General features: G+C 44.4%; 1 long non-coding RNA gene across 1 annotated transcript; it reads right to left on the minus strand.

Moving 5' to 3' along the window:
• Window positions 1-27,158: 27,158 nt before the first annotated feature.
• Window positions 27,159-34,016, minus strand: LOC105241973. Its single transcript, XR_002144561.2, has 3 exons — window positions 33,935-34,016; window positions 30,524-30,607; window positions 27,159-27,426 (listed from the first exon to the last, which is right to left on the minus strand). It is a non-coding gene; the product is annotated as an uncharacterized LOC105241973 (long non-coding RNA).
• Between the last annotated feature and the right edge of the window lie 38,073 nt (window positions 34,017-72,089).

Consider the following 72,089-nt stretch of genomic DNA (forward strand, 5'->3'; position numbering starts at 1 on the left):
TGTATGGGAAGACGGATGCATGTAGGTGCTGTATAGTCAAAGGGGTGGAGTGTCTAAAACCACTTAATGTATATCCTAGGATTTAGCAAATAAGTTACTGTAGTATGGAAAATAAGACCTAGGCTTCTAACAGTCAAAGAAAAGAATTATAAATAGGGAAAGTGGGAAGGCTAGAATGAACTCAGTGGTGTTGGATTAGAACTGGAGGTTAGCAACATGAACTCATGATTTTTAATATGTAGACGCCCATAGAAATAGACCTAGATATCTATCTGAGAGAAAGCTTAGAAGCAACGACACTCAGTACCAATGAATACAGACCTTAATTGCCCAGATCTTGGTTTCTGAACACCATTCTCTGGTAAAAATTACCAGGGTTCTTTGGAGAAATGGCTGATTCTAGGTCTGAGGCAAAGAAAGTAGAAGCTGGGCATGCAATATCTTACGCTGTTAGAAATAAGAAAGTCCTAAAAAAAAGATGATGGGGATATGTCAAAAGCACATAGGAGCCTACTTGAGGGAGCCACCAGTGGTCAAATCGGGGACAATCTGAACAACAAAATAAATAATGCTAATAATAGTTTATAACCCATAGAATAAAATGAGAATCCACAAACTATGCTGATATACACAAGCAAACAAATGGGAGAGAAGAAAAGTAAACTAGAATTCCACTAAAAGTGTAGAAGGAATGATGCAGTTAGAAAATCGCCATTTAGCAAACACCACAGTAATAACTGTTTCAGGCAAAATCATCAATAAATGCTAAAATTAGTAGACAAAAGTATGAGAAATAGGATATTTACATAATCTAAAAGTATCCTCCCAAAAGTTTATGATTAATCACAATGGGGAAAACAGTGACATTATAATAGTGAAACATGTCAAGCCCCAGCTTCGTTCAGTGATGAAGGTTTTCCTCACTGTAATGGTCCAAGTCACCGTCATATATCTCGGGTTAGGGTGCACTCAGGTGGCTACAGAGTCACTCTGTGTTATTTATTCCAAAAATGATAACCTGAATTTAAATTATGAGCAAACATCAGGCAAACCCAAACTGAGGGCCATTCTACAAAATAACTGACCAGCACTCTTTAAAAATGTCAAGATCATGAAAGACAAAGAATTCTTCCAGATTAAAGGCAACTAAGGAGACATAACAACCAAGATCGAAGTGTGGTCCTGGATTAGGTCTTGAACCAGAGAAAAGACTTTAGTGGAACAGTTGATAATACTTGAATAAGGTCTGTAGATTAGTAACAGTGTTGTAGCAGAGTCAACAAATATATATATATATATTTTTTATATAATGTTTCCATGCCCCCCCTTCTTTCAAGCCTTTCCTGATCCCTTAACTATCATAATTCCATACTTACATTCATGTCTATATTCTAATGGTTTCTGTTATGATTCAGAGGTCCGTAGACTGGCAGCCTGTGGGCTAAATTGGGCTTCAATCCTTTAAGTTTTGGCTGGCACAAAAGTCTCCCCATCCCTGAAAATTTGATTTGTCACAGCTCCCAACTACTCTTTATTGTCTCAGACATCAGGCTGGCTCTACTCATTTATATGACTTTTTTTTTTTAGTAGTAGTTTAAACATTACTACCAAAATTTTGAAGCCTTGTGTAACAAATTAAGCAAAATATATTTTCATAGATACCTTGACTTCAGGCTCTGTTCGAATAGTCACGTTTGCTGATTCATTGGGTCTGAGTTAATGTTCGCCTGACTTTTCTTACATCATGAAAATAAGTGCTATTTCATTTTTGACTCAGAAATAGCCATTAGTCACCAAATTCCTCATGCTGTTCTTTGAGTTTAATGGCAGTTTAGATCAATTGCCAAATATATGAAAATGAGGAGGTTCAGAGACATTCTGTATTTATTACTCATTTCTCAGAAACCTGATGGGCTCTGGGTGTAGAGATTACATCATCTCTTCCAGAGTCTTCTTCTACCCCGTAATCCAATCACCTGGGAAGCTTTTAAAATGCTGATGCCTAGATGCTGCTCCCAGAGATTTGGATTGAGTTCTTACGCAGTAGGACCTAGACTTTCTTTCTCCTCTTCCTCCCTCCCTTCCTCCCTCTCTTCCTCCCTCCCTTCCTCCCTCTCTTCCCCCCTCCCTCCCTCTCTTCCTCCCTCCCTTCCTTCCTTCCTTCCTTCCTCCCTTCCTTCCTTCCTACCCTTTCCTTCCTCCCTTCCTCCCTCCCTCCCTCCCCCCCTTTCCTCCCTTTCTCTCTTTTCTTTTCTTTTCTTTTCTCCCTCCCTCCTTCTCTCTCCCTTCCTTCCTCTCTTTCTTTCCTTCCTCTCTTTCTTTCTTTTTTTCTTTTCTCTTTCTTTCTTTCTTTCTTTCTTTCTTTCTTTCTTTCTTTCTTTCAGGTTTTCCAGATGATTCTAACGTGCACCTAGTTTTGAGAACCACTGATCTTCCTTGCTTATGTTTGAAGTGATCAAGCACCTATTGTCCTAGGTAAAGGGTGTGATAGAACTTCGGTAACTTTGATAAACAAGGTTGTTGTTTTTTTTTTAAAGATTTTTTTATTTATTTATTCGACAGAGATAGAGACAGCCAGCGAGAGAGGGAACACAAGCAGGGGAGTGGGAGAGGAAGAAGCAGGCTCAGTGCGGAAGAGCCTGATGTGGGGCTCGATCCCACAACGCTGGGATCACGCCCTGAGCCGAAGGCAGACGCTTAACCACTGTGCCACCCAGGCGCCCCTGATAAACAAGGTTTATCTTTCAATACCTCTTGATATGCAGGGCAGCTCACTGAGAAGAAAGTATACATTCAAATTTCCTGGGGAGCTGGCTAAGTGTTCAGCTTCCACACCCTCCCCGATTCTGATTCAGTGTTTACTGAACACTGTGCTAATTACCTGTTAGCTGCTCCATAGAAGGAAGACCTATAGCTCTCTGTGTTCAAAGCTTTATTTCTGAATTACTTGTCCTGACCCATTCATTCCTCCCACTACTTTATTTCTTAATCCCACAAACTTCCAAATGTGTTGCTCACACTCTAATTTTCATCATCACCTTTCTCATTAGGCTTAACTTCTGGCATTCTCTTCTTGGCTCCTCGTTGACCATAGCTTGATCTCCCTCTGTGACTCTGCATTAGTTTGTCTTGGAAAACTGCCCACACACATAGGCTTGTTCTTCCCAGAGATTTCTCTGCTGCAAAGTCACCTCTCCCAGCCACATGCTGGATTTACCCCTATTCGAGCCTCATTGTGTTCACTGGGTAAAAAGCCACCTGAAAACTGGATGGCTTACCACAAACATGATTCTGTGGGATAGCTGGCTGTTAGGACCAGCTGGGCTGGAGTGGGACTCACTCCCATCTTTGAGATCTCACTTGGGATGGCTGGGGCAGCTTGGGGCCTCTCTCCACCTGATCTCTCGTTCTCCATTAGTTCTCTGGACTTCTTCATATGGTGGTGGAGGGGCTCCATGGAAAAAGCAAGAAAGGGCAAGCCCCAATAAACAAGTGTTTCTTCAAGCCTCTGCTTGCATTACATTTGCTTATGTCCCGTTGATCAAAGCAAGTCACATGGCCAAGCCCAAAGTCAATGTGGGAGGTGGCTACCTGAAGGCATGAATCACTGGTGCCCATTACTACAAAAATAGACCACAGCTTTCCCCTTAATGCCAATTATTCACATCCCTGTCATATGCAATATTCCCTTCCTCCGAGCATCCCTACAAATCTCACTCACCTGTAGCATTAAGCTCAAGGTTCTGGGTCCTGTGATTTCTATCAAGTCCAAAGGAGGATGAGTTCCTTGGCTGTGGCTCTTTTGGGTTCAGAAACCTGTAAGTGGACGGGACAAATTATATGCTCTGCCAACACTCAACAAACATTGAAAGATCGGGGCCAGGACAATCACAGTAAATATTTCCATTCAAAAATGGAATTAAGGGAAGATACATAATAGGCACTGATTCATTAGAATTCTGGAATCCTGCCAGGCATGTGTTGCCAGGTCTTCCCATTCTGAGAGCAGGACCCAGTTCTGTCCCTGGGAGTAGCTTCCCAACCCATTGTTCCCTATGGCTCTTGGCGCCTGTGGCCCTGCTCTTGGCTTTGCCTTCCTTTTTGCTTAAGAAATAGCCTGTGTTGGCTTCTAAGTAGCTTTCTGAGGTCGCTTCTTACTAAAAAAAAGTTGGGAGCCCAAAGGCCATTTTGCAGTTTGTGAAACCTCAGCTCCTTTTACTCCAAGCTGGCTATGTATTTTTCTGTTGCAGTTTGTTTTCTTTTAATTAAGAGTTTATTTATTTTTTTTTAGAATAGTTTTGGTTCACAGAAAAATTGAGGAGAAAGTACAGAAATTTTTTCATCAACCCTCTTCCCCTACACATGCATAGCCCCTCCGTCATCTGCGTCCTGCTCTGACTAGTACATTTGTGACTATCGATTCACCTTCCCTGACGTGTCATGATCACTCAAAATCCATAGTTTAGGGCTCACTTCTGATGCTGTACATTCTCAGGTTTTGGACAAATGTTCAATGATACATACCATCATTATGGCATCATACAGAGTATTTTCAGCTCCCTAAAAAACCTCTGCGTTCTGCCTATTCATCCCCACCAAACCCTGGCAACCACTGATCTGTTTATTGCCTTCTTTGATTTTCCAAAATGTAACTGTGTTTTTTTTTTCAGTACAACTCTCTTTAAAATGTTGTAGGTGTTTTATGATTGTCACTTCAGTTCACTACATGCTCCAAAACCACATCCATAAATTCTTTTTGAGACTGGCGTTTCTCTTCTTTGGGCATGTCTGGCTGCTGTGAGGCAATGCCATTAAGATTCTTAGAAGTTCTTTTGTCTACCTGCGATGTTCCACTGGAAACCACCTTGTAAAACCCAAAACCCAAAATTCAAGAACGAATAAGTTGGAAAAAAAATGGGAAGGGATTGTTTCCGCGAGGGTAGCCATGTAGAAAGAGACCAGGAATTCGCGATGAACAGATTGGGGACATGTGGTTCTCACCGGATGCTGTGTAGATGCATTGAACCTCATTAGAGGGGCCTGACTGGGCAAACAGCCACAATCTGACCACTGCTGTCCCAATGTATTCACAGTTTCCCAAAGTATTTTTTTTCCCTTAAGATATTTTACAAGTACGTTTGCAAGTTATTTCATGGGATTTGTCATATATGGTTTTAGATGGCTGGACGATTCTCCATTGAATGAATATGTCATCATTTACTACTCCCTCTAGCACCTTGTTTAGGCAGTTTTGGTTTTCTGCTGTTAAAATAATGCTGCTGTCATCATTTTTATGCATTTTTACTTTTGAGTTCATTGATTATGATGCATTTTCCAACCTTTTAAGAATTGGATCATCGGATAATACTATTAGAAACATATTCGAGGCAAGTGAGCTAAGGGGCCAGTGTTTTCTAGAAGAATTGTAGCATTTAATGACACTGTCATCAGCCTGTTTCCTGAGACTTACATTTTTATTGTTTTTCTTTCCTTTTTAGAATTTAGCAGACAAAAATGGCATCTCGTGGTTTTAATTTCCATTTCTTTAACTGCTAAGTAGACAAGCATTTTTTCTTTTGTTAAATTACTCAAACTAATTTTTCATGTGTGACATCTGCTCCAATTACGGAGTGTCAAATTAGCATTAGGCTTGGCTGCAAATGCCCAAAACAAAAAAATTCAAACAATACAAAGTTTAACAGTGGCATTTTTTCTTTCTCACAAAAAAGAGGTCTGGGGGCAGTCCAGTGCTATGGCAGCACTCCAAGCTGTGAGGGACCCAGGGTCCATAGATCTTTATTTTTTTTTACATTTTTTAAAATTTAAATTCAATTAGCCAACATATAGTACATCATTTGTTTCAGGTGTAGTGTTCAATGACTCGTCAGTTGTGTATAACACCCAGTGCTCATCACATCACGTGATATCACCATGTTCTGTAGATCTTACTGCTTTGCTCAATCCTCAGCATGAGCTCCTACCATGTGATTTGCATTCCCATTGACAGGAAAGAGATGGGGGTTGGAGTGGGATAAGCCACTTCTCATGAAGGACATTTTCATTTCACTTAGTTTATATACCATTGGTCAGCACTTAGTTTTATTTCCAAGGGAAAAAAGGGGAGAAGAGCTGTGACCAGCAGCCTCTGCCACACACAGCAAATCTCTGTCTCCCATTGGGGCTGAGAAAGTAGCAGCTCTGGGAGGAGAAGATGGTGCCGTTTGGCAGGGGAGTAAATGTGAGAAGAGTGCCAGGACTCAGGCTGGCGCACAGATGGGTGTGTGTTGGTGGGAAAATGACACTGGTGGGAAGTTGGCTTCTCTCTGATCCTGGACCCTTCCGAGGCTTAACTCAGCCTTCTCTAATAGACCTTCCATCTCCTCCCTAAATTCTCATTGTTTTTCAGGGCCCTGCTCCCATCTCAACTCCTTCAGCAGCTTTCCCTTACCAACCCAAGCCTTCATTACTCATTTGAACCTAGACACAGAGATGGGTTTTGTTAGTTTATTATTTCTATGTGTAGTTGGCCCAATAAGATTACAAATTTATGAATAGTAGGTGTAGTACCTTACATTTTTCAATGGCTAGCACCCCCTACCTGTCCCCCCCTTCCACATTCTCTTATCTCAGTTTGGGAATCCCTGCTTACTCCCAAATATCATGTTCTGGAGGATCATGGTTTATAAATTCAGTGAACATGATTTGCTCAAGAAAGTATCAAGTGTTTATTTGCAGAATCAGCTTTCATGTTCTTCTAGCTGGTAAAACTGTATGGCACTAGGATGAGAACATTTGGAACTCAGTAATATGATGTTTTGTTTTGATTCCACAGAATTGCTTAATAGATAGCATAGAGCCGTCAAATGATATATTCCTGAAAATTGTTACAAGTGTCTTGAAACTTGTGTATCAGGGATAGTTAAGTGGGTGAGGATGGTGCTTGGTCATCAAGATGTAACCATCCATTTCATCAAAAGGGGTTATTTGCCCATGTATTCACAAATCTGCAATATGTATCAAGTGTCTGCTACTGACAAGGCACAATGTCAGATAACGTGGGGTCCGATCTATGGGAGACTCGAGATGAACCAGACTGGGATTCTGCTCTCAAGAAGCTTTTCACCTTGTATGTGAAAAACACACACATTAGTGTAACGTTTTCATTATCCCTTTACCTGCTGGAGGGTGGATGAAACCCCATTAGCAGAAAGAAAACATCGCTATGGGTTGATCAAGCACGAACAGGCAACAGAAGAGTAGCTCAAAGCAGCCCTTGGCTCTGCCCTGGGGATACCCCTTGGTCTGTGATGAGTCACCACAGATGGGGCTCAGGAATGGTTCTGTCCTCTCTCTGGGCTCCTTTTCAGGGTCTTCTTTGCTTTTGCCCCCTCATCCCTCCTCCTGGGCCCTTCTGCTTTGGTTGCTGGCTTGTGCTGAGGCATAGGCAAGGAAAAGCAGCTTTCCTGGCCTAGCTTCAGAGCGCATCATTTATTCATTCAACAATCATTTAATCAAATATTAAAAAAAAAATCTCTACCTTCCTCTTGCCAAAATGGACTAAAAGCATTACCCCAGTGTGTTATTATGCTAATAGAGATACTACCTTTTTTCTTACCTCTACCAAGTATCATCTACATTATCTGCTTTTATATCCTACCTTGATATGAAACAGAGCTCTAAGGAGAGAAGGTTTGGTTGGGGAGAACCCTGTCCTCCTACAGGGGAAGCAATGGGGTCATAAGGAGGAGCAGAGACAGTGCCCAGAGAGTGGGGTTGGGATGAGTGCCAAGATCGAAAGGACAGTATAAACCCAGGTGGGATGGCAGGCATCCTCAGGGTGGGGGGTGGAATTTGCATGGGTGTGTGGGGCTGAAATTGGGGTCTTTTTGATAATATCTCTTGTTAGGCTCAACCTGTCCTGCTGATGATTATGTATTTTGGCTCTTCCCCTACAAGAAGGGGTACTGTGAAAGGTGGGAGAGGAATTGCTGAGGGCCTACTCTAGGAAAATGAGAGGCAATGTGGAGCCAAGAACAAGTGTGGCCTTGGAATCAGGTAAAAGGAATACCCGAGTTCACATTTCCTCTCGATCAGTTATTGACCATGTGGATTTGGGCAAACTACTTATTTCTCATGTGTAAAATGAGGATAATAGTACTGACATCACACCTAGTACACAGTAATGTCTTGTTTCTCCACAGAGGTCATTAAATATTTTAAACATAACATGCTGTAAGATGTATGGTTAATGGCCTTATTAAGCAGGCTATAAACTGTACCTTGATAAAATGATAAATGAATGAGTCCTTTTATAGCTACAAAATTATTCAGTAGATCACTCATCTGGATTCAGTGGTCCACTTCCAGAAAGTTCTTGACACATCTTGAGTTGTCAGGCTGAGGCTTGAAGAAGGAGGAACCCCTGGATTTCTGAGTCAAGGAAACCACAGGGGTGCAGGTGCTTGGGTGTTCCTCTTCTCTGCTTGCCAGCGAGGGGGGCCCCTCAGCCTAAAAATATCTGCCAGGGAGCTGGGGCGAGAAAGGGCAGAAGCCATGTGGGAGGCACTATGGGAGGAGTTTGGGAAAGAAGGTGACAGGATGCCAAGGAAATTCTGTTTGGCTTAGAGATGTGGCCTCGGGCCAATTCCTTTCCTTCTCCCTTCATCCAGAAAAATAGAACTCAAGAGTAGGAGTCACCACCTTCTTCCTGCCCCCTCTCCCAGTGCTGTTCTCTGCTTGGCTATGGTACTCCTCCAGTGGCAGGACTGGTGTGGGGAGAAGAGGGGTGATGGGGACCCCAGCAGTGTTCTTAGGTTCTAATGCCCAGCTTCTCACCCACCGAGGCATCCAGCACCCTCTGATTCTGTGCTTACATCCTGACTGAATTTCTTCCTATGGCACTCCCTCCAGAAGCTGGGCCTTGGAGAGCCTTCTGAGCTGGGGGCCCAAGGTTGACTCTGCCCAACAAACTGTGGCTGTGTTTGCATTTGTGCTTGGTGCCTTCGGCATTTGCAGCTAATTGTGTCTAGAAACACTGAGATACGGCAGAGTCTCTAGGAGGTGGGAAAGGAGGAGGAAAGAACACGGGACATAAGAAGGTAGGCACATCCTTGCTTATGTCACCCACCAGAGGCAGGGTCTTGAGGAATCATCTACCTTCGGATTGCCGATTAGCATCTCAGCTCCTCACCAGGCACCATTTACCGTGCAACAATCGGAAACCAAGATCCCAGGTCGCTGGGAGCGGGAGCGGGAACGGGCCGGCAAGGTTGAGGGTGGGGCGACGAGAAGAAATGGGCCACTGGGACTTGCTGGAGGACAGCTGTCTCGCTGGCTTGTCCACACGGGGGTTTTAGATCTTTGTCTTGAAGGAAATGGATATTGGGGTGGGTGCAGTCAAGGGAGGAGGATGGCCAGAGAGTGCCCCAGAACAACCACCGTTAGGGGCACACAAAGTCGCATCAAGGAGTACGCAGTCATGGGTAATTCCAATAGAATCTGTCTCCAGACCCTAGTTTCCATATGTGCTTTCCCCTAAAACTGATCCCCCCACCCTGGGGGGCACACCCTAGGTGTCAGACTGGTTCTCTCCCTCAACTCCCCGTTTGCACTGCCCCCCCTGGGTACTTTTCAAAAGGAAGCCCCATCTCCCTTGCATCTGCCTCTCACCAGGGTGCTCTGCCTTCCCCAGGAAATTCCTCCAGTGCACCAAATAAAGGGCCGACTTGTAATACTGATGTCTGAATCTCAAGCACACGTTTGGCATTGCTTTCAAGTAGGAGGAGGTGAAAGATTAAGATTATAGCTTCAAGTTAATTATGTAGGGTATTTTCCTTAACATTTACTCCAACATATGGGGAAACAATCCTCTTTAGCTTTTACCAAGAGATTATTATGTATTATGAACTCATACGCATTTTTAATTTGGGTACAAGTCTCCCACTTGCTTCAGCTTTTCTGTACATTTAGTGGCCCTATGAATAGCTTCTCTCCGTTTGTGCTGGTAATTTCCACCAAATATCGTCTTATTCTAACAATAAGCAATATTCATCCATAATACAAAAGCGAATCTTTAAAAAAAGACTAGTTTCTTACTTCATGCTTGATGGTTATTTTTTAAATTTTGTATTATGATTATTTTATTTCACCCAATTATTTTCTAAAATAAATTGTAATGATAAATCAACCTATAATATTGATTAACATGTAGATTCTTTTGGTGACAGGAAGTTTTCACTTTTCTAATTTTGAATTAATAATAATACAAATATTCAACCTCGAAAAAATTTAATATGTAAATTTTAGCTTATGTACATATAACCAAGAATTATAATATGGTGACCAATACAAGATTTTCAAGGTTAAAAGTATATCCTACTACGATAAAGTTCTGTGGGTAACATAGATGGAAATATGCATGCAAGGAGGACTAATAAATGATGAAAAATTTCTGGCTGTTAAAAAGAGCTGATTCATGCATCTTTTGAATAGATGAAAGTGGGCATTCAATACATTTTATCGAGTGATTTAACCATTTGAAAAGTCAATGTGCCAGAAGTTACATATTTCTCTATTACTTAAACTTGCAATACAAGTGTTATACGTTAACTTAAAAATGCGTGAGGGAGATACATAGTTTTTCCAAAAATATTAGGAGATCCCAGAACAAAGCCTTTTATAGATCTCTGCCCCGGGAGGTGGGAGGTGAATGCAGAAATGGAAGGCTTGGACAGGGGATGCCAGCCCACTCCACAATTTTTTCCGGAGGTGGGGTTGTGCCCGTCTTCACTGCTGGGCTTTCTCTCCTTGTTTTCAGGGTCTGGACTGGCCTTCCGAGAGAAGGTGAAGCAGCCGGACTCTGAGCTGGAGCACTTCATCTCCAGCGAGCTTGCTCAGATGCGAGCCAGCGCTACGGGGGGCACTGCGCTGGGCTACCCACCCAGGCTGTGCCCTGTGGTTCCTTCTGCATGGTTCACAACTCTGCAAGGGAAACAGGTGCTGCAAGGGGAAGTCTCACCACCCCTGGGTGCACAGAGTCTTCTCGTATCAGAATGCAGCAAAACAACGCTCCTGGAAGCAGTCATAGAGGCAAAATTGCTGAAGTAGGGTTTGTGCGCGCTCCTCTCTGAAGGGTGGTGGCCTTCTCCGGTGGAGCAGGAGTAGGTCGTCCTGGGACAGGACTAGGTCAGCCTGAAGCAGCACAGTAGGGCAGACTGGTCTGCGGCGGACTCGGTTTTGATTGAAAGGTGACCAGGTAGAAAGAGTCAAGATCTCCTTTGGCTCAGCTCTTGGATCCCCACTGTGACCCTAATCTGCTGTGACTATGGTTACTGTCTTTCTGTTAATGGACTGCTCCTGTGGCCCTTTCAGACATCGTGAAACAGAACAGTTGGGGGACGTGTGGGAGGAGCCTTCGAATTATCTAGTGCATTTGCTCATTCACTCAGTGGTGTTTGTTGAGTTCTCCCTGCACGCCTCAGCCAGGTCCGGGCCCTGGAGAGGCAGCGCGATGAGACAGACACAGGCTCTTGTCTCATGGACACCACCTCTTAGCAGCACGCTCCACTCCCTCCTTTTCTGATGCCTGAGGCTCAGAGTGGTGAAGGGGCTTGTCCAAAGTCACACAGCCACGTGAGAAAAGAATTTGCTGAACATGCGCCTCGTGCCCGCCCCCCTGGAGCTATGCCAGAAATACGTGCAGATGAGCTTGTTAGATGAGACTTATGCCCAAGCTGGTATTATAAAGATTTAGAGGGCACAGGTGAGGTGAATCGAAAGTAATTATTTAATTGCTTTAATGACTTCAGGGCCGTTTTTGTGCAAGAAAAAAAATTAGGGGGTTCCTTTTTGTGTTTGTTGTTTGTTTCTTTAAAGTCCAATTTATTAAAACTACACATTTAAAACTCAAGTTCTTAATTTTAAATCCTGCTTACAAATAAATACTTATAAATCTAGAAAATTTGGGAAAATCATTTTTCAAGGCCTTAGATTGATATGCTATATCACTTATGAATTCAGTTGTAACTACTCAAAATATTTTAGACTGCACATACAAATTTAATACATTTGATTTCCTTTGTAAGTAATAACTCAATTGCCTGATTTAACAAAACATCCTGAGGGTCTGAATACGCTCTTAAGGAATTAAGGGGTCACAATCTTAGGAGGGTAGTGAAGATGAAGCTTTCTCAGATGTCTCAATGTCATGTAAACTTAGTGAGACTTCTACTTAAAATCAAAAGTCTAAATTAGTTATTCGATTTACATTGTAAGATGAAATTTTAACGCTGATCTATTTATAGCTCAAATGTTCACATACCTAAAATACCAAATGTGTACAGATTCCTAAGGCAAAATATTAATACTGTAGTTTTGATACCCTTAACCAGTTCTATACCAAATTTGACTTCTTTCTTAAGTAAAAGAAATTAGGGGATAGTTCAGATCATCCTGCCATATTCTGGGGGTTACCCTCCCAGGGAACTTTGGGGGTGGCCTTCGTAGCCTGCTGGAGAATCTACTGAGTCGATCCTTCCCTGTCACCCTGATTGTCAAGAACTCTCTGAGTGGTGTCCCCAGGCTTGGCTTTCACATTCATGTTAGACAGTCCCTGATTCTGCTGCTCAAAGAAGATTTCAGCTTTCCCTCAAAATGATCGTTTGATTGGATTTTACTTTTCTTTGGATCTTAAGATGTGTAAAAGTATTTTATGCCAAACGTGAAACAGGCTTGAACTGAGAGACTCTTGCCTCGGTCGATCACCCCTGTTTCTAGAACCTCACAACTCTTAGGAATACTAAGATGTCGATGCGTGTTCTGCTGGGGGCGGTGAGTCATTGCCAAGGATGGTCTCTTCTCTACTTTAAAGTCGCATTTGAAGACGAGGCCCTGGCCTTCGAGGAATGTACAACTTGGCCTCCTTTTTCTAACTCTCGGGAGCTCCTTAAAGAGTTACATTTCGACTTACCTCTTGAAAGCCCTCCTGGACCTGCTGCAGGAGACCCAGTATATCTGCAAGGAGGGTAACAGATGTGTGAGGAATTGAGTAAGAAATTCTGTGAAAATGTGGAGTCGCGTGGAGGGCTGATGTAGAGTTGATTCAGCAGAGACAGAGAATGGAGGCTAGCCTCCCAAGAAGTTTAGCAGCAAAAAGGGTGTAAACTGATGGAAAGGTAAGGTCTAAGGAAGCATCCTGGAGGTTCCTTCCTCCAGGGAAGTTCTGAGGGAGTTCTGAGGGATGGAATAATAAGACACAAATTGAGTGAGTGCTCACTGTGGCCAGCCTCTATCTTAAACGTTGTACAGGTATTGACTAACTCATTTCCTTCTCCTGCCACCCCTAGAAGGTACATATCATCATTATTGCCATTTTCCAGAGTGAGGAAACTGAGGCACCGAGAGCTTAAGTCATGCACTGGTAGACTGTGTGTGTGATGATGGAAGATATTCCAGCATACACTTCAGTGTGACATTTGAAGAGGCGGCTGTGTACCCCAGCTCCTCCTCCCAGTCTTGCTGGCTGTTCCTGCTTTCAGAGTATTATTCAGTCTGCCTTGAAGTGATTCTTTCTTTTTTTTTTTTTTAAGATTTTATTTATTTATTTGAGAGAGAGAGAACTCGTGCAAGTGGGGGAGGAGCAGAGAGAGAGGGACAAGCAGACTCCGTGCTGAGTGCAGAGCCCGACGCAGGGCTCCTTCCCATGACCCTGAGATCACCCCTGGAGCCAAAATCAAGAGTCAGACACTCAACCGACCGGGCCACCCAGGCGCCCCAAAAGTGATTGTTTCATGCAAGGTGCTTTTTGGCGCGCTTGAAGATGGAGCAGGGCCAAGCCAAGCTTATGAAAACAGATGGAAGGGAAGAGTTTTGTGCCTGCCTGCCAATAAGTGTTTGCACTTTTGGCAGAATTTGATCTAAGACTTGCTGCCATGGCAATAGGCACCTGTTAGTGAGCTTGTCCAGGACACTTCACCTCTCATCTCCGGAGGTGGTTCTTGTCTCCCAGGAACCCTGACAATTGCCTAACGACCCCATTGCTGCGGGCAGCCTGAAACTGCCCCGGGTCACACGGCTGGCAAGTGGCGGCGCCAGCACTCAACCCCTAATCAGTGCAGCACCCTGCCCCTATGTAAGAGGAGGTGAACATGAGCAAGCAGGTACTAGTGAAGGGGCAGGGCTCTCAGGCAAAAGGCATCGCTAAGGCCAGTAGTGTTTTCAGAGGAAGGATTCCTTTGAGTCAGGAAAGGAGGAGGTGATAGTGTGAAGACAGTGGGTGCCTCTAATTCCAGAGGTAGAGGGAGGAAAGCTTCTGCCCAGTGGATCGCATTTCCTTCGTGAAGTAGAAATCAAGGGCCCGGGTTGAAGTAAAGGGGGTGGGATTGGTAGTGGCAATGGGACAGATCCCTTTTGTGTCTCCCACTTACGGTGTCATGGGAAGCAGGGCTGCCCAGCACCTAGAGTGTAGAGCTTCTCTGAAGAGTAGCCTAAGAGGCTGAGCATGGCCCTAGGGTCAAGGTAGGGCATTTGTCCTGACTCCTGGTACCTATTGCGATGTCAAGGTCATTCAGTAGGAAGCCAAGGATACCTGCCTGTCCTTCTCATGATCGCTGAGAAGAGGGACAAAGCACAGCCTGAAGGACCAAGTACCCGGAGACACTTGCTCAGCAGGACTCGGCTAGTCTGGAAGGGGAAGATGACGGAGCGTTTTCCTGTCCTTTCCCAAAGTGCATGGAAGTGTTGGATGCTCTGTCCTGAATTTTAAGATTCCCTGAGGTCAGTGAGGAGGACAGTCAGTTCTGGAGGAAATAAAATGACTTTGCCTTTTGTTTCTCTGCAAGAGCTGATGAATAATTCAAGGCGATGGTGAGGAAGTGGGCTCTGTGAGACAGGCCGGCTCGGAGCAGGGACATCCTGGTGGGTTGCCATGGGACTGAGCTCTGTCTCCATCTTGTAGACTCCTTAGCATTGCTGGCACGGGTCCCACACAGCTCCCATGGAGCCGCGCTGCTTTTCAGCCAAGGGGCTGAACGTCTGCTACAGAAAGGCCCTGGAGGGACTTTCAAACTCAGGCAGAGACAGGCAGGCGTGAAGAGGCCAGCTGCCTTCCTTGCAGGCATTTGCTTTGTACTGAGAAGACAAATGAGGGGGCGCTGCCGAGGGGCAGGGGAGAAGTAAGAAAGTGGGTTGGCTGGCTGGGGAATCCCACAGGCCTGCCGGACCCTGCTTCTGCCTGCTCGTGGGTGACCACGGGGCTTCTTTCTCTACTCAGCTGGAGACAGTCTCTCCCGGAATCATGTTATCAGTAGCCCTTCCCCAAGGGCTCCCCTTTGATCTAGAGTTGCTGGTTCGCATTTGACGGAGTCAATGTCAAGAGCCCTCCGATAGGACAGATGCCCACCTCCAGCTGGAACTGAACTCACACGCCGGCCAATCAGACACCTCACTCAGAGAGTTCATCACGTTGTCTGGATTTTTCCTTCCAATTCAGCTGTCAGTGTATTAGTATTATTGTCTCCTGTAACGCTCAAGATACCTTTGAGGCACTTTAAATGCACAAAACACCACGCCGCTTGTTTTGCAAGAGTGGCTGTGCAAAGGTCCTGCCACCAACACAGCACCCAACCCCAGGGCTGGCTCCTGCCCTCCTCGCCGTGTGGAAGACATTCCTGGGCAGCCACGAGTGAAGGAAGAGAAAAGGGTACCTGTTGAATATCATGGCGTTTCAGAGTATAACCTTTACATTGTGCAGTGTTCAGCTGTATAAAAGTTGCGTTTAGCCACTCAGTCATAAGCGAACTTGAGAGATACTGGCAGTCAGATCAAGGTCTCGTATGGGACCAGGGAGTGGGTGTTGATCTCAATAAACTCCTCATTAATCTTCGGCAATATTCCCCGAAATACAGAGGAAGGGAACTGCTGTGTGGGTGCAAATCCTCTTCAAGGAGTCAACCTCCTGGCTTAGAGTCACTCCCTGCAGTCAGTGTGGTCTGATAACTTTCTGGTCCCCCAGGGAAAATGAAGCATCTTACTTCATTAAAACAGATGTCCTCAGTGTTTTGTAAGTCGTGCTCCCTCAAAAAACCCTTGTACCTGAGAGTAGAAGGAATGATGTCACGGTACTCTGAGAGTGTGGTGTGTGTGTGTGTGTGTGTGTGTGTGAGAGAGCCTTGAGAATCCACTCATTCATTTAGCAAGCACAGATCGAGTGTCCACAGAACAGCCTGACTTAGGAATTAGAGGCATCGAGGCAAGAATAACAATGATAATAGAACACTTTTTGTGACTCAACCCCATTCCAAGCTGCTGTGGTCTGAATGTTTGTGTCCCCCCACATTCAGGTATTGAAACCAAACCCCCAAGGTGGTGGCAGTAGGAAGTGGGGCCATTGGGAGATGATTAGGTTGCTAGAGCAGTGCCCTCAGAAATGGGGTTAGTGCCTATAAAAGAGACCCCCAGAGAGTTCCATTGTCCATCCTGCCATGTAAGGATGTAGTGAAAAGACAGCCATCAGTGGGAACACTGATGTTCACTAGACACGGAGTCTGCCAGGGCCATCATCTTGGGCTTCCCAGCCTCCAGAACTGTGAGAAGTACACTTCTGTTGTTCATAAGCCTCCCAGTTGATGATATTTGTTTCATAGCAGCCCGAACAGACTCAGACACAAGCCCTTCCATGTTTTAGGAAATGTGTAATTTGGCGAAGAAGAGCAATGCATACCCAATTAACCAGAAAACACAGGAAAAAGGAATCAATAATAGAAGAAAAAAAAAAGGAGCTATGGAATTGCCCAGGAGGGAGACATCATTTCTGAAGTTGGAGGTGGGAGATGGGAAACGCTTCCTGGAGAAGAGCATTCCTTTTCCTTTCTTGGTCCCCTTTGTGAGCCAAAAGACAAGCTGTATTAAGTCTAATAAATCTAAGAATAGTTCTAGAGATTTAACTACCCTGGTGTTTGGAATGAAATTAGATTAAACAAAGAACCAGTGTTGGCATCTTTGGGTTTGCCAGAATTTCACATCTATAGTCTTTTTTTTTTTCCTTTAAGATTTAATTTATTTATTTAAAGAGAGAGTGTGTGCACGAGCTGAGGGGAGGTGCGCAGGGAGAGGGAGAGAGAGAATCTCAAGCAGACTCCTCGCTGAGTGCGGAGTCCAACCTGGGACTCATCTCACTACCCTGAGATCATGACCTGAGCTGAAATCAAGAGTCGCATGCTTAATGGACTAAGCCACCCAGGCTCCCCTTCTCCTATCTGTGTCTTCTAAGGAACCCACAGATACTCCATTGCCTCCTGCTTCTCCTCTGAAGCAACCTGATCTTTGAATTCCAGCCTCCTTTAAGTTATAGAATCTTTCTGAAATAATTTCCTCCTTGGGATTATTGGTTTTATGTTTCGTTTAAGCAGTAGCATAGAAAAAAAAGAGTTTTCCTATCTCTTTCCTCTACAATAAACAATTGTCAACAATACTATTGACTCAATAGGCCTTTGTGATGTTCCCCTTAGGCTATAGTGACCACTTATTATATTCTTTCTATGGTAAAACCAACACAGTTGTGATGAAAAGAAGGAGCAAAAGGAAGATTATTGCATAAAAATAGAAGTTATTTCAAAAAAATTGTTGACTATCTTTTTTTTTTTGAGTTATTGTTGTGTGGGGGAGGCAGAGGTGATTTCTGGTCCTCAACATCAAACAATTCACAATATAAAAGAAGGAGCAAAGCAACCACATGCACACACACACACACACACACACACACACACACGCACACGTGCACAGAGGCAGCCACTGAAGAGGAGAAGCTTCAGAGGAGGACGTGCTCCTGGTGACGTCACCGTTTCATTTCACACACACCTCCTTGTGCCGGTGCCCCGAGCCCCTGGTAATCTATGTAAAAGAGACAGGGTAGTCATTTTGAGTTTTTTTGTGTCCTCTACAGAGAAATTAGCCAGGCTAGGTAAAGTGATGGGCGAGGGCCAGGATTTTAGAACTTGAAAATATTTTGCTGCCTGTCTGTTAGCTGACCATGATGACAGTTGGCTATTGTCCTTAGCAGATGCATTTCCCAAGGATTTTCAGATTAATGAGCCCAGAGAGCCTCCCATGGGGCAAGATAGTCACGTTATTATCAGATGACCAGGAAATAGGGGAATCTAAGGGTTGAAGTGAATGATGGGACACCAGGAGTTATCAGCCTAGGTTCTCATAAACACTTTTGTTTCCAGGACATGCAGGAGAAGGGGTGGCTTCAAGCCTGTGTGACCTCAGGAGAGAGGGAGGTGATTTTCCAAGTGTACATTTGGTCCTTTGTCTCTGTGTTTGCACATGCGCCTGAATGCTGTCCGAGCCTGCAAAAGCCCCCCCTTTGCAGTGGACATCCATCGTGACATCTAACAGCTCAGCACTTTCCCAGGACCCCTGGTCGGTTCAAAAAGTTCCAGATTTATGATTCCATTTCCCCAGGAAGGAGCCAGAAACTTCTTTCCCCAAATTCCTTTGCAGCTGGAGAGAAGCGTAGGCCTGGCTTCCTTAGATGCACCCGTGCAAGACTCTGAGGAGGAGGAGAGCTTGCAGAGTCAAGAGTGCTGAGTGGAAGCCTTTCCATGAGGGTCACAGGGAGACGCTGGGTCTATAGCGGCAGACGTTGCGATGGTCCTAATAGCAGTTCCCCCGCAGCCCTGGAAGAGCTGTCTCTCCTGGGACAATTAATTAGCGTGTTGGTCCTAGCTGAGTAGCTGCCAAGCCTAATTATCCAGCCTTCCCAGGTAGCCTGTGGAATAACCAGGGGAGCTCAGTGAATGCCACAGAGGTAGTCACAATGAGATGTTTGCAACCAAGCGTCTTACTTACCCTGCTTGCACATATGGGGCATACCAAAAGACTCAGCAGTCAAAATGAACATTTTAATGTGCTCTTAGTAAACATTTAGGTATTCCAGCCTTGCAGAGAAAGTATGCATGCACCTATCCTTATTTTGCAGTCAAAGAAATAGACTTTTCAGTAAAGTCTAGCAAGGGACTCAAGTGATTTAGTACACCCGGATTAAAACTAGAACCAGGCTTTCTGACTCCTAGTGCAAGGCTTTCTCCACAAAACCCTGCTTCACTATGTAAGGAGACTTGAATCTTATTCTTGGTTGAATTCAACTAGACATTCTCAAGAACATAAAAGTCCTTCCAAGTCTCTGTTGGCTTAGGGTACTCCTGTGACAGTGGGCAGGGTGGAATGAAGGTGAAGAAGTACAAAATGTAATGGACACCAGGGGCGCCGGGGTGGCACCGCGGGTAAGCGTCTGCCTTCGGCTCAGGGCGTGATCCTGGCGTTACGGGATCGAGCCCCACATCAGGCTCCTCCGCTACCAGCCTGCTTCTTCCTCTCCCACTCCCCCTGCTTGTGTTCCCTCTCTCGCTGGCTGTCTCTATCTCTGTCGAATAAATAAATAAAATCTTAAAAAAAAAATGTAATGGACACGAAACAATGCAGTGATGGAGATAATATTTTAATGCAGTACTTTAAAAATAAAATTTAATGAAAAAAGCCATAATGAACACATATCAATCTTTTAAATAAAAACAGGATCAGTATGAATGACTGTTCCCTTTGTCTCAAGCTCTGATATAGTTACGGATCCTGTCTTTAGGGAACCTATACACATTATTTCAAAATAAGCTAACAACCCCAAGTAAGCTACCTAATTGTCTTCTCAGATATTCCAAGTTTGAATCTTTCCCTCCCGGTATGTGAATTTTCTCCAGCAGAACACATAGCAGCATCTCTCTGTGAGCATTCCGGAGCCCATAAAATTTGGATTAGATCAGAATATCTGTGTCCAGACCTGTCTGGATCTGCAGAAATATTAGCTCTGGCTGGATCTCTAAAATAACAGAGTAAAGAAGACAGAATGAAACAAAGGGAAACATAAGATTAAATTTTCATGACTATCTGGGCTGTTGGCTGTCCAGCACCTCTATGTAGACGCCTTGATAAATCATAATGATGATCATGGTAATTAACATTTATTTGACACTGTTCCAGAAACGGAGTTAGACAATTTAAATAGCTGATGCTTCTTGTCACAATCCCTGTAAGGTAGGAAGAGCTCAGGAGGAAAGTGAGGTTCAAGTCCCTATTTAACAAATGACAAGAGCCAAAGTGCAAGCCCGAGTCTGACCAACTCCAAGGCTCAGGTCTTCCTGCCATAATCTGCTTGCTTTCAAGAAAGTAGACTTGTTACCTTCCAGAAATCAAGAAGTCTGAGGACTATGGAGCACCCAGACTGGACTTGCCCAGCAGGCCAATGGACATCATTCTACTGATGGCCTGAGGAGAGAGCCTCACCTTCTCTTTGATGAGTGACCAGCAATCTCTGTCCAATGACTGGGCAACACCAGATTATTTCTTCCATGTCGTCCAATCTGTCCAGTCCCAAAAGATAGCCTTACGGATTTTTATGTTCATATTATCCTAGAAGTTCTGATATGAGAAGAAGTTCCGATACGGAAAGTTCAGAAGGCATCCTAACATGGATGGGGAAACTGAGGTCAGTAAAACAATTGCAATAGTGAAACCTGGGGCCAGAACCCAGGTAGGACTCCACCACACCATTCAGCCGCTCGGAGTGAGTCCTCACCCTATGTATCCAAAGGGCTATGGTGCAACAGTGAGGCTAGAGACTCTCCTTACAAGGGTTAGCTTGTAGGCCGGAGGTCAATTACTGCGTTTTCTGGGCCAAATCTATTTTGTAGATGTGCTTTTTTTTCTTAATTTGTAAAGTGTTTTTGAAAAATTTGAATGAGCTGTATTTTCAAAAGCAAGGGTTTTCACCTACCAATCCAGATTCTGGCTTCTTTTGAAAACTTCCAAGATGCGGACACACTGGAACCATTTTCACAGATGGCAGCTGTTGGCTGGGGCTGGTGTGTTGTTGGAGCCCACTCAGACCGCCCATAAGAACCAATTACAGAGTGTCCAGAAATGTTGTAGGCCAACTGTTAAATGCTTGATAGGCTGAAGCCAGCCGTGGTGGGATTATTTACACCACAGATACTGGCCAGATGATACATTAGAGCTTTTATTTCCTCTGCCCACCCTCTCTTCCATCTTTCTTCCTTTTTTCTTTTGTTCCATATTTCTTCTCTCCTCCCTCCATCTGTCCTTCTCTCTCTCTCTCTTTTTCTCCTCTTGCTCCCTTGTTTGCTTACTATTTTTCTCCTTTTTTTGGAGTGCCAGTTTATCACCATAACTTAACTGGCTGGAACTAAGAATTCACCCTGTTTAGAAAAACACAGTCCCACTGGGGCACATCATCACCTATTTATGTTATCTCCTGGCTAGGGAAGGCACTGGAATTTTCATCTCCTATAACGGACTATGGCTATAAATGGTGATCTTCCTGAAGCAAGCTTGCAGATTGTTGAGTAATGGAAAAAGGTCAGTCATCACAATCTTGACTTTAAGCCCTTTTACAACCTTTCTTATTCAAGTATAACACAAATGTGCAAAACCTAAAAGCCCAGCTCAAGGAATTATCATACAGTGAGCTTCACTTAACAATATCCAATTCAAGAAAGAGAATATTGACAGTATAACAAGAGGCCCCCTTGTAACTTTCCCCATTGCAGCCCCCTTCCTCCCTCCCAAAGGTAATCGTTCTCCCAACTTCTAACACTGTAATTTCATTTTGCCTGCTTTTGAACTTTATATAAATGGGTCTAGAGTATATATATTCTTTTACATCTAACTGCTTTGATTCAACATTCTATTTGTGAGTTCCAGTCATTTTGGGGAATGGATGGATTCCACAGTTATTCCTATAAATATTCCAGTATTTAGTCATTCATCCTACTATTGGGGGTTTTCCAAATTGAGCCATTTTAGCCTTGGTTCCCCCAAAAGGAAAGCCTAAGCCAGAGGTTTACCTGTGAACACTTTGTTCAAGAATGTGTTTCCTGGGAGTTGGTATGCAGGCCACAGAGAGTGACATGGAAGAAGGGAGCCCAATCTATGGATGTGTTACTAAGTTAACCACTACTATAGTCAGCTGGTGCTCAATCCTGCCAGCGTCTTCTGAGGAGCCGTGTGAAATGCATTTCAGAACTGTTCACCAGGGAGAAGAGAAGCGGAAACATCCATCCATTGCCTGTTGGCTCCTGCCTCCCATTGGACAAGGATGATCCCACCAGCATATCTTCTGTTCTTCCAGGTTGTGCATGCATGAGTTTTCCAAGGGAATCCCAAGTCAGAAAGGCTATGTTGCAGGAAGTCCAACGTATGTGGTGCAGGTCCTAGACAAAGCATTACTGATTTCACCAAAGTCTGCATGAAATCAGCTGTGACAACAAAGGTAAGGTCAAGTGGATTTTAAAGTTTTGCAAAACAAATGTCCGTGTATTGGCTTTTTTGAATTTGTCAGCATTCTTATATGTGTATCTTGGTGCACATGTGTACATATTTCTGTTAGGTATATTCATAGGAGTGTAATTGTTGGGACATAGATATTCACATGTTTAAGCTTAGGCGATATTGCCAAAATGGTAATATTTATTTCCATTCCCACCAGCAATGCATGAGAGTTGAAGTTGCTCCAACATTTCGTGTTATCCTATCTCTTTTTAAAATTTCCTTAAAAGATATATACATATTTTTTTCTAATATATATAGCTTTCTAAGAGCTAATGATTGTTGCCAGATTGTGTCTCCTTAGCTGTTTGGTTCACTCAGCACCACATTTTACATCTGGTCATTTGAGTGCTGTGTCCTGGGCCGCAGATGTGCTCATGTATTCTGGGCTATTGTGGTGAGATCAACAACTTTGCACTTGACCTCTGTGGCAATCCAAAGAAAACAAAAGGAAAGGAACAAGACATTTAACATCCCCAAAAGAAGTCACCATAATTGATTACATTTCATTTATCAGGAAACCATTCCAAATCTTTGACTAATTTGGGACTCCCTGTTGTGATAGAGAATCTCTTCCTTGACGAGATGTTGTAATTCTTGCCAGGAGTAGCCAGGGGCCTGCTTTTCTCTGCTCAGAGTCTAGGCTGTCTGTTACATGTACTCTTTAAAAAAAAAAAATTATTTATTTATTTGAGAGAGAGGGAGCAAGAGTGAGTGTGAGGAGGGGAGGGGCACAGGGAGAGGGAGAGAGAAACTCAAGCAGATTCCTTGCTGAGCATGGAGCCCAGCATGCTCATGACCCTGAGATCATTACCTGAGCCTGGGATCGTGATCTGAGCCGAAATCAGGAGTCGGATGCTGAACTGACTGTGCCACCCAGGCGCCCCACATATAGTCTTTCATTAGAGAAGCAGGAAGGAAGGAGAGACCACCCTTAAAAGTCTGGCCCCAGATTCCCTTTCTCCTTTGTTCCCATCCAAGGTGAACCAGCATCCGGCGCCTCTGTAATTCAGTGGCCAGTGCTCTCACTTCCACTGACCGTAATCGCATTTCCTTCTGTGTGGTCAGCCTGGCCTGAGCTTCAGAGTAACACTGACTAGATGATGCACCAAGTCTTGGAAGACCACACTTAGGTATCTCCGGCTTCTAAACATCCCTTCCAGATTTAAGGACATGGGTTACATGAACTATAAGTGGAAAGAGTTTTTATTTAAGAAGCCTCCCGAAGCTCCCCAGGGTCCTCTTTCTCTGTGGCCTGTTGTGACCATTTCACTGCCTGACCACCAAGAGCAGAGGCTCTTCAGTCCTGCCGCTTCTTGTGTGCTGGCCCAGCCCACCTGGCCTCCAATACGGCCTTTCCTGGCCACACTGCTGGCCTACCTCGCTAGGACAGGCCACGGAGCTCTGCGGACAGGGGGCTGTCCTGGGGGATCTGGTGAGTCCTCTCCTCTAGAAAGATGCTTTGCCTGCTCAGGGCAAAGTGCTCTTTCCTTACTATGGGCTAAAGGAGGTCAAACTGACCCGAACTTTTGCCCTGAGAAGCATCTAGGAGGCATCCTTAAGCATCTCAACACTCTGACATCTCCTGAGGAAGAAGGCCCTCGTCTACAGCACTTTGCTTCTGCACAGAGCAGAGCTGGTTTGCTCATGAGTACTTCTACGTTTCATGACTCTAAACATGCTGACTCCCCATACCTATGGGGGGCAGGTGGCAATAAGGGTGATTGGCAGCCAGACTTGAGAGCTTGATCCTAAACCCGCCCTGCTGTAAGACTAGCCAGTGTTCATTGCTGGACTCATTACGTGCCTTACTGAGCACTTTCCATGCATCTTTCTCATTTAATTCTTGTAGATCTTCGAGGCGGCTGCTAGAATTAACCAACTTTATAACTTGGGGAATTGTCTTTGGATACCTAGTTAGGAAGTGGTCACAGTGGGATTCAAACCCAGATAGTGGCCTCCAGAGTCCACACCCTCGGTGGCTATGTTGTACCTGCATTTCTGGCTTAGTGCCCCAAACAGGGACTCTCAGCTTCCAGCTACTTACATTCATCTCCTTTCCTTGTGGTCCCAGCTCCCAGGACTGTCCTGAAAATGACTCCAGGGAATTTGGTTGGGTTGTAGCTCCCACCCTTGTCTTCTCCCCAAGGCCCCCTGAACTTCCTGAGATTGGATCCCCGGTGTTTTGAGCCATGCATTGGTGTAGACCATAGTCTGTATGGGTAGACTAGACTCCCAGCTTCGAGCCCCAGCTCGGCACTGAGCAGAAGTGAAAACTTAGCATGTCATTAAATACTCCGAGGCTTGGTTGCTATATTCATACCATGGGATAATCCCAATGCCTGCCTAATAGGGCTTTTCATAGGATTCGAGGGGCTGAAGCATGGCAACACTTCACACAAGACTGGGCACTCCGAAGGATGCAGTGATTGCCCGCTTTACTACCAACAGAATTCCTGTTCGGTGTTTGAAATCTCGAGGTTGCAAAGTGCAGACACAGATTCCTTTTGGTTCCTGGTTTCTCCAGGTCCTTCTCTCCTTGCCCACATTTTAGCCCCACTCCTCCCTGCAGCCATTTCACGCGGCTTTGGAGCACCGCACATTTTCCTATCACCACTTTCCTGGTTGCACAGGGACTCAGCTCCTCGCTCCATTTGGAGAGGATGCTGAGCTCTTCCCAGTGGCCCTTGGTCAAAGCCTGTGCCATTGCTGTAGCCCTGTGGCTGCAAACTGACATTCAGCAACTCACAGGCTCGTTCCATATGAGGAGCATTGGAACCTTTGCGAGGTCCTGGGTAACCGCAGATGATTACCTTCAGTCAGAGGTCTTCGTTTCCCCTCCTAGACTTCAGACCTGAGTCTAATAGTGTGAGCCTGCAGCCACCAGCTGTATAATGAGAGCCCCAAGGTCAAGCCTCACACAGAGAACTTTGTGTTTTTCTAGTGGTCACCCATTCATTCTGTTTCGTTTCATTTTTTAAAAGATTTTATTTATTTGAGAGAAAGAGAGTGTGAGAGAGGTCACAATCAGGAGTAGGGGAGGAAGAAGCAGACTTTCCCCTGCTGAGCAGGGACCCTGACTCGGGACTCGATCCCAGGACCCTGGGATCACAACCTGAGCCAAAGGCAGACACTTAACCAACTGAGCCACCCAGGTACCCTAGTGGTCACCCATTTAAACAAGGAAAAAAGAAAGGGGTGAATTCATTTTACCAATACATTTTATTGAACCCAATGTCCAAAACATATCAGTTCAACATATATTTAATTTAAAAATTATTAATGAGGTAACTTATTTTTTAAAAATTTGCACTAAATCTTTAAAACTGGTATGTAGTTTATACTTACAAAACATCTTACTTGGCACTGATCACTCCAGGGGCTCGGCAGCATCCACGCTACTCACTATGGTAGCAGATAGTCAGTCCGCATGATCCCAGCCTCCTTAGACACTTCCTACTAGAGATCTCCATCCTAACAGTGTCAGCATGTAACACAGTGCCTGGCACACAGAGGAGGGCAATGTCTGGGTTACTCTTTCCTTCTAGTTTTTGCTTTCACTAAATCAGCCCCATACTGACTTATCCTTCCCCTCTTATCTGGTTATATTGTTCACCTTTTCCAGGTGCTGGCAAGGGCACTGGAAGGCCTGGCGGTGATATTTAGAGCAGTGTTGGGTGACATCCCCAAGGCCGAAATGGCCAGAGCTTAAACTAGATCCCCTGCTCTCTAGACTCTTTGCCCAGCCCATTTGTGGTTTATCCAGAGGGTGACTTCGAACCAGCTAGACTAAAGACAAAGGCTTCGTATAACTGATGGACAGTAGTCCTGTCCAGAAAGTGCACAGAGCTCTCTATCAGAAGAACATCGGTAAGCTGTCCATGAGAGCTGGCTTCCTATCCCAGCAGTGCTGTTCCGCTTAGGTCAGGGATCCAGAACCAGAGATATGTGTACATTTTGCTTCTGACACGGTCTCTGCTTCCAGACCCTGCTACTACCTTCCCAGTAGAGAAACACCATCGTACCGTGGTGGCGTTTCAGAGAGACGGCATCCAAATGAGTAGCTCTAATATGAAAGTTTAGGAAATCAAAATAATCAAACTTCTAGCGAAGGCCATTCTCTCTGCTCCTTGTTTCTCTGCCCTTTCAAAACAGCTTCTTTTTCCAGCTGACACATAAAGGCTCCAACTTGACTTTCATTTTCTCAGGAGCCATCATGATCTTCCCCAGCGTCTGTGCCTTTGCGTTCTTCCCGTATTTCAGATGTGGCCTATGAGACCAAGCAATAATAGCTAAGTACGTGCAGCAGAGCAAAGGATGGAGCCCAGATTGACCAGAGGTCTTCCATCCCTTATCAATTTACCCAGTAACATTGTCTTTCTCTGTAGAGGTTACACTTTTATGCGCATAAGTGAGAATTAGAACATCTCTGCCCCGCTCCTCTAGGTGGTATAGTGGCACAATGATGCATGTTGCCGCCCATTTCACTGGAACATTTGCCATAAATTTGCTTTTAAGAGACATTCTCTTACAGGACTGTCCATGGCCCTTGCATTAAAAATGAGAAAAATATGGAAACATGCATTAAAATATTCGGAAATAAATGGATTCTTTATTACATAAAAGCTCTCATGTGTCTCAAAGGTACTGAGAATAGAATAATTTATCGTAAACGAGATTATTATTGCCGGGAAAAGGTCTATTTTAACGCCAGTTTTCTTGGGGATTAAACCAAACCCAAACGGTCCACTGGGGGTGTTCATAAATGTGTAAGTCAAACGCTTAAAAGCTTTAAGTGGGAAATAACATGCTGATGTAGCATCTTTGGGAAGACAGAACACATTCTGTTTGTCTTATCTCGGGGGGGTCAGCGCCAGTGTCCAGAAACAAAATGAAGATAATGACTCCTCTGAAACCCAGATGAAAATCCGCTGTGCTTTGGGGTTGGAATTGCGACGACAGTGGAGCCTCAGCCTCTCAGCCCCCAGGGTCTCCAGCAGCTGGGCGGCGGCCAGTATCAGGGATCCACTCGGCAAAACAAATATGGGCTTGAGAAAATGTTATCCTGTTGTCCTTTTGGGCACATATTTTGCAAGAAGATAAGTGGGGACTCGAAAGGAAAACTACAGATCTGGAGTTAAGAAAAAGAGTGAATCGTATTTCTGGTAGAGCAAGAAAATAGGGCGTTCTGGTTAATATGCACCATGGATGGACGGCTGGCTTTCGGAGCCTCAGAACACGGTCAAATGTACTTCTCGTGCAAGCGCTATTGAATTAATATTATGTGTACTAACATCGTATTTACATTGAATGAATCTTAATGTGATCTTTCTGTGTTGACAAGGGTCATCTTTATAAATATTAATTATCATTGCACAGTAACTGAGCAGAGAGAGACCTAGTGATTAGAATGCCACGTCAGTCACCTTCACAGGGACAGTTGTAACGGTCTTGGAGGGGAGAAAACCTACCTTCCCCAGGAAGCCGGGGTGTCTAATGACTTAGGCAAGGGAAGAGAGAAGTAATGGGCATTCATTTTGTGGCCAGTGTAATGCCCGTAGAGACTGGCCTGCTGCGGGTTGTATTTCATATTCCCTATACTATAAAGGTTTTATTACATGACCTAGCATGTGATAACAGATGAAAGGCACCCCATAAGTTTTCTCCTAACCTTCCCACTATTATTTCTTTACCAGTACTCTTTATCCCATGTCCTTCTGCAGCTTCGTTTCCAGTCAGTACATTGCCTCCACTGTGGAAAGATCTGCGGCGCTGAACACTAACATCACCATGACTGTCTTGTTTGGAGGGACGGAGGGAGGGTGTGAGCAGCCAGGTCCTGGACCGGAAAGAGAAGCTGGCAAGGAGGAAGTCTGGCTTAAGGACAGGCCCCCCAGGACTGATGCCTTGGCAGTCTATTAAAGTCCTTGGACGTCTGCACTGGGGTTGTAACAAGAGCCAACATTTATGAAGTATTTCGTGTGTGCCAGGACCTGAGTATTATCTCCTTCAATCCTAGCACAACCTGGTGAAGTAGGCACTGTAATCTCTGTTTTCAAGACGAGGCTAAGTTTCAGCAAGATGAGCTAAATCCCAAGTTCACCCATCGGCTCCATGGCTGATTCCGTGCTGTGTGCCCCCTCAGAGTCTGAGCTCGGACCGCTCTGCCCCACGCCACCCCACTGTTACACGTAGCTTGTTTCTTGATCTTTACCCTCTTTGTCTCTCTCCTTTTGAGGATGATGAAGACTTCAGAAAATGTGCTCATATTATCTCTATTCTTTGTAAACTTAAAGAGCAACGTGGCGGTTTCTGGACTAAGACTCACGGGGCCCAAATTCTTACCTTTGTGCAGCCACCAACTCAGTGTGTCATGGTGACACTGGACCATTGGGCCTCAGTTTACCCATCTGTAAAATGAGGGAGTTGGACTAGATGGTCTCTGAGGATGATTCAGTCTCTGACTTTGGGTGTCTTGCCAGGCCTTAAGGCCTAATAATTGCAACAGTAACATGAAACTTGTAGCAGAAATTCAATGATATGGAAAATATGGTGGGTAAACCCACGCTCCCCTTTTGAGGAGGGCGAGGCACGTTGGGAACTTCTTTAGGTCCAACCTTGCCTTCCTAACACAGACCTTGAACTGCTGCCCCGCCCCAAGCTCCAGCAAACAAAATGAAGCTGAGAACAGTTTCTGTTCTGTTCTAAGAACGTGCCCAGGATTCTGGGCTGTAGAGCTGACTCGCATATTTGCCACATGTATTTGCAGACTGCCTTTTGTTAAGTGGTTCCAAGCCCAGTTTGTAAAATAAGGAACTGCATCAAATCAGTGCAGATACGGCAACTGCATTCCTCTCCAGAGCATCCCACCCGGAGGAAGCGTGTTTTTAAACTAGTGAAGGCGAATCCTTCCCACTGTAGGAGAGAGAAAACATAATTAGGCCAATTCGCCACAGCGAGAAGCCTGCCATTCCTTGCCTTTAACGGGGACAGAGTACATTGGAGAGGAAAAGTGCCAAATGGTATGTAATTTTTAAAATCTTGTAAGTGTTTAATGATTAATGCTTGTTTTCCTGCCATTCTTCCCCACTCCCTCAACATCTTCCCCCACTCCAGTATTGATATCCTCTCAGGAATTAGCATAGCTTCAGCTGTTTACATAACCAGAGATTAAATCCAGTTAAGAAGACATCTGGGGAAAGAAAATTACCATAAAAAAACAGAAATATTGTTTGCCTTGGGGTTGCAATTTGAGGCTCACTCTTAGCCTCAGAGGGTCATTTGGTAAAGCTTTTTGGTGGACACTGGGATGGCAGCGGGGGCCGTTGACTATTATTTGGAAAGCAGGCATAAGTGAAAGCATGTGGTTGCTGACACCTGGCCTCACCTCTGGAAGGGATCTGCTGCGCTTGCGAGATAAGATGAAACTGTAATGCAAATACTGATTGAGTTTCTCCTGTTTTGTGCTGGTCTGCCTTGTTGTGTTATCTCATTTTTGTAGGCTTGACCTCCGTACAGTTGGCGATTTTCTACGTGGGGAGTTGTTGTGCCTTTGTGCGTGGTGGGTTTTGTGCGTGGAATGGAGGTTGCCTGAGCCTGTGCCTCCCCTCGGCTTCTCTGTGCCCTGCTCTCATGAGCCTGCCTGATTTGGAGGCAGAGTCAGCCATTACTGCAATAAGCCATGATTCAAAGTGGATTGAATGACGGGTCACCCCGGAGGGAGCCGGCATCAGCCTCGTATTGCTAATCATGGCTAATCGGGAAGGAGCAGATGGGACTGTGCAGGGGAGGGAGTGTTTACAGCAACACAGATCTGGAGCACTTCCTGGGTGAAGGGGGAGGCAGGGACGGTGGGGGAGTGACAGCTGCCGAAGTGGTCCCTCTGGGTCAGTGCCTCTTGACCTCCTCAGAGTGCACAAGAGTCATCTGCTCTGCGTGTGAAGAAATGCAGATTTCTGGGCCCCCAGCTCCAGAAATTCTGATTCTGTCCATAGAGGAGGGTCTCCGATTATTCTGCTGCAGGGAGCCCAGGATCAGGAACACTTGGAAGGGCAACAGGCTGACTGCCAAGGGAGAAGGGTCCAGGAGGAAGAAAAAGAGCAGAACGTAGGAAGTAAACAGATACCTGAAGGCAGCAAAAAATCGGGTCTTTGGAGTCACACTTCGCTGTAATCTCTGCAATGTTAATCTTCATGAGCATTCTTCCTTCCTGTGTAAAACAAGGGGAAATAACAGCGGTGATAATGGGTAATGTGCAGTGAGCTCTTCGCTTCCCACGGGGCCATGTGTTCTAGTGGACCGCCTGATTTAAACCTCACGATAACACTCCAAGGAGGATGTGTCGGTATCTTCATCTTACACGTGGAGAGACTGAGGCACGGACTGAGTATGTAACCTGCCACACTGCTGAGAAGTGTTGGAGCTGGGACTTGCACCCAGGAAGCCCGAGCTGGGGGAATCCAGGGAGCAAACGTAGGCCCTCCAGCCCCTGCCTGACACAGAGGGGCTCTGAACTTGCTTCCTTCCTTCACGGTGTTGCTGGGCATGGCGGTCCACTGCCCTGACTTTTGTCCACTACCTGTTCTCTGTCATTGCTGGACACCCGGGGGGAGGGGCTAGAGTGGGGTGAAAGGCGCTGGATCCGAAGACCTTCTCTGAGTTTCTGTTTCTTCATCTCTGAAATGAGGGCCGTAATTCCCTTAAGTCATGGGGTGCCGTAATCAAATGAGACAATGCCCGTGAAGACAATTTTGTAAACTCTAACATCCTGTCCAAATATCCAGTGATGGTAAGAAGACGTACACAGCTCCAGTCATGACCCAGAGTAGCTGATACCACTCAGATACCGCTCTCCTCCCTTCTAGTAGTTCCCAGTAAAATAAAAATGTGTGTTTATGTGTTGTCAGATAGTGGTATAGTCCTCCTTTCCTAATGAGGCCTCGTTCTCTTGTGGGTGGAGAAGGGGGGGAGATTAGATGTAAGTGTTGAGGCTGCCCCTTAGGGACAGAGGGAAGACTTCCTCCCAAGGAGGTCAGGAGGATGGCCAGCATGCAGGGGATTCCATGACATTCCAGAACATTCCATGTATTCCAATAAGGGGTGAGGGGAGTCCATCCCACAGGCAAAGACTTGAGCTCTCCAAGGAGAGACCAGCCCCTTATTCCTGGCCCTTGCCTTGTAAACAGTCTAACCTGCAAAGCTGATGAACCCTTGTAATATTTAAATGTTTTGTGACATCTTTGACTCAGGTGTATTTAGTGTCTTGTACCTGCTGTTGGAGGTTTTGCTGAGCTAGGATTGTATCAAGGTGCTGTTCAAGTGAGAACCTCCTTTTGAGAAGAGCCAACCCAAACTCACAGATAGGAATGTGGCAAGAGCCACAGTTTCTAGACTAGACAATAAAAGCAAACCAGAAAAATGATCACTTTGAGTTACTGTCTGCTTTTTCTATGAGTCTCGTCATGACGGCTCTTAGAAAAACTTCAGAGCCACCAAAGAGAAATAATGATAATTTTGCCCATAATGAGAGCTTGCAAACAAATTCTTGTGACAAGTCAACACCATCTTCCCACATAAACCTATATACTTCCTTCTGGAAGAAAGAGGACAGTTTTTTTCTCTGGGAAAAGTAGACAATAGATCTGGGAAGAGCCTAGTTAAAAAAAATAAATAGAAAAAAATATCTTTCCCACTTTTTGGCAATAGGTAGAACTCACTGTTTTTGTTTTGTTTTGTTTTTTATCTATATTTCATCCAATAAGAACCTCTTGGTTAGGTCTTCTCTTTAAGGCAGACCAGTTTGGAGAGGGAAGGAATAGAACTCATTTTTACAGAATTCAATTCCTTTCCATTCAATTCTATTCCCTTCAATAGGACTCGATTAACACTGAGGAACTGCTGTAGTCAGCGGACTATGTAGGTCCTGGGAGACAGAAATGCGGGATATTGGCTTAGACTTCTGTTCTCCTGGATCTAGAACGGAAATGGGCATGGGCATCTCTGGGCCAAAGGGGGCTCTTTTGAGGGCAAGGTGGATCAGAGAGGACAAAAAGGCCAGAAAGAACAAAGGTTAAAAATTGGCTTATACTTTGGTGGCGAGGCAGAAGGAACTAAGGGAAGGGAAGACTTCCCTCTGGACGCACTCTATGCGTGCTGTCCTGCCGTGGAGACGAGAGGATTGGAGAGTTCTTTCACATACACTGCTTCGCTTCATCCTTAAAACAAGCTGACTTATTACCTTGATTTTACAGATGAAAACACTAAAGCTCAGTCATGACCTGCTCAGGTTTTGAAGCTGCGACATTGAACCCTTATCCCCTGTCAATCTGTCATTCTTCCTGCACTCTCACCCACTCTACAGACATGTTGCATTCATAGAACATCTTACCCCACTAAGAGTATTTTAAGTTCTATCATCCTGTGTACACTTCATTTATATTTCTCTTCAATCCCCTACCTGGGATAAAGTAGTCTCTGAGAACTGTAGTTTCTGTTGTTGTTTTGTTACTACTTAGATGTCTAAGACAAAGCCTTAGTTTTCTCAACTTTAAGCGTTGGGTCTGGACTAAACTAAGAAGACTTTCAGCCTTCTGTGATTCTGAAATCTGTTAGTATGTTAGTTCACACTCCATTTCTTTTTTTTGTTTGTTTGTTTTTTGTTTTGGGGGATTTTTTTTTTAGTCTTCACAAAAAATCACGTATTGAGAAATGGTGTTCATGGTTCATGCCAAATTCATTACAGTTTGAAAGTTCTTTGGAGGCAGAAAATGAACTTCGATATTTTTGCAAATGTAAAAATTCTTTCAGCCATGCCAAATTAACTCAAAACATCTGAATGGTTTGCCTCCAGGTATCATAAAACTTTCTCTTTTAGGTGGAATTCTATTTCAGAAAAGTTCTATTTTCATAGATGTTGTAGCAGAAGCCGAAACGTTGCAGAGAACCCTGGTGGAATGACATTTGCTGTGTGGGCTGAGAGCCAACTATTGTTCTTGCTGATTCTCAGTGGAGAAGGGAGAAGTATTTACTAACTATCCCTGGAATCTCTCAATTAGCTTGGAATTTAAGGGATTTTCCTGACGTGGTGTGCAGAGGTCATTTAATTCAGAGGGGCCCAGGTGAAAATTCTTAACCCTACAGTGGAAGGTAGGCTGGCTCAGGAAGCCAGTTTAGGATGGGAATCCCACCTTGTTTTCATCAGCCAGCTGGTGCCCTGAGCTCGACCACCCTCTCCAGAGGCGGCTCTGTCTCACCCCGTGGATGACACAGAAGCAATCTAAGACCTGGTCTACGCTGAGTAGCGTGAGAGTGACTGACTCAGAGTGCAGTCCTCTGAGCTGGGTTCCCAGGCCCAGCTCCCCACCAGTGAGCTCCTAAACTCGCTGCGGGCAGGCAGCCAGCATCTGCTTTCCGGAGCGTCCAAGTGACACTTAGACATGCTGTTGGTTGAAACCACGGCTCTGCAGTCTTCTGAAGGACACAAAAGTTATATACACACAGAAAAAAGAAACACAGGTATCACACCAAAATCCCATACCTTCTGGAGTGACAAGTTGTAAAGCAGCAGCTGGGTGCCCAGCTCCTGTGGAGTCCACGGGTTGCTGGAGAGGCAGAGAGAAGACGTCCCAGGACCCTTGCCCCGGGGAGCGCCTGTGAGAAAGGTGAGACAAAGAGGCAAAGAATAAGGCTGACCACCGGTGAAAGACGGGTGTGCTGTTTGGATGGAGGCAGGGCAACACAAGGATCGGCAGAAGCCAAGCCTGGCCTCGAGAGAAGGGGAGAATAGGGTCAGCTGACATTTGATTGAAGAGGTATTCAACTTAAATGTTAGATGTTTTATAGACGGTGGCATATAGATTGAAGTTGTGCTGCTCCGAGCTACCTTCGTGGACCTTCCACACTGGTTGTGGGAGGGGAAGGAGGATGAAGCATGAGGAAGGCAACTGTTTTCCCCACAATAAGAGGGGATCACAAAGCAGATGGATAGAGGTGCTAAGAGGTGGTCTGTAGGGCCCACACAAGAGCCACGGAGTCCTTCGGAGTTCCAGATTCGGAGGGCAGTGAGAACGTGAGGGGCTCCCAGGGAGAGGGCTCCTTCCTGGGGAGCAAAGGCTAGGAGAGGAGGTGAGGGTCTAGACCGGGCCTGCGGTTCTCTTCCCACAGTTGGGCAGTTGGGCTGTGGGTTAGAATTTGAGTCTCCGCCATCTCACCCCGGAACACCATCTTCCAAGAAGTGCGGCCCCTGCTGGGGTCTGGGCGAGCAGAGCAATGCTGTGTTCCTTGGAGAGCCGAACCTTGCAGCCCGGGAGGTGGAAGCAGCCCCAGCCTCAGTGTGCACAGATCGCGCTGTGGGGCTGGGTGGCTAGGACACAGGACAGCCCCCAGCCTGCTTGCAAGCTTTCCTTCGCCAATTCCAATGACCGATTTATTTATCCTTGATCCCTGGCTCTTCGTTTGCAAAAGGGAGCCAAAATATTAATTAACACAAGAGGTTAAGCCGTTGTTTGACCTCCTGGCTCTGCAAAGCGGGGCAGAGGAGGCCACGGGGGAGGAGGAGGAAGGCGATGTGATCTCTGCTAGGCTTTGTTTATAAGTGCCTCCCACTCACTGAGTTCCAGCCTAACTGTAAAAGACACGAAGGGTGTGACTATCAGGCTGGAGGTAAATGGGAACACACTGTGGCTTTGTCTGGGTCTCTAGGGAGTTTTCGGTAATTTTTTTCCTTTCCACCCCCCCCATAAAAATATCTGGGGATTCAGTGATGCTGACGCCGCATTTCTCACCTCAAGCCCGCACTGCACTTTCTCTTCCTTGAATGTATGTGTGGCCGTGTTTTCTCCCCTCATCAGCCACAGGCAGTTTCTCCGTAGCCCTCACTGCCCCAGTGGTCCCGCTCCTGCTAACTTTACACAGACCAGATGGTGTCTAAACAAGTCACCGCTATTGCACGCAGGCTGTGCTCCGCTCCTGAAAATGCGCTGGGGCTGGGGAATGTTGGTTCCTGGAAGCTCATAGGGTTTCCTCTAAGCCAGCAGGACCTGTTTATTTTATTATTTAAAAAAATTTATTTTTCACTGGAGAGGGGACACTGCCCACATTCAGTGGCTCACTAATCCTTTCAAGCCCATAGAGTCAAGCCACTCTTGAACCGAGAGCCACAGTAGAACCAGGGGCTGGCAGTGGCGGGAGAGCTTACCGTGGTCACCAGCGGGGACAGCCTTCAGACTGTGGTGGAATCAGGGGCTACTGACTTCAAGCTTCCGTTTTTAGAGATTAAAAATAGTATTTTAAGTCTCTTATTTAGATTTAGCGAACACTTGGCTCTGGCTAGCACCCATTTGGGTCCTTGTCGCCAATCTCGCAGGACAACTTGGAGGAATGGTTGCCCTCAGTAGACACAGACTTCCCTCCTAACCACACCCAGCAGTCCATGCTCCACTGTCCATCCCCAGAGCCCAGCCCATCACCTGGCTCCACGGGACACACACACGTGGGTTACCAAGCACCCAGCTTCTGAGCTTCGAGGAAAATGTGCCCGTGTAGAGCAGATCATTTTAAAGGTACGTGGGCTTAGGAAACCAATGGTTTTAGTTTCCCTACCGCAAACCTAGCTAGGGCTGCCCCTGACTGCGGGACACATTCATGCATCTCCTCATTTTTGTGTTGCTTCTTATCTGTGATCAATTCAACAAATGTGTAATAAGTGACTGTAACATGCAAGGGACCAGATGGTCCCAATTATCCCTTCAGTTCTATTTCACTTTTTATAATTTTTAAGATACTTCAGCATTTGTGGTCTGTTGACTTTCCCTCTATTTCTGAGCAGGTACCAATAGCCTTATTTCCAAACGAGCTAGTGGAGGCAGGTGATGGGTGTCTGAAGTCACAGGACCAGTAAACGTAGAGTGGGAATGTGACCCACGTGTTTCAACCGTAAGAATGAGCATCTTCCATTATACCATAGCCACTTAGAGGTGGAAGCTCGAAGGTCTGGTAAGAGATTCGCTCTGATGGGCCCTTAGAAACTGAAGACAGTAAAGTTGGGAAGAAATATGGGTGCCCAGCAATGCTTACCACTCCCCCCATGAGCCTGGAGCTGACAGCAGCAGCTTAATTAGGGTTAAGAGCTAGATTATCTACTCACTGGCTGTATGTCTTGGGCCACCTAACCTCTCTGTGCCTCAGTTTCCCATTTGTATAAGGGGAATAATAAAAATCCTCAATTCATACGGTTATGAACATTAAATGAATTGATATTTGCATAGTCTTAGAATAGTGCCACAGAAGTGCTGGTTAAATAAGTAAAAAGCTTTGCTCCTAAGCTGAGCTTGGCCAGCTGCTGGGGATGAGGGTATGAGAAGCATCACAGCATTCTATCGGGCACTGACCAGGAGGGCTGCAACTGAACCCATCAAGCAAATCAGCCAACATTATTGTCAGTGGGCAGGAGCCACTTTCGAGTTAGCAGTTTTTCTGAATGTGCTTTGACAATTAGAGAAAATATTTGAAGTCATTGCTATACTGCAAAATCAGGATGGGTATGGCTGCCTGTGAGGATGGGCACCTGACCAGCCTGGCTGATGAACTGCTTTGTAGAGTCACAGAATGGTCAGGATGGTATAGATCTTACTGATCAATAAACCCCAGCCTCCACATAGATCCAGCCCTCTCCTCCTAGATCTGGAAACCAAGGTTCAGAGAGAGCAACTGATTTGCCTAGAGTCACACAGCAAATATACCCAGGTCACCCAACTTTCTGAATCTTTTTTTTTTCCTGTCCAAACTGAGGATCTAGCTTCCTGGTCCTTGGAAAATTGGCTGACGGAGCTTGTTGTCCTGGTTTTGTGCTTATTTTGGATGCAGTTCTAAAAACTTTAATGGATTATGGGATTCCCCTGGAAGTTAGAGCTTTTGTTTATTCCTGGAGAACTGGTGACACCTCACAGAGGGAGAAGAGTACTGGATCTTTCCACCCCATCTTGAATCCTGCTGCTGATGGGTACTAAGGCCTCCTCTACTCTCAGGGGAGTCTAGCAAACCAAGCATAGATTCCAAAGGCATCCTTGGTGGCTCCAAAGCCTATAGATAGACCCAGAAACCTCACAGAGCCCTGAATCCTGGGGTCAAATGGTTCAAGATAGAGATGAATGTCCAACCTACTATTTTTTTTCTTTGCCAGAGACACCCCCTGCCCAAAACACACACATACACACATGTTTTAAAAATGGTGATGGGGGGGTGTATTAAGAACCTATATAGCATGCAAGTGCTGCAGGAAAAACCTATGTTTCATCATCTAGTTGGAGCCAAAGAGCCCATGATAATGACTGCTAATGTTAATGTTCGTTATGAGCCAAGTAGTCCTATTAGCCCTGCTCTCCAGATGAGGAAATTGGGGTTCAGAGATGTTAAACAACTCACCCACAATTGCATAACTAGAAAGTGGCAGAGCAGAACATTCCAGTGCAGCCTGATGCCCCAGACAGGACACTTGATCCCTGTGCTGTACTCCCTCTGCAGACATATGGCAGTAAATGGACCATACAGAATCTCCAGTGAACATGCAGAGAAGAGACTGGAGACTGTTCACATCAGCAGAGACTGGGATGTGCAAGGCAGAAGCAATTTAAAGAGAATGAAAGGGGAAAGAGGGCCCAATTCGAATCCAAATGGATAGGAAGCACAATGCAAAAGCAAATCGAAAAAAGCTCAGGCAACGGAGGGACCCTCAGCAAGGTGAGAGGACAGGAAAAGCACAGGAGAAATGCCCTCTGCAACCCAAACCCACCTCATCTGATAGCCTGGGAACCCGCTTTCAATCTTCCTAAGTTATAGCTGGCTGCAGCCAACTGTTTGCACAGTGTGTGGATTGAAATATTTTATTGCTTTATAGATGCAATAAAATAAATGTGATTAAGGGCAGCAATGACACTTGAGTTCTGGTGAAGGAGGCTGGAATACTAAAGCCAGGGCTTTCTCTTCACAAGGCTCTTTAATGCGACAAGAGGAGTCTGTTTTCCATTGTTGTGTTGGGAAGACATGAGAGTGGATGGAGGATAAGAATTTTTAAAAAGTCAAGACCTAAAAAAAGAGAAGATGGTGTTCTGGAGGGGGTGGGGGCAGAAATGAGGCAGCATTAATGGCTCAAACTATGAAAGCAGGCTATGCAAGGTATGCTTGGCCTCTTCAAGGAAACAGATGTGGCGTCTGACGCGTATAGGGGAATGTGATGGAAGAAATCTTGAGCATGCTAAGATATTACATTTCCAAGAAAGATTGGGGTAGAATGTTTCTTTCCCAGCAAAGGAAAGTTCTGGAGGAAGGAAATGTGAAGAATGTGGGGATTCAAGGTGAGATGAAGCCAAAGGTCCACTGTGGGTAGTAAAGGAGAAGCAAGAGATTTGGGGAATTAGCATTCACCCATGGAGGATGTGGTGAGTTCTGGTAACTTTGGGATGCAGGAGAAAAGCCACTTTTACTGAGAAAAATGCAAATTGGATCTCCAGAATGCTGACAGCCAAGAATTGTTCTGGGTGTGTGGGGCCAGAGGAGGGAGTAGGCAAGGGTAATGCTACAAAAATGAGTAAGATAAATCCCTTGCATCTGCATTGAGAATTTCATACGCTAGTGTGGGAGAGTGATAGCCCCACCTTGCTCTATGACATGATGCAGAGTGGCATGGATATAAAATGCAGTCACTAAAACTGGAGTCTGGACCTTAAGTGAAGGAGTGTATTGGACTCCTAACATGCTGGGGGACACAGAGAATCAGGAAAGGTTTTGCAGAAGAGGTGGCATTTCAGATGGATCTTGAAGGATGGAGATTGTGTGAAAGAAAGGAATTCCAGGCTTCCTCGTGTGCCTTCTTGGCAAAGACATGAATGCCAGAGGGCCCGGGGCATTTTGGTTCAGGTGAAAGTGTGAAGGTCTGGATGGCTGGGTCCAAGGCTGTTTGAGGTTAGAAAAAATCACTCGGCACTTTGGAACCATACTGAGGAGTCTAGATTTTTTTTTTTTTAACAGGCTAGTGTTCCTCAACCAGTTTTCTGCCTCCATACCATTTATATCCATGGTATGACAATCCTAGATTTCAACAGGCACCTGCCCTACCGAAGAGTCATGTTGGAATTGTAGGATGGTGGACCTTTAAGGAGGGACGTGGTAGGATCAGAGCTGGGAGATAAGTTAACCAGGATGGAGACTGAAATCAGGAAAATCAGCTTGGAAGCCATTAGGGTTATCTGGGTAGAGATGACAAGGGTCTGAACTCACCATGATCAGGAGTGTATAGAGGTAGAAATGAGGCTTCATTCATTTTTGCCTTCATTGAACACCCATGATGGGCCAGGCACTGTGTCTATTATTGGGGAATACAAATATTAAACCCCAGGACCTACCACACATTGCTTAACAATCAGTGAGGCGAGTAAACCAATACTAAACCATGTAGGCGCCAGGACAGAAGCAATGGAGGGACATTTAGGAGCACAGAGGAGAGGCGTTTAGTTACATGTGTTTTCAAAAAAAAGGCTTCTTGAAGGAAATAGGCCTGAGCTGAGCCTTAAAAGAGAATTAAGAACTACCAAGGTGGAAGAGGGGCTAGGCAGGGGTGGGGAGAATGAGAGAGCATGTACAAAGACATAACAGCACGAAATGGCATATGACATAAGAGGAGGAGCAAATATCTCGTGCAAAAATTGAAAATAGTTGCCGTATTAGGAGAAGGTGCTCTGTGAGGAAACTGACGTGGTTACTGCGTAGGAAGTTTGGGGGTGTACGTCGTGGCAGGGACAGAGACAGTGACCAAGGCTGGAGCAAAGACTGTGGTATCAAGGAGTTTGGACTTCAGATGAGAAAGTGACGTAACTCAGATTTGTGTTTCAGGGAGATTATTTTGGTAGGCGTGTGGAAGATGGATGGAGGAGGCACAAAGCGGGAAGGAGGCAAGCAAAGTGGGCAATGATGAGGTGATGGGAATGGTGAAGAGGGACAAGTATGAGAAAGCAAGAATAAGAGTAGTCAGATCTGATGGAAGAAAGCACCTAGGAGGAGCCCAGGTTTCTGATCTCATGATTGAGGTTGATTGCGGTGCAATTCACAGGGTTGGAGAGGGAGGTAAGGCAGGTTTGGGGCTAGAGGGGATGACCAGCTAGAAATGAAAGGTAATGGGTTCTGCTCTGTACCTACCAAGGAATTATCTGAGAGTGATTTCTAGGTAACAGTTGGATATACAACTACAGCTAGGAAGAGAAGCCTTGGCTGAAGTTCTAGAATTGGGAGTCATCCTCCTGTGTTGGTGGTTGAAACCAAGGGGTGGATCAGATCACTCAGTGTCATGTGAACGGAGAGGGCCAAGGGCAAAAACCTGGGCAGCAGGAACGGGTGGTAGAAGAGGTGACTTTGAAGGAGGTTAAGGAGGAGTAAGATGAGAGGCAGGGGGTAAACCAGGAGAGAGGGGTGCCTGGAAGAGAAAAGGTGCTTCAAGCAGGAGGGAATGTTGGATGTCTCCTGGATTAGGTAAGAAGCTGGAGACAAGCCAAAGAGAAACTGAGACAAGACCTCCTGTTGGTGAGACGTTAGCTATCAGCAGCAAAGAAATGAAATATGTTCATGTACTGGGAATACCATGGGGGGGCAAAAGTAAGAATGAGAAAGAAAAGGAAGGCAGGTTAAGATAAGGCACTATGGGACAGGCAGAGAAAAATGTTGTTGAAACAAGACAATACTCCGGAAGAATGGCTATAAAATACCAAATGCGGGGCGCCTGGGTGGCCTGGTCGGTTGAGCACTGACGCTAGATTCGGGCTCAGGTCATGAGCTCAGCGAGGAGTCTGCTTGAGATTCTTTCCCTCTGCACCGCCCCCTGCCCCCTCAGCGATGTGTCTCTCTCTCTCTCAAATAAATGAATAAGTCTTTTAAAAAGATACCAAATGCGCCATCAAGATATCCCTATCCCCTTCCTAGAGGAAGTGGGGGCGGGGCAGGAGGCTGCGGGAGGGAGAATCCGGGCAAGAGTAAGCATCTCTTTGTTGCAGGCTGAGTGGCACGGTAGCGTGATTAAGGGGAATTTTGGAAGCCAATGCTTACAGAATGCAGCCTAACTTACGGAAACGAAAGTGGGCTAAGACCACAATAAAACTTGGAGGTGTGTTCAATAAACATTTGAAAATAGATATATTATCACCCCAGAAAAAGATCGGGGTAGATTTCGTTTTTAAGAATGAATGATGGCTGCTCCCATGACAAAAAGACGGGCATGGTGAACCTCCCCGTGAGAGCACACAACAGCGTCTGTCACACACCTGCAGCAACAACAGAGATGGAAGTCAAATCAGCTCACACCTCTAGATTCAACCTTCAGTTTACGGGCAGAAGGGGCAGAGTAACATCTTATACAACAGCATGGAAACAAAATTAGCAAAACCCAGACCGTGGGAAACTCGGCAGTGTAAATAACCCGGTGTCTTCAACAAAGAAATTGGGAAAGAAAAGAAAAGAGGGGAGGGGGCTGTAGATTACGAGCCTAGAAACACATCACCCAAATGCAATGGGTGGAAATTTTTAGACCCTGGTTTCAAAAAAGCAGCTATAAACACAGTGTTACAAACATTTGACGGAAATTTGAATACTAATTGGATACTTTGTGACATTTAGGGAATCATTTCAAGTGTTTTTAGATGTGATTTTTTAGAAATCTTATCATTTGGAGATATATCCTAAAATATTTATGGATGAAATGATATAGTGTCTGGGGTTTGCTTCAAAATAATCCAGAAAGGGTCAGACAGAAAGGTGTGTATGTTACAGATGAGACAGGATTGACCCTGAGCTGCCCATCAGTGAACCTGGATGTTGGGTTCATAAGGATTCAGTATACTACTCTCTCTGTTTTGTGTATGCTTGAGAATTACCACCATGAAAGGTTTTAAAAAATCAAAGAATAAATGTGAACATACCCATGACCTTTTAGAACTGTGAAAGGACTCCAACTTAAAGTGTTATTATTTCAAAATTGTCATTATTTCCTTTTGATGTTGAATCTCTTCTGGTTTTTAATGTTCCTAATTAAAGAGCTTCCGCCAATTCTTAAAAGTTAAAGATTGCTGCTGGCCACTGTCACACAATGAAACGTGCAAGGCAGGGGAGGGGTGGCGGGGGTGTGCATGTGCGCACATTTTAATGTGGTTGTTTTGGACATTGCTTTTCTCCAGTTTGTCAGCACCCAAGGCTTCTGGGCAGTGGCAGAGAGGGACAACACAAGGGAAGCCAGGGAGGTCAGACTGACTCTGTTCAGGAAAGGTAGATTTGGGCTGTCTGCCTTTCAACAGCGTCTCAGTCAAAAAGACAGTAGCTATAAAGAGGTGTCTGCTCTTGGCTCCGGAGGGCAGAGAATTCAGAATCGGAGAATTTCTTGAGGCCAGAAAGCCATTTCTCTGTAAGCAGATGGGAGTTTCCAGCTAGATGCTCAGAAAATGCTGAAAGCAATATGATTTCAGAAAGGAAGGTCAAGAGGATAGACCTACATTACAACAAAGGAGAATAGCACCAAGATGAGAGAGCGGCTGCCCACAAGTGACACAAGTTTGTCACCAATAGTTCAAGGACAGAGACTTGTCAGTTGCCCTCGGTCTTACCTCCTGCTATATAATGTCTCCTGGTATGACAGGTGACCAGAAAGAGAACTGGTTTGCCTGCCAAAGGAAGCTGATAGTCATGGCAGAAGGCTGGGCATGCTTTATATAATATATTTTACCTTATATATAAAATATGCCAATTAGGGGCTTTTACTTTGAGTTATAATATTATTTCCATTATCATTTAAGAGTCCTGGGGCGAAGTGGGAAATTAATCCACACACCCATTTTAGAAACCGTTGTGGCCTAGGGTATACTTCTGAGTGTTCCATTTGCTGGAGAATCTTATTGATCCCTGGGAGAAGCAGTAATGGAGTCATGGGGACTTGAGAATAAGCAGGAAGGGCTGGATGCTTACACTGCCACTCAAACACAATGGCGCATGTGGGGAATGGACATATTGTTCTCTTGGACCGCTCCCAAACGGGAACGACAGCTTATCCTGGAGCAGAAGAGAGGAGAGTTGCCAAGGCATCAAAGCTGATTGTGGGGAGGAAAACTTAGGAGTGTGACATTATGTGGAAAGTCAAAAATGTCCAAAAGAACTTATTCCAAATCCCCCAAGCAGAAAGTGGTTTGTAAGACAGTGAACAACCTAGTGGGCCATTATAGGCACAGTAAGAAATAGGGAGGGTAAACCCACCATTTGAAGAGCTAGAGAGAGTTGTAATACCAATGCATAAAAATCCCCTCCTCTCATTTCCCTCCTCCTTTCTCCATCTCAGTGAGGCAGCAGCAGTCATGGCAAAGAGGGAGCCATACTGAGCCACTATGAGGGAGAGAGAGTGGAAAAGGACCCCATAGAAATGGGTCCGGGTCAACCCCTGCATCACACAAAAGTGACAGCAGCTGTAGCAACTAAGTGAAGCCCTCAGAAGGTGGAGTGGGGATACGCAAAGGGGGTTTACCGCAGAGGAGGTCAAACCCTACCAAAGAGAATTGGAGAACCACCTTGGTATCCTAAAGGAAGGGAAAGTTCTGGGGGAGCTGGTTCTTGGAATCTATGGGAGAGCAGACGAGAACAGCTACTGATACTGACTGGTACCTTTTCTCCCTGAATGTCCTCTCCTGGGCTGGCTGGTCAGGGAGCCTCGGGGTAAATTCCAGTGGCTCGTTCTTTGATACAGGGTTATGATGTTTTATAATGTTCCTGGTGTTATGAAATCAGTTTTATGGCAGAAATCAGAAGAAGGAGATGTTCGAATGCCCTTCGAGGTACTTTGTCTAAAGTCAGGGGAACAATGGGGTTTTGGACACCTCTGAGTTAAAACCACTAGACTTCTCATGCAAATAGTTTTGTTTTAATTCAATTAAAAAGAAAAAACTAGAGAAAGGAAGTTTTTTAAAAAATAGCTAAATAACTATGAAAGGACACTCCGACGTGATGCACGATTGCAAGAGAGTTTAAGAAATGAAGCACCTAATTACAAGTTTCGGTTTTCTAAGGAGACGTCGCCTGAAGAGACAGGCAGGCCTTGAGCTCCTTCCATAGACACTATCTCCCTCCCCCTTTCCTTGCAGAGCTCATGTATCTCCAGCCCTGGACATCAAACTGTTCTGTGATCTTCCTCCTTGTCATTTGAAGCCACCACTTTTGTGAGTCCTGGAAGTCTTAACTTTCTTCTACCACCCCCAAGAGTAGCCAACAGCATCTTCCTGCCCTGCTCCTTCAAAATGTGAGGGTGTGCCCTCTTGTGAGAGCTTTCTCTTTAGTTTCCCTTGAGGGGAGAGCCATGGGCTGGAATCTCGGTGGGGATTTTGTTTGACTTCCTAAGGTGTGTGAACTGGGATGTATTGCCAAAGAAGTTTTTTTCATTTTGTTTTTTGTCTGTTCTTGTCGCTCTCTTTGCTTTAAAACATTGAGTGGTTAAAAATAAATAGATTTATAAGGTCTTTTCATACACTGCCTTCTTAAAAGTTAAAGACAGGAGATGGATTAGGACAAACTATCTCCTTTGCTCCCTAGACTATCTATTCTCTGACTCCTACAGCTCATCAGAATACAATGCTAAAGGGCAAGGGAGAACCGAGAGCTGCAAATAATAGGAGAAGCTATCTGTCAACAGAATAACAGCTGGGAGGACAAGGACAGATTTTCACTCTTCTCTTTGTCATCCTTTCTTGAGCCCAGAGGCAAGATTATTCCAAGTCGCTATAAAAAATATGGGCCAAGATTATGGCAGCCTGGGAAGGCCTTATTTTGGGCTTTGGTCACTTGACCTTGGGTCACTCTGTTCATCCAGACTTGTCCTAAAGATTTTGTCAGCACTTTTGGCAACTTCCAGACTTCATTGCACAGTTCAGTGTGTATCGGTCACTCAAGGTAGGGTGGTGCGAGACAGAGATCCCATGGTTGCTCCATAGTCATCCAAATGGTTAGGCCAGATGGCAGGTGAATATGGACCTCAAGGCCAGGACCACATCTTAGAGCTGCCCATCTCAACTGGCCTTGTAGGCCAGGTAAACTTTTACCTACAGGCAGACAGCATTATTTGGTCTCATCATCTGACCAAAATGTAGTCCTATGCTGAAGGTGAATGTGAGTCCTTCATCACCATTGAGCTAACAACACAGAAACAATGGAGAGTGAAAGGAAAGAATTTGCATTCTGGGAGAGAGAGAGAGAGAGAGAGAGAGAGACCCTGTCCAAAGTCTAGTTCTGCTTCCTTTTAGGTGTGTGATCCTGAGAAGGTCCCTCCGAGCAGGACGCCTACCTGCCCCGAGGAATACATGAGACAGCGCAGGTGACATACTGGCCCATAGTAGGTACGCTCATCTACTGTAACTGCTGTCGGCATCACGGTGTAAAACAGGCCTCGCTTGTTCTCTAGTACACGAAAATAAGCTTTCAGGGAGTATGTCTTTTCTATGCTAATTGCTATTTTTTCCCCCTTCACCTTCCACCTCTCTACCCTTTCCATCCTGTGCTCATTATTACCAATTAGAGTTTTCCCCAAGACTTTTCTAGCATGTGCTTCCTCCCTTGGATTACAACTACAAATTAAGGCCTGCCTAAGGTGACCTCTCTGTGTCTGCCTCATCCTCTCATGATTGTTTCCAAACAGCTATAAACTAGGCCCTCAGTACAAGCAGCCTCCCTAACAAGGAGCAGGTAGCGGCTGAGCTGTTGGTTTGCCCAGGGATGCTGGGCGGGGGCGGGGAGGGTAAAATAGTGGGAGACCTTGAACTGGAATGAGGAGACTTGGTCATGGTCCAAAATCTACTGCTTGGTAGTTGTATGACCCTGAGTCCATTCCCCTCAGTTGATTCATTGGTAAATTGGAGCTAACAATGCCCGCTTTGCTGAGCTCACGGGGTCTCTCCCACGGGGCTGTTAGAAGGAACCAGTATAGTAGTGTTTCCTCAAAGATGGTAGGCACAGCAACTTCTGTCATGTGAACGATGGGTTCTGACGGTGCTCGGCTAAAGTTTTTATTACTTTTTAAATTTAAAGCTTTGTCCTTACTTTTAGGTGTATCAGAAAAATCTATAACTAGCGCACCACACTCAATTTCATAGATCACATTTCTCAGGAAGAGGCTCGAGTGAAAGACAAGAGACAATAGCGAGTATATCTGTGCAAGTGGGTGGGGGTGGGAGTGGGGGGTGCCTATTATGTGCCATTATGACAAAAAAGGAAGGTAGTGTCCTCATAAAATATTGGAGTCTGCAAAAATGGAATAAATGGACCAGCTGTCTGAAGACTTTAGGGAGCCTAACAAATGTGTCATTATTATCCCTCTGGAGGTCCCTGAGCTTCCTCGTCTACACACCCAGCGAATGGTTGCTGATGCCTTCCGTGGACCAGACACCTTTCTGGGTTCTGCGGATGTAACTGTGTACAAGGCAGACAAAATCTCTCCCTCTAGGAGCCCACATTCAGGTGGTGCGGCCTGTTTAAACCCACCCAATGGTTGTGCAGAGCTGACCTCGTGAGGTACAAAGAAAGCATTTGACCGCTGCAAACACTCTCTCAATGTCTGGTATTGTTGTAGTGAGATGCTAGAGGAATTGATTGGAGAATATCTAAAAAATGTCTGGCAGAACCCAGAGAAATGCACTAGTGTTGACAAATGTAAATTGTTTTTGTTTCTGTTGGGTTTTCCTCTGGGTTAAATTCCTGGAAAAAGTTTCCTAAAACTTTTGCACAGTGAAAGGACTTCTCTTACATGCCTGTGTTTGGCAATAGGCACTCTCTAGAGGTAATGGGAAATGTGAATGTAACGAGTATCATACTAGGATCGTGTATTTTAGTCTGCAAACAGTCAACCCAGCTTGAATTAATCTAACTGGAAAATTACTTTTCTGAATCAAAAGCTCTTCTGAAATCCAAATATGTAAAAGTCTAATTTGTTTTCCTTCATTTCCTAATTTTAGAGTTCTGTCCAAAAGCATTAGCAAATTTCCCTGGACCCATTCTCTCTTTTTAAATCCCTGGAGTGACTTATGTCTTAACTGTGATTGGTTGTGTTAGGTCTGCATTTATTGGATCCTCCTATCAGTTCAGGAGTTGGCCACTTGACAACCTTTAAAGGGTCAGTTACTCCTACATGGGAAATGACTGCCCCCGTGAATTTACTAAATCATATCCTCGTAGCTTGAAAGAGTTAAAGTAAGTTTCTAAAGCAGCATAATTTCCCAACAAGGAGTAGCTTATGTGCTCTGAGAGACTGTGTTGAAAAATGAAAAGTAATGAATTCACAACAAAATCACTGCCCAGCAAAGACTAAGACCAGAGTATGATATATGGACAGACTGTAGCATGCTGGGGCCAAAATGTAAGAGGAAAGATGTATTAACCAGGCCTGCGAATGAGACAAGTCCATCTAACCGTAGCTTCCAGACCCTCCTTAAATGAAGAAGGAAGACAGAGTTCATGACTCCTACATTGTATCATACGTTTGCCTCTACAGCTCTGTGGTTAGTGTTGCGACTTGGGATGAGGGCCTCACTGTTTTGCTAAAAAAGCTAATGGGCCAGGCAGGTAAACTGTGCTTGTGCTTATAGGCTTAGTGCTAAAGAAGAAAAGAAGAAGGAGCTTAAGACTTTCTATTTTAATTAAGTAGTAAGCAGATGAAATCTGGCTACCTGGTGTGTAATGCAAGGCTTGGAAATGTGAGACACAAAGTAGGGATATAAAATCCTTCTTAAAATGAAATCTCCCAGAACTTGGAACCCAAAGGAATGTTGTCTCTTTTCAGCACATTCTCATTGGGAGGTCATATACTTCTTCTGATTGTGTTGTTTTCCTCTAAACATTTGGAACTCCGCTTGTGGAATTGTCTTCAGAGCCTGCAAAGCATTTTTCTGAGACGCCCACTCTGTGCCAAGTCTTCATCCTTTGGGGTGGGGTGGGGGATGGGAGCCAGTGCAAGGGAGTGGATTTAATGATTTCTGGAAAGAGCAGAAAGTCATCCAGAGGCCAATCTGGTAAATGGCGTGAGTATAACCATTTGGGGTTAAAAAGATAAATAAAATGCTGTCTATAAAGCACAGAGCCTGGCTCTGTCATTTGGCCTGTGAACTGACTCTGAAGGCAGTCCTCAAAGGGATGTTTCCATGCAGCTTTGGCCAGTGACTGGCATTCTTGGAATAAATGTATAGGGTGTCCCAGAGCGGCTTCTTTTGCAAGAGCACTTCACCCATTTTCTCATGTCAAATGTGCTTGTTTCACAAACTAGCACAGTCACGTGTAGAGAAGAGACATTCTTTACTAAGGATCTGGAATCAAGATAAAGACTCAGGTAAACATACCTTCTCCATAATACTAAGGAAAGAAAAGCATTTGCTGTGAATGCATCAGCTCTTCTTCCCCCTTGAATCTCAATTAGGATTCAGCCCCAGGCTATGTGTTTACCATATACATCCTAATAGAAGGTAATGGCAAATATGAGACCCTCTTCCATTTTCCCTTCCCCCCTGCCACCGAATTTTAATGATATAGCAAAAAAAAAAACACCAACCATCTATTTATAAATACTTAATTTATTAATTTAGTTACATAGACTTTAAAAATCATTTAAATGCTTATAAAATTGATATGCTAATACCATTTTGTATATATGTTACATTTCACATAAAGAAGTATTTCTATACCCATATTTTTCCCCTGTCCGGTTACAGTTTATCCCAAGCATCAGGACAGCATTAGGAGAGTTGTTCTCTTGCATTCGTTCTGCCGTTGCATATTCTCAACATCCACTATGCAACCACTTACCGTAATCCGGTAAAAAGTGATATTTAAAAGGCTTGTTCACATTAACACTCACTCTTGGAAATGTGAGGCCTTTCACCTAAGTGAAAGAATAATTAAATATGTATTAAAGTGCGCCGATTTCACTTACAAACATCCGAATCCTGCATTGATTGAGGGTGTTTCAAGATAATGTATCTTCCCTGAAAAGAACTGTGTTATTCAAAATGAAATAAGGGTAAAGACACCCTATAGTAGGAGACTCTGACTATAAAATGATTCCCTTGGGGCGCCTGGGTGGCTTGGTCGGTGAAGCACCTGGCTCTTGATTTCCGCTCGGGTCATGATTTCGGGGTCCTGGGATCTGCCCCGTGTCATTGAACTCCATGTTCAGCAGGGAAAATGCTTGAGGATTCTTTCTCTTCCTCTGCCCCACCCCCAGCATGCTCGCTCTCTCTGTCTCTTTCTCTCTCTCAAATAAATAAATAAATCTTTTAAAAAATAATAAAATGAATCCCTCTTTTCCCAAGGAGTGATTTTGGGGAACACCCTGCCTGGCATTCGAGTGTGCACAGAGTTAATGATTTGTTCTCTGTTACCCACAAAGATTGACTCTCTCTCTGAGTTGCTGTTTCTACTAAAAGGGTAAAAATGGATTAGCAGCGGAAGTCAGAGTTCACAGGAGGAAATAGAATGGCAGTGTAGTGGACAGTGGACAGAATATGTCTGATTTTCTTTTGGCACACAGTAGGGGGAAAGCCAGTGCGATTGTTTGCCCCTAGAGATGGGAACATAGGCACTGGATTACAAAGCAGATACCAAAAAGCTCTCCATTTTTGCGTGTGAAAAAATAACAGAAAATAGCCAAAGGAGAGAGGGAGGAGAAAGTAAACAAGAAGGACAAGAGTCTGTTTAGTTAAATAATACTGCTGCTCATACCAAGGCATCCTCGAGATTCTGGCTTTGGGCTTTCGAGCCTTGGGTTCTTGTAAACCGTCCTGTTTTGTTGCAAACCCCCATATAAACTAGCACTGTATCTGACATTTCTGCTGAAGCTGATGTCCTCATCCTGGCAGGGCCCTCAGATTATGTACGGCCTCAGTGGCTGTTCTCATGTGTTCAGAATGGTTCACGGTGTTGATGCCTTCACAGGGACAGCGGCAGTCCATCAAAATGACAGGCTCCCCACTGTTGGCCTCAGCTTGCTAGCGTTCACATTTGATTTTGGAAACAAAGAAATTAAGACATTCTTCTGGAGGATGGGCGGAGAGCCCTGGTTTCAAATTTCTCTTTTTTTTTTTTCTACTTTGCAGGGTCTCACAATGATGGCCTTCGAGGTACAGGGCACAGCTTGCTCGCCTGCCTTAGTACGCCCTGGTCCATGATATCCTGCTTTGTAACTTCCTCTTACTAATCCTATAGGCACCTATGCTCCTACTTTTGGACAATCACTGGCATGATTTGGAAATTGCGTTGTATCCTCTAAAAGAGCCGATGTGGATAAATAGTCTGTATTTGTTGGGGCGACTGGGTGGCACAGCGGTTAAGCGTCTGCCTTCGGCTCAGGGCGTGATCCTGGCGTTATGGGATCGAGCCCCACATCAGGCTCCTCCGCTATGAGCCTGCTTCTTCCTCTCCCACTCCCCCTGCTTGTGTTCCCTCTCTCACTGGCTATCTCTATCTCTGTCAAATAAATAAATAAAATCTTTAAAAAAAAATAGTCTGTATTTGTTATTCTCTCCACGATGTCCCAGTGGCCAGAAATATTGACAGCCATGTGGATTTAATCATGTCATGAATACAAACTCCCCTCAGGGCCAGAAGAACAAGTTTATATATGTCTTCTCGAGGAAGCCTGTGGAGGCAGTGAGGGAGAATGGACGAAACTGGGTACGGACTGAGGTCTTAAACTGGCATCTCGTTTCCATTCTCCCCCTTATCTCTGGACTATGGGCAAGTCACATCCTCCTGGTCATCTGGTCCCATCATTATGGAACAAGAGTTGACTCATTCACCTCTCAGATGTTGTCAAGGTCTGCTCATCTGTATTTCTAAATAATAGTGGCTGCTAGGTCTGAGGGCTTAGTTGGAAGTGGACACCCTGCAGAGAGGTGCGCGGGTCAGCTCTTTCAATCTACCTCTTCGAAGTCGAGGATCGGGGCTGTTATTTACAGGTCTAGAAACTCAGGCTTCCAGAGTTAAGTGACTGTCCTGGGGAAGACCCCTTTTCTTTGACCAGGGCCTAGCGGATGGGTTCAGATATTTCAGAGCATCAAGTAACAGAGCAGCCAGAAGGCTTTTTGAACACCCCTTTTGGTTCTTTTCCTTCTTTGCTTTGTCTTTTGTAGGCCTCCGGTGGGCAGAATTGATTAGGCTAACTCTTCTCTTCATGACCCATTATCAACACCAGTCCATGTGAGGCCCCTCTTATTATTTTTATGTCTTCCCCCTTCACCTGCAGTCTCACTGCCTTCCTTCTACATGCACTCGCTCTGCTATATTGTACCTTTGCAGCCCATCTTCCCTATGTTCAGGTAGACAAGTATAGCCTTGAAAAATAACGTTATTGTGCATCAGTGTTTTTGATTTGCATACTTGCTGTCAAGATTTGAATCTCCTCTTTTTGTTATTCTTTTTTTACTCAACACTGAGATTCATCTGTGTTGCTATGTGAAAATCTCCTTCACTGTGTCTGATGGTTACATAGGAGCCCATCATATCATATCACACATTTTCTTTGTCGATTTCCCTCATCAATGGATATTTAGGTTGGCTCCAAATCCTTGCTACCACACAAAGTCTGGCATGAGCACCCTCTGATGTGTCTTTGTACACACTTAAATGAGGATTTGTTTGAATTATATACACAGGAGTAGGATTTAGGGGTGGTTTACCATTTTTCCACATCCTTCTCAGCACCTGCTATTCTCTGGCTTCCTAATTTTTGCCAATCTCTGTGTATTAAGTGGTATATCACTTCAGTTTTAATTTACATTAATTGGACTAATTATTAGACACTTGGGTTTTCCTCCTTTCCTACTTATATCTTTGCCCATTTTAATTTTTTTCAAAGATTTTATTTATTTATTTGACAGAGAGAGGGACAGCCAGCGAGAGAAGGAACATAAGCAGGGGGAGTGGGAGAGGAAGAAGCAGGCTCCCAGTGGAGCAGGGAGCCCGATGTGGGGCTCGATCCCAGGACCCTGAGATCACACCCTGAGCTGAAGGCAGCTGCATAATGACTGAGCCACCCAGGCGCCCCTGCCCATGTTTTTGTTTGTTTTTGTTTGTTTGTTTGTTTTGTTTCCTTTACTGTGTTTCCTGACTTTGCTGGATTTTTATGATTATGACTTTTTAATTTGTCTTCTTTTCTCTTAGGGCAGGTTATTCCCCCCATTTTCTCTGCTTTGAACTTCATTTTCAATATTGACTTAATGGAATTACAAGAGTTTCTTTCCCCATCTTGACATTTAGTCACCTGTGGGTTTTAGCTGGTGGTATCTCTCAGTCTGCCACCTGTGTTAGTTTTATCAATAAAGGTCTTCTTCATTTCCTTCAATATGTCCTAGTACCTGATTTATCTTCTTTTTCATTTTGCCTTAACCCTTTGAGAATTCTTATTTTTCTACATAAATTCTAGAATCCATTTTTATATTAAAATTTTTTTCTGTAATTTTTATTGTAATTACACTGAACTTAGAGATTGACCAAGGAAGAATTAACTCTACTTGATGTTAAAGCAGGCTGTTAATATATATTATATGTAATGTTCCATTGATTTAGGTTTTCAGGTATGTATGTGCTTTGATAGTTTAAATTTTATTCTCTGTGAAGTTCTTGTGTTTTCTTTAGTCGAGGTCTATATGCTTTATAGTTTTTGTTGCTACTATGAGTGGTATTTATATTCTATTTTCTATTGATTATTGCTTGTTTATAGGAACACTATTAAGTTTTTTGTGTGTATATATATATATATAATATATATGTATGAAATATATATATATAAACTTGCTGAACTCCCTTTTAATTACAATTGTTGACTGCTGTTCTTAGGTTTTCCATGCATTTGATCATGGTATTGTAACTGCAAATAGTAACAATTTGGCCTCCTTCCTTCCTGGTCTTAATGCATTGACCAGGACTTCCTGAACTCTTTAAGTGTGGCAGTGACACCAAGATGGTAGTGACACATTGATGTCTTGTTCTTAACTTGAAAGGAAATTGCATCTAAAATTTTTTAATTAAATTTGATGATTGCAGTTGATCATTAGTAGAAAGCCTTTATCAGGTTAAAGAAGTTCCCCTCTATTCCTAGTTTTCTGAGTTTATTTTAAAAACTTAGATGTTGAATTTTATGCAATGCTTTTCCTTTTTTTTAAAGATTTTATTTTTTTTAAGTAATCTCTATACCCAGTGTGGGGCTCAAACTTAAAACCCCGAGATCAAGAGTCACATGCTCCACAAACTGAGCCAGCCAGGTGCCCCTATTCAATCCTTTTTTCTGCATTTGTTGAGATAATCGTGTGATTTTTCTCCTTTACTCTGTCACTGTGATCAATTATTTTAATAGTTTTATATTTTCTTTTCCTAAACCATTTTTCTCCAGTGGGCCCTATTTGACCATGCTTTACGTTTTAAATAAACTATTGAATTCTGGTAGTTGATATATTTTTTAAAGACTTTATTTACTTATTTATTTGAGAAAAAGAGCCAGAAAGCATGAGTGGGGGGGGGCAAAGGGAGAGGGAGAAGCAGGCCCCCGCCCCCCGGTGAGGAGGGAACCCAATGTGGGGCTTCATCCCAGGACCCTGGGATCATGACTTGAGCCGAAGGCAGACGCTTAACCGACTGAGGCACCCAGGCGCCCCCTTCTAGTTGCTATTTTAATTAGGATTTTTGCATCGTGTTCCTAAGCGAAACTGATCTATATGCAATTTGTCCTCTTGAATTGGATTTGGAATCAAGACCATACAAGCCTCACAAAATGAGTTGGATCCTTTCTTTTCCTTTTAGTCTTCGTGCAGCAGCTTGTGTAAGACCGGGAGATTCACGGTAAAACAGCCCTTCTCCCAGTTTTCCCCACACGAATAAATGGCAACCAGTTATCAGAACAAAAGCCCTGACCGCTCTCTTTCTTTCACACCCATATTCAATTTCGTAGCAAATCCTGCTGGCTGTGCCTTCACAGTCCGTCTCAAATCCGGCCACGTCTCCCCTCTACCACGTCCACTCTTGTCTATGTGAGATAATGATCACATCTGGGTGATGCACGAGCCTGTGTCTGGCATTCTTGCATGGCTAATGGTCAGACACAGGCCGCCCAGCGCTGGGCGGGTGAGACCGAGTCACAGTCTGGGGGAGGGGGACACCGCATGCCATGCATGGCCACACGGGGCTTGCACACAGAAACCGAGTGAACAGCCAGGGGTGGTGGGGTCAGGCTTTGTGGTGTCAAGGCTGTGGTGCCCCCGAGTCCCCCAGGAGGATATAATTGGTTGAATAATTCGAGGACAGCAGGAACTGCACCTTGTCCATCTGATAAGCTGTGTTTGGCTAGGGCATCTTTCCTGCAGGAGCAGAATGGGGAGGGCAACTTGTAGGTAGGCCATTTGAGGCCTTCTTACTATCCCCCCAGATGTCAACGAAAGACATAATATTGGGCCTTATTTTTAGGCCTTTCACCACACACTTCCTTGTCTAAACCCTACAGTAGCAATGACACGGCCCTTGGTGGTCTGACAACGGGCCATGTCTCTGGCCGTATTTCCTGCACTTTCTCTTGCTGCACATACGCTATTCCAGCCTCAGAGACCGGCTTGTTCTTCCTCAAACCCATCAAACATGTTTTCACCTCAGGCCCTAGGCTGTTTCTTTTTCCTCTGCTTGAACCCTCTTCCCCCACATGTGCCCACGGCTGCTTTTCTCATGTTCTTTGGGCCTCTACTCACTTTCTTGGTATAGAACAGAAAGCATCATTTTGCATGCTTTCAAACTTGATGTAAATGCTATCCTACTACACATTGCTTTTCTTCTTCGTTATTATATTCTTGAAATTCATCCGGGTTGCTGCGTTTATCTACATATCATTCACTTTATCTGCTCTGTTTATTCCATTTTGTAAATGCAGCAACATTTATTGGTCTCATTTCTGGCGGATGGATGTTTAAATTGCTTCCGGGTTGTTTCCGTTACAGACGCGCTTCCGTGCAGAGTCCCACCAGGTCTCCTTGTGAACACGCATGAGATTTTTCTTAGGGTATATATGAAAATGCAGAAGTGTTGATCACAGGGGACCAGGGACTTGCTGGGAGTGGGCCTCAGAAGTGGGGCTGGGAGCGTCACGTGCAGTTGTCCTCTGGTTAAATAGCACAGAAACCCCTGGAAGAGCTGAGAGACCCTGAGACCTAAAAAAGACACTGACTTAAATTAAGTAAGTGCTGACAGTTGTCTCCATGGTTCACAGAGGAGCTTCTGTCTGTGAGAGGAGTCAGAGCTCTTGGATACCATCGCGGAGGGCCACCCTCTGTGGAACATCTGTGACCACTGACAGAACTGTGGCAGGATTCTCCCCCTGGCAGGAGTGGCTGCCATGACAGATGGTTAGGCTGGCGGGTCCTAAAGCTTAGAGATGTTGGACTTTCTCCCTCCGCCTTAGTGAGTCACTCTACCTACAGGGAAGAATAGAGAGACTTGGTCTTTGTCAATGATCCTTGCTAAATTGGGAGAATAACAATTTTCCTGTGGGAATCCTTGGTAAGAATCAGACCCCTAGAAACTATGGAAAGAGACTCAAAACATCGTCCGAGCTCCTGAATTAGAGCCCAGCTTTCAGATGTCTGATGGAGGGTGTGGCCCAGGGAAAAATGGCTTTATTGGCACGTGCATCTGTTTACTTTCTCCCTCCTCTAGTCCTTCGTTTTTTGTATTCTCTCCCCTCCTCCCCCTCTTTCTCTCTTTCTCTTTCTCACTTTCTCGGTCCCTGGTATATGTGTAAGATTTGCTGGTAGTATTTCAAGACCCTGCTTTGCCTCTGTGGTGTTCATGTTTTGACACGAGAGGAAAACAGAGGAAATGTTTAATATTTTCAGTAACAGTAAAGGGTTCAGAAGAAATCTGTGCATACTGATCCAGCCCCTACCCTGGAACTTGTCCTTTGGCTCTGACCTCATGAGCCTGTTCTTGTATGACTCTCTCGAGTGCATTGTAGAAGTGATGCTTCCCCTCCAGGATGTCATCATGGGGACCTCTGGTTCCCATGAACCTCACAGAGGCCCAGGAAGATGGCTATAATGGCTCATTTTGGTCACAGACACAAACAGTAGTTGAACATTTCTCATATCAACACCATGACGCATGGACACTCAGTCCCTTCAGAAACAAAAGCCAAAGGCAAGAAGGAGTGAAGAATAAAACATTCAGTTGAAAGTCGGGAGATGTGAGTTCTAGTTCTGACTATGGTACTAGCTAGCTGGTGACCTTGCCCAGTTACTTAACCCTCTGGGCTAGTTACCTTATTTAAAGCATGTGGGTTTGCAAGGAGATGGTCTGTGATTTTTATCAGATTTTACTGAGTGCTCGAATTTTTAAAGCCCCTGTTGGGAGGATGGACCTACTTCTAAGCAACTACTGGATACAATCTAAGGTACATTTTTGTTCTAAAATTTCTTGACATTGGAAGAAATTGCTTTTTTCTATATCCAAGTTCACTTGAGTTGTAATCACTTGAAATCCTGAATGATTTTACAGATGCCGTGTTACTAAGAGGTCACATGATTTCTCAGTCCAAACTCATGCCTGGGCGGATTGAAGGATCTCTACTGTTTTCTCATTATGCAATTACCACACACTTGTACCTTCTGGGGGCACAGTCTTCTTGGAGTTAGACTACTTGTGTCTTACCATGATCACTCTGTTTCTCAGCCTTTTTACCTATGACTCAGGGAGCGTATGGCCCAGACCCACCAGAGTGCACCGATGGGAAGGATACAACCTACTTCTAAGCTTAACAATGAAGGCCTTGTTTCAATTAAATATTTTCCAATAATAAGGACTCAACTCTACTTCTATGGCTTTCAAAGGGGCATTTTCCATGAAATTGAAAGGAACGTTCTTTTAAGGATGTTGACAAAGGCATGCATCTCTTATTAACCATTGTGAGAACAACTTGCTTCTTGAATGTGGCTGCCATATTACTTTCCTATCCAAAAACTGCTATCAGCCCTATCACCTGTAGTATTCATGCCTGTTCACTAATTTTTTTTTTTAAAGGAAAATTTCTATTCTCTGGCCCCATCTTACCTTTTAGTCATTATTTCCCATTGTTCCAGCTTGCACTCTCCCCCCCCCCCGCCTATTCTCAAATAAGCATATTTCCACCCCCGGGGAATGGGGAGGGGGCAAAACTTGATTGAACACCTACTATGTGCTAATAACTGTCCTGAGTATTTTCATATTCATTATTTGATTTTATAGCTGAAGAAATTAAGGCTCAGAGAGGTCGTATACATTGTCCAACTCAGAAACAGAAAAGCTGAAGTTGTTTCCAAGGGCTGTTTGACTTTGAGCCCATAATCATTTTGTCTTATCACCTGCTTCTAGCACAGGGGTCCCACATCCCACCTACTGATCAGCAGGGTTGTTCTGGGGATCGTTCCTGGCCGACCACCCCAGCACCAGCTCCTCTAGCCCTTCCGATCCCTTGTGTAAATACCTAAATCCCTGAATGAAATTTCCTTTGGCTTATGTAACTACAGTGACTTCTGAATCCTGACTGATACAACCTGTTATCGGGGGATTAGTCTTTATATAAACATTAGTAAAACTTATTTTAGAGCTCAAACTTCTTTTAGCCTTGCTTCTTTGTTTTACTGATGAGGAAACTGAAGCCCAGAGAAAAAAAGAGAATTATCTAACATCACACAGCTAGTTAGTGACAAAGTTAAAACCCTATCTTTGCCCAGAAACAAGGGACCACATGGCAGACTGAAAGAAGTGTTTTAGAGTTTTGAGGTTTTTAACCCAAGTCTCAATCGTGACCAACACTCACTAGCTCTATCTCCTTAGAGAAATCATTTCACTGCTTTGGGCCCTAGTTTCTTGGTTTGTAAAATGGGAATGCTAATACCCTTTGGCCCCGTTGTGGTGAGTATTGGGAGATACTACATGTAAAATGCCTAGTATAATATCTGTCTCATAATATATGCTCAGTAAAATGTTAAATGCGTTATTCTCTATTTTTTTAAGATTTTATTTATTTATTTATTTATTTATTTATTTATTTATTTATTTTAGAGAGAGAGAGAGAGAGAGTAAGGGCTGAGGCAGAGAGAGAGAGAAAGTGTCCTAAGCAAACTCTGTGCTCAAATGGGAGTCTGACACAGGGTTTGATCTCACAACCCTGAGATCATGACCTGAGCCGAAACCAAGAGTTGGATGCTCAACTGACTGAACCACCCAGGCGCCCCATATTATTCTCTATTATCCAGAATCAGCAAAGCCAAACTTCTCCATGTTGGGCACCAGATGGAAAACGTCCAATAAAGGCAAGCACCTTTTGCTGTCCCTCCCACCTAACTCCAGGATACTCAGCAAATGCTCTGAAAGCAAATGGACAAGACTAATGAACTCCAAATCTGATCGCAGCAAGTCATTCAGTATTACACACAGCAAAGAATAAGAATTTCTAATTAAAGAATCATGAGATTTACTCCGTAGCATATGTAGTGCTGGTTTCAGGAGGGCATAAGAACATTACATTTTTCTTATTCTTGCTAAAGAAATGTTCAGCCATGAACATTTAAAACCACATCATCTTCCCTCAATTCCTTCTCTGGTAGGAGGGAAGGTGGGGTAATAAATATCTCTGTTTTTCAAATACACATGGATTAATAATAGTGTTATTTGGTCTTTTCAATTGATATTGAGAGGCATGAAGAAGGCATTGTGAAAAATTTATAATCACATAACATATTTTAATCTCTAAATTTAATGGAGGTTGCAGATTTCTAGAATGTCAAAGGGTCTAAGTCATGTGGGGCTGTAGGCATTTAGAATGCAGATACTCATATGCTGCAATGCTCTCCCTGCCCATTGATGGGACTTAGCTTGTAAACAGTGTCTATGCAGGAAGATAAGCTTGTGAGGGGCAGAGCGTCCCAAAAAGGCATCTCTCTTGAAGGTGACTGGTCGCCGTACATGGCAAGGCATGGGTGAACATGGACAGAAATCTTGACTGAAATTCAGGTGTCTTTTAATCCGCTCTTTGTAGTGTAGTGTGTACTCGGGTCTCAGCAGAAAATGGAGTACATTCAAGGCAATATGTGAAGAGTGTTGAAAAGGGAACTCTTTGTAGAGGTAGAGACAGGAAATCAGAAGGGACAGTGAGGCACCATGGGGCTGAAACAGTGAGTGGCATTGCCACCCCTAGGCTTGAAGGGGCAAGGAGAGAAGGCAGGGTTACCGGGACCTAGTAAAAGCTGTAATGTGGAAGAGGAACCGTCTGAAGGGAGGAGTTTGACCGTCAGTAGATGGACAGGACCACAACAGCCCAGTAGAGAGGGGGTCAAAAATACCCTGACCTCACTCTCTCCCACCCTCTGATCTCCTGCTAGTGCCCCCCTCCCCCAGTGACTGAATCCAACAGAAGCCCACTGATGGGATCCTTACAGGCCAAGATCTGGGGGGACAGGAGAGAGTAAAGAAGCGTAGAAGTGGATTTGGTGGTGCCAATGGAAGAGAATTCTGCACAGCCAGACTGTGAGTGCAGGGAAAAGCACAAAAACATTTTTTTCTCAGTTTTTCCTGTATTGTAATAGGTCTATGATTAATTCACCCTTATTGATGAAAAAAGTATCTGTTATATCCTTGTCTCAGATCACATTCGATATGGCAGTTGGAAGGCTAAGCTCAATTCTCTCAAAGAGCTGAATTCTCTTAAATGGGAGGATACTTCTCTTTTAAGCCAAAGCAAGATCTCTGAGGGCTGCTATCATCAATAATCTTCTGTGTATGTTGGATCTGTAAGGAGCCCAATAAGTGGCACTTCTGTTCCTTGCTCAGTGTAGACATAGGAATTGGGTAGGTAAAGATTATTTAAGTCACCTTTAGTATTTTTAAGGCTGATACTAGAAGACAGATTTTAGTAGGAAGGCCAAATGGGTTTCCAAAGACTGCTGCAGGATACAATTCACCCATCCTCGTAGGCAAGGTGGGAAAATTGCAGGTCTTGCCCCCAGGGGCGGGGTCTTGACTGCTGAACTCTTGAGCAGGTGAAAACACATGCTTCATGCAAATAGACAGACCCCAGATGAGGAGAGATGGCGGTTGAGGTGACTTCCTTAGTTTCTTCTCCCCAATTCAGAGGGTACATCTGTCCTTAACCCCCCACTGGGAAGGTTTCCAACATTTAAAACATATAAAAATAGACAAAGCAGACTCGTCTGTGGTTCATCCACCCATTATCCTCTTTTGGATAACAGGACCCGTTGGTGATCTATGGGAGAAGGGGGTCCAGTTGTCTCCCAAGGAATGTATTGGTGCCCATACCCAACTTCTGGGAACCCTTGTTGGAGCTGTGGACAACTGATTTGCACAACTTCTTGAAGGGAAACCAGGTCTGTGTCTCGCTGCTCGCCCCAGAACCTCTGTACCCCTGCGCTTGGGGGAGACAGCAGGAGGACCAGGCTCCATCCCTGCTCTGTCCTCCAGGTGGCAGGAGTACCATCTGGACTGTTCTGTGCCTGGGGCAGCCTCAGGCCAAGCCAAAGATAACATTGTGTCCATGCACAGAACACACTGTGCTTTTCTAGGTTCCCAGGAAACCAAATCACAGGGAAGGTCAACAGTGTTGTTAGACAGTGGATAGCTCACATTTGGGGTATGAAGAACAAATATGAGGCCCCAGGACTTCCTTCCATCAAGGGTTCAAGAGCCCCCTCTTAGGTCCCCTCTGATCCTTTGCTAATCGGGTACTTTCAAGCCCCGTTTACTCAGGGCAGAGATTCTTGAGTACCCTAACTCAAGTGCTCAATGTCGAAAGCTGCTCTAGTGGCTCTGGAGAGAGAATCAAGGCGTTGCAGAGCCTTGTGCCCCGGCCCCACCGACTGTCTTCTCCAGTGTGTCCTCCCTTCCCCATGAGCGCATCCTAGGACCGTGGATCCTAGCCAACATAGGCTACCTGCTCACCCCAATGTCGGAAACTAGAGCCACATATACAATTGCCTGCTTGATATTTCTCCCTGGATGCCTCAAAGGCACACGTCCCACCTCCATCCCAAGCCTCTTCCCCCCAGCTGGGCAAGCCAGAAACCCAGGAGTCAGTCCTGCTGTCTCAGCCTACTTCTGAGTCATTGCCGACTCATGTCAATGTTGTCCCCTAATGATCTCTCGAGCCCATTTCACTTCTCTACTTTAAAGTCTTTCAGTAGCCTCCTCTTGCTCCTGGGACAGAAATGAAGACTCTAGAAGGGCTCACTGGACCTTAATCTTGCCCTTGCTGCATCTTCAGCCTCTTGTCTGCAATCTCCTTGGCCTCCCTCCGTGGCCCAGTCTTCAGGTGCCATTCCTCCTCCCACCGAAGGGCCTCTTCCTGTGTGCTTTCTCTGCTTGCTATACTCTCCCTACTCCTCTGTGCAACTTTGAGTCCGTCTGACTCTTCCAATTTCACCTAGCAGGCCTTTTCTCAGGGGACTCTTTTCAACTTTCTGGAGTAAACTGAATCTCCCCATTACATCTTTTCTCAGCATGAATACACATGGCCCCTTTAAAGCAGTTACCATAGTCTCATTTTGACCCTTATTTATGGATTATTTTATTAATGCCTCTCTCCTCAACTAAAATGTATCCTTGTGTGGGCAAGGACCACCTCTCTTTACGCGGATAATGAATTGCATTCACAGCGCCCGGCATGAAGATTAGGAAGTTGTCCAAAACTGTCAAATGAATTGTGAGATTCTCCTCCGACACCCACTGGGGCAGGGCATTGTCCATGCATTGTTGCTACCACTCAGGGCTGCCCTCCTCCAGCTCCTCGGCTTGTCCAGCTTTTTCTGTGCAAGTCCTGTCCTTCCACTTGGCTTGGCTGTCTCCCATGGAGGGGGGACTCCTCCAGGGAGGGCCTCGGTGCCCAAAGGACTTGACTTATCTCTGAAATTGCTCCACTAGGACCCCGCTGACTTCCCCACAGACATTTCATTGACTTAACTACTTTAACGATTTTAAGAAGCTTCCTGCCCCCCAGCTGCCAAGGCCACCTCCCTTTTGGGGAATTTGATGGAGCTAACTAGAGCTTTCCTGGCTCTTTCTCGGCTCCAGGCAGAATGCAGACTGAGGCCTGCCATATGAATCAGAAACTCTTGGCTTGCTCCCACTCTGTCTCTGCCCTTCTGTCTTTTTCTCTCTTCTTTTCTTTTCTTTTCTTTTTTCTTTTCTTTTCTTTTCTTTTCTTTTCTTTTCTTTTCTTTTCTTTTCTTTCTTCTCTTCTCTTCTCTTCTCTTCTCTTCTTTTCTCTTCTTTCTTTCTTTTTCTTTCTTTCTTTCTTTCTTTCTTTCTTTCTTTCTTTCTTTCTTTCTTTCTCTTAACTCTTCAACCAGCCCCAGGGCTAAGACATTTTTTGTGTCGGGGACATACAAACCAAAGCTTCTGTTGAGGAACTGGCTGTGAGGAACCAGGTCAGCCTGACGGAGTGGTCCTGGTGCCAGCAACACCAAGCCCACCGAACTGAGGGGACTTGGTCTGATGCGCATGGTTTTGTAGAAAGGTGTCTATTTGTGCCTTTCAGAGTACATAGGTCTCCCCTGGTGTGTGCATATTCATAGCATGTGATTGTGTGTGTGTGTGTGTGTGTGTGTGTGTGTGTGTGTGTGTGGGGGACCGGAGGAGGGGTTGGCGCCTGTCTTCCACAGCCAGCCTTTCTCACTTCTCCAGCTGTCCGAGGTCTCTGTAAGAGATCCTGGGCTTGTTGAGAACCATGTTTCCTGGGGCAGCCGTGAGAATGTACCTCGCCGATCTCCAGCTACAAGGAGCAAAACTGACCCCTACTGCTGTGATCTGAAGTACATCTCCTGTTTGCACTAAGGTCACACTTTCTTCGGACTAGTCCCAGCCAACAACTGTACACAGCAGGGACATCACAGCCAGGCCCGAGCCCGGGTGACATAGGGCTCCTCCGACAGCTGAGTTTCACTCAAGGACCCTCTGCCCACCTGGCTGAACCTTTGTAGACTGCAGGACAATCAGGAATGTATCCATCCAACCCTCCTTCCCTCTTTGCTCCATTCGGGACAGACTTGCATCGCCACTCCCAGCCACACCAGCTCCCCACATGCGTCTCTCACAGGCATTTCCCTTTTTCCATCCTGGCATGTTTAATCCCATTTTAGTATCTGCTTCTTGGAGAACCCAGAGTAATACATCCTCCTGCCTGTGTCCTCTGGAAGAGCAGCCCGATGAGTTATAGCAGAGTCTTCCACCCATGTTTTTCTGGGCTATATAGACCTTGAGATAGGAAAGGATGAGAAAATACTAGAAACTACTTATATATAGTGCATAGAACTATAGGCAGACCCCACACAGTGTTGTCATTGTTTTTTGGGGGGGGTTGTTTGTTTGTTTGTTTGTTTGTTTTTGTCAACTAGACAATGGCATGGTTCTAAAAATGCTCTTGGAAAGCAATGAAACAGCATCGTGCACTGAGGTCCATAGGCCGTCCTTAGTCCCACTGACCTTCTTCTTGACTTTGAGAAGCATTTTATTGTATTGTATTGTATTGTATTGTATTGTATTGTATTGTATTGTAAAGATTTTATTTATTTATTTGTCAGAGAGAGAGAGAGCACAAGCAGAGGGAGCAGCAGGCAGAGGGAGAGGGAGAAGCAGGCTCCCCGCTGAGCAGAGAGCCTGACATGGGGCTCGATCCTAGGACCCTGGGATCATGACCTGAGCCAAAGGCAGATGCTTAACCAACTGAGCCACCCAGGCATTCCTGAGAAGCATTTCATGAAGCATTTATGAAGTGATGACTTCATCAGTGACCACAGCAAGGTCAAAGTTTTGCACAGGGAGGCCAGGGCTACCTCAGCATTTAATTCCAGGTTCTGGATACTCTTGGTCTTATGGGTCTTCCCCTTCATAAGGACAGACACCAAAAGGGAATGTTTCATATTCCAAATGGAGGGGGAGAAACTAGTGAGAGAATGAACATAGCGTCTATTCTGAAGGGGGTTGCCAAGGCTGTGTGCTGTGGATGAAGAGGTTAAAGTTAATGGCTCCACCAACCCTTGGAAGAACGGTGCCATTGACATGAGTATGACATTTATTGTCGTTTTATATTCATACATGGACATATAAATGAAGTACCTTTAATCAGGGAAACGATTGATCTGTGATTTTAATCAGAAAGTGTTTATTATTAAAAGTGACTACAGCATTTATTGAATCCTTATATTGCCACACATTACGTCAAAGAGTTCACATCCGCTGTCGTTTAATTTTCAATTTACAGAAGAGGACTTCAGTGGTGGGGCAGGATTCTGTGCAGTAAAAACATAACTTTATCCTCTCAGATTGCTTTCTAACTAGATTTATTTTCAATCATTGAATCAATAACCAGAGCAACTAATCAAGGGTTCCAAGAAGCAAACCACGTGGGACATTTCTGGAATAACCAAGGCAGGTAGAGTTTAACAAGTTGCCTTGCATTACACAGGTAGTAACGGCAGAAGCAAGATTCAAACTCAAAATTGTTGAACTCTGAAGATTTCTGTTCCTTGGAACAATAATAGTGAGCACTTAACAATAGAGTTTAATGCCTGAGAAACAAACAACAAATTTTATGATTAAAGAGATACTTGGGGTAATTCAATACAAGAAATTACTGTGATTTGAACCTGAGTTCTAGTCCAGTTGTCCAATGACCTTGACAACTTTCTCTGGGGAGAAAAAAGCCTATCTTCTTAAAAGTACAAAAGGATGCTGATATGGAAAAAAAACTTCCTTCTCGCAAAAACAGTAGGAGGAATAACAAAGAAAATGAGATAACTCTATCAATATGGTAAACCATGTAATTGTTTCAAGCCCATACCACTTCAGCATTCTCATGGGCATAGGAAACCTATCATCATGGCTGAGTTTTGTTTTCCTTACTTCCTCATGGCCATAGAAATTCCAAGTTGCAAAATGAACTAACTTAAAAAAAAATCCCTACTTCTTTGAAAATTATTCATTCTTTTCCGCCTGTTTTCTCCCAGAGAAATATTTTTGAACAGTGTTTGCTACCCCTATTTATAGCTTTCCAGTTTTGGCAGGTATGGGAAAGTTTATAAGTGGTTTGTTTTCTTTGCTGTATCCAGTGTTGATTCAAGTCGCTTTAGCCACTGGAACAATTGGAAGCACTTTCAAGGAAGGTTGAAATCTGTTGATGACTGATAACATTGTGGAATCTAGACCATCTCAATCAAGATTTCTTTGGGGGGTTCAGGGCAGTTAGAAAAATCTTAGGAGGGCCATGCTTTGAATAATTATCTCTAATTCTTTCTCGGTGATTGTCCTGGAGGAAGTTTTCCCCTTGACATAGGTAGGAAGAATGTCTTTTGAACATTTTCCCTGTTGTTGGCAACCCTGGGTTGGACTCAGTTTGACGGCTAGATAAGAATGCAAGTGGCAGGCACTCCATATCTGAGCTCTGGCCTGCAAGGAACCTTCCTTAGGAACCTATGTCTAACATTTGGGTTTTAACCAAGTTTCACATGCTGACCAGAAGCAAACATTAGTGGTTCTTTTGTTTAGGAGAGATGCCTGGAATTTCTGGGTTTTGTTTCATAAATGACTGAACTAAATAAATACATTTGAAAGCCAGTAGAATTATAGGCACCTTCCCCTCCCATCTGGCATGTTTTTATGGGTGGTATGGTTGTGTTTTTGTTTTTTTTTGTTTTTTTTCTGGATTTTTCCACCCTTTGCCTCCCTATAATTTGTGGGCCTTGAGAAAAGTCATGGTTTGCCCTGTAAATGTAGAGGGAGAGCTGGTTTGGGGTCATCTCACTTATTCTTGTCGCCTGGGTCTTGTCTGCGGTGCTATAGGGAGGGGGCCACAAGTTACAAAGAGCCTCAACACAGAGAGATGGATTTCCAACTTCAAAAACATCGGAGAAAACTGCAGGGTTTCTGAGATAGTGACTCCTGGAAAGTCAACCTTACTGGGGACTGGAGCAGAGAGAGGGGGCTGCCTGCCTGTCATGTGATCCAGGAGCAGTTTGGATAGGGTGCAACTATCATAGCTCACAAGACTCTTAGGAGATGACGAGGCCCTTGAATAACTCTTACCCATCTGACTGGGGCCGCAGAAAGGGCAACTTCCTCACACACACCTGGCAGGCCAGGCACATTCCCCAGTTTTCCTTGAGTAAGAGGCTTTCTCCAAGGTCACTTAGTGAGTGAGGCTCAGTCACTTCTAGAAAGAGATCTGAGGCAGGTCCATACCCACCACCCACCCCCTAACCCATCTTCTTATTGGCAGATCAGGTCTATTCTTTCCCCTTAGGTCATCACTGATTTATGCCCGCTTCTCTTTTTATTTTTTTATTTTATTTTTTTTAAAGATTTTATTTATTTATTCGACAGAGAGACAGCCAGCGAGAGAGGGAACACAAGCAGGGGGAGTGGGAGAGGAAGAGGCAGGCTCATAGCAGAGGAGCCTGATGTGGGGCTCGATCCCATAACGCCGGGATCACACCCTGAGCCAAAGGCAGAAGCTTAACCACTGTGCCACCCAGGTGCCCCCCCCTTCTCTTTTTAAAACGTGCTAAGTACTTTAATGAAGTCTTTTAACATTTTTGTGATGGAAAATTCAAATATATACAAAGGTAAAAAGGATAATATACGGAACTCCCTAGAGCATAACCCAGATCCAGAGATTATCAAGAGTTTTACCTCCCCTAACTTTCTCTACTAAAGAATTTGAGAGTGAAGTCCAGCCTTCAGGCATATCTCCTCTCATCCTTCTTACCCAGCTCCAAGCACTGCAGACATTTTCATGAGCAGCTGTGCCATTTTCCCACTCATGAAATTCCTTCTATCATATCCCACACACTTAGATCTCACAGTTCCCAGTTGTCTCACTGCATTATATATCTTCCATCTGTCTTTATCTTTTACTTCCCTACCACAAACTTTTTGGAGGAACCAAGTCAATTGTCTATATATTCATTTNGTCTATGTACAGCTGATTTGATTGAATAAGGATTCCACCGAGAGCCTCTCACTGCATTATATATCTTCCATCTGTCTTTATCTTTTACTTCCCTACCACAAACTTTTTGGAGGAACCAAGTCAATTGTCTATATATTCATTTTTTTCCCACAATTACACGTATTATTTGAGGACTGAGAGTTAGGAAACTTCTCCCACCAAAACTCTTATGGCAACCAATAAAGAGCATTAAGTTTCTAAATTGAAAATATTGTTCATGTCTAGATTGTAAGTAGGTGATGATTATATACCCGCCCCTCCCCCCCATAAGAATTTCCTTAGATGTCATCCTAACTCAGTAAGAAGGGTTGTCATAGAAACCAGTTGCTCTGGTTTAGGTATACTTCTTTTCTAGAGATACAAAGTAACATAGCAGGACAAGAACTCATTTTTGAGGTGCTAGATTGAAACTGGAAGGGAATAAACACCAATAAAAGTGCCTGGGCTGCGCTGGGAGACAGTCCACAGTTGCCTTTTGTTCTTCCCTGAGCAAATCCCTCATCCCCTGTTTTTTTATCATAGAGTTTTAAAATCAGCTTTATTGAGGTAACATACAATGAATGATAAAGTGCATGTATTTAAAGTGTACCATTGATACTTTTTGACATATGAATATACCCATGAAAACATCACCATAATTAATAGAAGGATCATATAATTCAGTCTAAGTTTCCTTGTTCCCCCTTGTAATTCCTCCCTCCTGCCCCTACTCACACCTCCTGCCAACCCCAGACAACCACCGAACTGCTTTCTGTCACTCTAGATTAGTTTGCATTTTCCAGAAATGCGTATAAATGGAATCGTACAGTATGTACCCTCGCTTGTCTGGCTTCTTTCATTGAGCATAATTATTTTGCAATTCATCAATGCTGTCCAGGGTATCAATAGCTCATTCTGTTTTATTGCTGAGTAGTAATCCATTGTATGTTATTCCTGATTGACCACATAAGGATTTAGGAATCCCCTCAACCCGATCACTCCTGAGTCTTTAATGGCTTCAGTCCTTCTGATGACACATTGGCTTTTCAGGCCTAGCCAGAGAGTAAATCCTTGCATTATCATAACATTCTTGAACTTCCATGATCCCAGTTTGGTCATGTAGGGATCTGAACTGTCCCTGTTCTCTTCCAGTTCTATAATTACATGAGTATGCAGATGGTGGTAGTGGTTGGCATGGGGGGGTTTGTGGGGAGAGTAACACCGACTTAATAAATCATAGTGACACCAATGTTCATTAAAAGGTAACACTAAAATCCCTTTACCCACAAATCTTAGGAATGCTCTCTTGAGCTATGGAAGACTCGAAGGATCCTATTTATTTAGCTACTGTTCTATAAATTCCTTCACCTTTTCTAAGGATTAAAACAATGATCATAGTGAGAGTGATTTTCTTTAAATCTTCTGCAGAGGATGTTGTTGTTGTTGTTGTTGTTGACTCGTTATTATTTACGATATGTTGAGCATCTTCCAAGGGCGGTTTTAAAGCACAGGTTCAGAATGTTGATCTGATTGCCATGGGACATGTCTACAGAGAACAGTTCCAGAAAGGGAAGGTGAACACGATCATGGTGAGGGAGAAAGAATGGGAAGAAACACTGTTTTCCATCTTGCTCCCAACCCATGTTATAGAATGCAAATGATGTCCCCACGCTATCTCCCATCCCCCACCTGAGGGTGATTCAGTAAGGACAGGATGTCTTTTTACTAGAAAAGCTTATCTTTCCCAAGAAAGCAGTTCTGATTTGCTTGGCACAAGCTGGTGTGAGCATTCAGCCTTCTTCCTTAAAGAGTCAAAGGAGAGTGTGAGGAGGGTGTGGCAGGGGATCCAGGGTCACAATTGCGATTTTATTTCTTCCTAGAATAACATATTCTTTGCTGGTTGCCAACATGCTTATTTTTATGTAGATTTGACCTTGGAGGTAACCTTGAACAACTAAAATAGAATAAAATAACTATAAGCTACTTCAAAAAGCTTGACCTTAAAAATATATAAAAATATAAGACAAAGGCAGGAAAATGAACCAGGCCACAGCTTGGAGCAAAGAATCACTGAGCTTCTTGGGTCTAGTTAAAATATCAGCTTTGTGCATATTAGATTCCATCCCGTGTTTGATTATTTCTGCATTGAGTGCTGCCTTTATCGATTGCTAGAGTGGAATGTTCAAGAGCATTATATTACAATCTGTCTCCAAATGGCTTTTCAGAAAGAAATTTCCTGTAACTCAGAGGCAGAAATTATGCAGGGAACACAGGGAAGAGACTAGACAGCTGAATTTCACCCAGACTTTTGCATATGGGAAGGTGATGGAGCTCACCCAGAGAGAACTTGTATTGGCTTTCTTAGTAAAGGGGGCCAATTTCAACTCATTACTATCACATCACCAGAAACTAGGGGGAATACTGTATAAAGCCAAACTGATGGGGGTTGTGCCGTTGACATTCACAGTACTTTCAAGACACTTTAGAGCCCGGGGCTTCTCGGCTCATATTGTTCCCCTTGTTTATGTCTCCTTCATCCACCTTACATATTCTTGCCTAAATCTCACCTCCTCCATAAAGCCTTCCATCCTCTTTCACTGATCACCTCCTCTCTGAAAACACTACATTTTTTACCACTGAACACCATCTGTGTGTTATTTTTAAGTTACATACTCATTGATTTTATTTTGTAGTTAGACTTCCATCCTAAGTTACATATTACATATTATGTATCCTCCAAAGAAAGTTATAATGCATTGTGCAGAGATCAAGTGGTGTGTGTGTGTGTGCGTGTGTGTGTGTATGTGTGTGTGTGTGTATTTCACCCCACTTGGTTCCTCTAGTCAAAGATGTGGTTTATCAAAATTAGTAATATTAGGGTCATGTATACCAGAAATTTCTTTTTTTTTTTAAGATTTTATTTATTTATTTGACACAGAGAAAGCCAGTGAGAGAGACAGCTAGTGAGAAAGAGACAAGCAGGGGGGAGTGGGAGAGGAGGAAGCAGGCTCTCAGCAGAGGAGCCTGATGTGGGGCTTGATCCCAGAACGCGGGGATCACGCCCTGAGCCGAAGGCAGACTCTTAATGACTGAGCCACCCAGGCACCCCTGTATACCAGAAATTTCAACTCAACTGAGATTAATCAATAAAAAGAATTTATTGGCTCAATATAACTAAAAAATCTAGTTGTAAATCTGGTTTCAAGTGAGGTTCAATCAAATGGCTCAAGAATGTCAAAATGGACATGATTTTCTGTCTCTCTGCTTTAACTTTCACGTGGTTGGCTTTATCTTATGATTCTTCTGATAGAAGGATGGCTGCTCACAACACCTGGGACAATATGTGCATCTTGTTCACATCCAGAAGAAAGAGAGCATCTGGCTTAAATCATATATTCACTCCCAGCAATGCCCATAGAAATGAGTATCGGTATACAGATTAGCTTAGCCCAGCTTCCCTGGGACGGTGTAGATCCCCAAACCCAAACTGGGAAAGTCAGATCGGGATATAGGAGCTTGGGAGGCAGCTAACAATTGCTATAAAACTTCAACCAACTTTATTGATCAACTTCCCATAATCTGCTAATATTGCATCTCACATAAAAGGGATCTCTTCTCTGCCTTTGAGGTATTTTTATTCTAGAGAAAATAAAAGGAACCAATCAATAACTTTGTCATTATCTGGCCTCCACAGAATTCGACAAATTCTTAGGTTGCCCCATCAGTACTAAGGTTTTCCAGGGACTGTAGTTCCCTTTTATTCACTGCCCATCACCACACTTCTTCCTCCAAAAAAGGGAAAGGGGGAAAAGAAGAAAGAAGGGAAGAAGAGAGAAAGGAAGGAAGGAAGGAAGGAAGGAAGGAAGGAAGGAAGGAAGGAAGGAAAGGAAAATGGGAGGGAGGGAAGGGAAGAAACACACTTTATAGTCAAAGACAGAAACCCACCCCTGGCTCAGGTTCCATCGAGCTGGAGAACTCCTGCACCAAGTCAGTCACACTACAGGAGTAAGAATGTGAAATGAAGAGCCATTATTATTTACTGGACTGACTTGCAATTGCTAGTTGAGCCAGATGAATACCAGGTATTTGTGAGTGAGACACTGGGTTCCTGGAGGTGACATTCCCCTCAAGGGTGAAGCCTGTTCCTTCTTGGCCGCCATTTAAAACTGTGCAGAGAGAGAACACATGATTTCAACGCCTGTGTTTCTGCTGTTCTGACAAGACCTGGAGTTACTCCTGCTGTCAGGAAGAAGCCACTGATTGGTGACAGGTCCAAAGTGTACTTTCAGTTTGTGTGATCAATTAAGCAAACCCTGGCTTTCAGACATCTTCCCCCTGAAGCTAAGAACGGCAGGGGAGGCACACCATGAAAATGCTGATTACTGCAGTGATTTTGGAAAAATCATCTTGCCATCTGAAAAAGTCTATCTTTGATGTGAATCCCTGTGGGAGGGGGTAGCAGGAAGGGGAGAAGATAAATGTCTTCAGAAGAGTCCGTATGGAAGAAAGAAATGCCTCCATGTCCTCTGGTATAACAACAATTATTTCTGAGAATCAACTCCAGACTTTGAAACAGAACAAATAGTTTTCACTTTGCACAACCTTAATATCTGAAAATATAATTTCCAAACATCAAAGAAAG

The sequence above is a fragment of the Ailuropoda melanoleuca genome, chromosome 3, assembly GCF_002007445.2.
Source record: "Ailuropoda melanoleuca isolate Jingjing chromosome 3, ASM200744v2, whole genome shotgun sequence".
NCBI classification, from domain to species: Eukaryota; Metazoa; Chordata; class Mammalia; order Carnivora; family Ursidae; genus Ailuropoda; species Ailuropoda melanoleuca.